General features: G+C 50.4%; 2 protein-coding genes across 8 annotated transcripts in view; both read right to left on the reverse strand.

The window, feature by feature from the left end:
* Window positions 1-296: 296 nt before the first annotated feature.
* Window positions 297-38,842, reverse strand: Pnpla1 (patatin like domain 1, omega-hydroxyceramide transacylase). Of its 4 annotated transcripts, none has more exons than XM_087898370.1 (10): window positions 38,433-38,839; window positions 38,240-38,293; window positions 15,692-15,924; window positions 13,951-14,016; window positions 12,538-12,747; window positions 11,826-11,886; window positions 8,783-9,442; window positions 4,038-4,160; window positions 1,779-1,884; window positions 297-783 (listed from the first exon to the last, which is right to left on the reverse strand). In XM_087898370.1, exons 2-10 carry the CDS (start codon window positions 38,241-38,243, stop codon window positions 567-569), a joined length of 1,680 nt encoding a protein of 559 aa, XP_087754496.1. In that variant the 5' UTR covers window positions 38,244-38,293; window positions 38,433-38,839; the 3' UTR covers window positions 297-566. The 4 variants fall into 4 exon arrangements, with proteins under 4 accessions (XP_087754496.1, XP_087754493.1, XP_087754494.1 ...); XM_087898369.1 differs by adding an exon at window positions 5,567-5,642 and having other exon boundaries at window positions 616-783; window positions 38,240-38,840; XM_087898367.1 differs by having other exon boundaries at window positions 38,240-38,840.
* An 11,181-nt stretch (window positions 38,843-50,023) lies between these two features.
* Brpf3 (bromodomain and PHD finger containing 3) overlaps window positions 50,024-70,361 on the reverse strand; it is a 33,109-nt gene continuing 12,771 nt past the window's right edge. For 3 of the 4 annotated variants that reach the window (XM_087898371.1, XM_087898373.1, XM_087898372.1), the window contains exons 5-13: window positions 70,054-70,182; window positions 69,464-69,776; window positions 68,629-68,931; window positions 66,729-67,235; window positions 64,625-64,718; window positions 59,881-59,978; window positions 56,808-56,905; window positions 52,796-52,950; window positions 50,024-52,125 (exon numbers count right to left, since the gene is read on the reverse strand). In XM_087898371.1, the coding sequence (XP_087754497.1) occupies window positions 51,942-52,125; window positions 52,796-52,950; window positions 56,808-56,905; window positions 59,881-59,978; window positions 64,625-64,718; window positions 66,729-67,235; window positions 68,629-68,931; window positions 69,464-69,776; window positions 70,054-70,182 (1,881 nt within the window). In that variant the 3' untranslated portion in view covers window positions 50,024-51,941. The remainder of the gene's footprint in view (window positions 52,126-52,795; window positions 52,951-56,807; window positions 56,906-59,880; window positions 59,979-64,624; window positions 64,719-66,728; window positions 67,236-68,628; window positions 68,932-69,463; window positions 69,777-70,053; window positions 70,183-70,361) is intronic. The other variant, XM_087898374.1, reaches the window with a different exon arrangement.

The following is a 70,361-nucleotide window of genomic DNA, read 5'->3' on the forward strand; positions in this document are numbered from 1 at the left end:
AGACGAATCTCTGAGTTCGAGGTCAGCCTGGTCTACAGAGCGAGTTCCAGGACAGTGTTCAAAGCTACAGAGAAACCCTGTCTCGAAAACACAAAAACAAACCAACAGAATAATATTAAAATAAAGCTTGCTTCAATTTTAACTCAAAAATTGTGGTAGTGATCTTATTCTTGCCCGGCGGGATTAACAAGAGCCACACACCACAGGAGTCGTGCACCTCAGGAATGCAGTTCCCCAAAGTTCCCTTTCTCAACCCACCATTACCCCTCAAGAACTTGAACAAGCCATTTTGGGGCTGCTGTACCACGCCAGCTCGAGAGCAGATGTTTAATTTTACATGTCTCCAGAGCATCCCCACGGAGGCTGGAGATGTCTTCCTTGTGGCTCACTGTCACAGCGGTGTGAAGGACACTCTGCCCTCATTGGTGTGGCGGAAGGGACATTTCATCCTTGACATCCTCCCCCTTACTCCAAGACTGGGAAAGCCCGCGACTGCTGGTCTGCATGGCTGAGCCTTACAGTTCCACGGGGATGGAGTTGAAAATCTCTGGAGCCCAGAATGCTGCTCAGGTCCCTCCTTTGGGGGAGACTTTGGTGGGCAGGAGACTCCTCAGACAGGGAAGCAGACACGGGGAGGGGGAGCAGGCCTTCTGCAGCGCTGGACGGCAGAGAGCAACCCCCTGGTCCCAACCAGCTCTCCTTGAGCAGGAAGCTGGACTCAGACTCCAGGTCACTGGGGTCTCTCCTGCATCAGTCAGCCTAGGTGCTCTGTCCACCCACTCCCTAAGAAAGGAGAAAGTCATTTTGAGAGCCCGTGCCTAGGACATCCTGACCGCAGTTCCCCTCATGCCTCTTTCCAGCGTTCCCTCTGCTGTGCTTGCTCAAAACCAGAGATCTAGGATTGTCCCAAAAGCCAGTTAAGGGGTTCACTTTATTTCCCAGACCCCTTAGCTATTCTGCAAAGGGGATTCCTCATGAGAAAGTGATTTAAAAAGGCATTTGAAATATTATTCAGCTTATAAACGATTAATTGGTAGTTGTTTTCCAGGAGGTGGGGGTGGTTCCCAGACTGCTCAGTTCAGTTATGTGGTTAGCCTACTGGGCCGGGTACGGACGCAGGTGGATGGTTACCCTTTGGCGGTCATCTGTGCACTTCTCTTCAGCGCTCTTCATTTTATTTTATTTTGAGAGAGAATTTTTTTTTTTTTTGGTTTGGTTTTGTTTTTCAAGACAGAGTTTGTCTGTATAGCCCAAGCTGTCCTGGAACTAGCTCTTGTAGACCAGGTTGGTCTGAAACTCACATAGAGATCCATCTGCCTCTGACTCCCAAGTGCTGGGCTAAAGGCTTGCACCACCACCTCTACCAGCATCCCAGCTTGCTAGCTCGCTCTCTCTCTTTCTCTCTCTCTCTCTCTCTCTCCCTCTCTCTCTCTCTGTGTGTGTGTGTGTGTGTGTGTGTGTGCGCGCGCGCGCGTCTTTCTCTTTCTTCTTTGATTTTTGAGGCAGGGTCTCACTAGTATTGACTGACCTTGAACTCATTATGCAGACTAGGCTGGCTTTGAACTCACAGAGATATCCCCCCCTTCCACTTTCCAGGTGCTAGGATTAAAGGTGTGTGCCACACGCTCCCAGCTGTTTCTTAACACACAATACACTAGAGCTGACTGCGGCTGTGTCAGGAAGAAATGAGGCTAAAGGACATTGCTCAGGTGGACACACAGCCATCTGGGACAGGAGACACGGGGACACCCTGGAGGACACCCAGAAGGATTCCATACCTCAGGGCAGCTGTATTCTTGGATCCGATTGGGATGAGGTTTGTAGGTGACCCAAACTGTCTTTGAAGTGGAGAGTACAGGAAAGTCCAGTGGACAAGGAGCAGACCTGGATTCCAGAAGCCAAGGACGCATGTGTGAGGGGGAAAAGGAAGAGCAATTAGCGTTCCAAACCCTACTCTCACCTGCGGTGAGGCCCCAGGGTAGCTGCTTAGCCTCTTTGGGAAATTACAAGATCCTGCCGAGCCCACCTCAGAGGTAAACTCGGTGTTTCGCCCTACACCTTCAAAATAGATTTTATTGTTTTTTTTATTTAAATATTATGTTTAGGTCGGGCAGTGGTAATGCATGCCTTTAATCCCAGCACTTGGGAGCAGAGGCAGGCCGATCTCCACAAGTTTGAGGCCAGCCTGGTCTACAAGAGCTAGTTCCAGGATAGATTCCAAAGCGGTCCCAACTGGACCCAAGGATTTTTCTCCAGCTCGTGGCTATCATTGCTGTGGATGTAGTATCCACAGAAGGGACTCTGAATGTCGGCCCTCACTCATCTGGTACATGACACCCTCTCTGCAGTCAGTCGTGAGTAAATGGGTCCCAGCAACTGTGAGAACTAATTGACGGTTGAATAAAATACAAGTTCATGAGCCCAAGAGGGCCTTGAAAGAAACGTCTAGGACTAGTCAGATGGCTCGGTGGGTAGAGGCGTGTGCCCCCAAGCCTGGCAGCCTGCATTCAATCCCAGGGACCATGGAAGGTTAGAGCCAACGCCAGAATGTTGTTCTTTGATCTCTGTGGCATATATCCATATATGTGCACAAACAAACAGGAAGGAAATAAATGTCAAAACAAAAAATTAATTTCTACTGAATGGACTAAAGAATGGCCACAGGCAACAACCTGTTGAGACAAGTAAGGTGTTTGCTAGCAAAAGAATGACATGAGCCAGGCATGCTGTCACGTGCTTATGATTCCAGGACTGGAGAGCTAGAAGCAGGAGGAGGTCAAGAGTTCAAAGTCAGCTTTAGCTGCACACTGAGTTTGAGGTCAGCCTGGTCTACAAGGGGAGTTCTAGGACAATCAGAATCAGGGCAACTCAGCTCAAAAAATAAAAACAAAAAACAAAAAGGACCAAAGGAAACTGAAGAGTCCAGGCATAAGAAAATAAAAATATAGAAATAATGAATTATAAAGTTATAAGTCTAGGAGAATGAGAACAGACTGTCAGCAGCTTTCTCAGCAGATCAAGGATCATTCATTCACAGTGAGCTATTTTCTCAGATGCTTGGGAAGCGTAGGTCATTTTACAACTGGCTGTTTTATTTACAAGGCCAGAGTGTCTCTCTACAAATCAAGAGCAGTGTCCTGACCATCCTTAATAAACAGTAGATGTGAACTGAGTTTAACCTTTAGGAGACAGAAATATGTGACCTCTGGGTCAGACACTGTCTCTGTTATGGGAAACTGGCACCACCAGAGGAGAGGCATGACCTCAGTTTACACCCGGAGGTACCAGGAGACAGTGGATAAATACAAAGGTTTAATTAATGAGCTCTGATGATGGAGGTTATAAAGTATGGCAGTCAGTATCTGAAGATTTACCTGGAAACAGTGTGAAAGGTTTTTCCTCCTAAATTCTCAGCCCAGGAACCAGTTAATTCCAAATTCCCCCTTGACATTAGCACTCACTCCCCTCCCTAGGGTCTCTGCTGATCAGCCCAAGGGTCAGGACAAGGTTGTAAAAATTTCTTTACCCAGACCTAATGCTTGGTGTCCTAACTATAAAAGGTGGGGTCAAACACCAGCCGTTTGCCACAGCCTAACAAACACCATCTCTGGCTGTGGTCTCAGCTAGCTGATAAGCTTCTGTGCCCCGCGGTGTTTTATTTTATTTTTTTATTTTTAAGTTTCCTTCTGGTTATCCTAGGATCTGGTTTCTGGAATAAAGTTTGCTTCTGGTTTATCAGACTTGGTGGTGTTCTCATCTTTGCGCGACCCTCCTGGACCCAACAGAAACCAGCAGCTGAGCAATAGCTGGCAAACCTCCAGGACCATCCCGCCCTGACACTTGCTGTTTTCTGTATGGCTTTCCCGTTCACTGGGTGGCTTGCGCTGTACCCTCAGCGGCTTCTGAGCTGGGTCACCCCTGTTTTTCAGGTCAGAAAATGGAGACTCCGAGAGCCCCGATGTCCTAACTGTAAGCTCTGAGCCCGCCCAGCGGAGCGGAACTGTCTGTCCATTGACCGCACGTATCCAGACACTTACTGCAGTTTGCTGGCTTGCTTCTTGGACCGAGGGTTTCTCTGGAAGCACTCTCTGGTGGCATTTGTCTTCTGTTTCTTCTTAAACATCTTGTTTGTCCTGTTTGAATCCACAGCAAGACTGTCCCTAGGCAAAGAAGCAAGGAGGTGGTTTGTTATGGCCTAAACAGTGTCTGTCACCACCAGAGCCCTGCCCCAGCTCAGGAGACCCCCAGCGGCACTGGCCAAGGTTGGCGTTCCCCAGCAGTTTCTGATTATCATTAACTGTTTATCTGGACAATACCAGGCCAAGGAGACAAACAGAGCCCACACTTACACCTACTAAATGTAGACACAAAGAGGTTAAAATCACACAAACACAATATATACTTCATATATTTTAATTTACACAAACTGTGAAAGGTTTTTTAAGATTTCCTTTTTTATGTATGTGTATGTGTGTCTACATGTTTTAAGTATGCATTCATGGAGACAAAAAGGGCTTCAGATCCCCTGGAGTTAGAGCTCCAGGCTGCTGTGAGCTGCCCAATGCGGATGCTGGGACCGGAAGTTAGGCCAGATCCCCTGCGAGGACAGTTTGCATTCTCATCCACCACCTCTCCAGACACACACCTCCAGTTGTAGAGATGAAATTATACACAATGGGGAAGCAGGTACATCTTAATAAACTACAAATGTCTAAGGAAGAACTGCTCAAGAGCATGATAACACACACCTATAGTCCCGGGACTCAGGAGGCAGAGGCAGGGGTGCCAGCTCACTGCTAGCCTGGGCTGTGGAGTGCTACCCAGATCCAATGATAGAACACAAGAATTAAATGTTTCAACCCTGCTTTTCTAAAAGTCGAAGGGGGATGTGTGCCTTTCACTGGCCAATCCAACTATTACCCAACCAGCAAGGAAGCCTGGGAAATGTAGTTCCCAGGGTCCTTAAGCACTCCAGCTCTCCAGATCTGTCCTGCCTGCAAAGATAATGGAGAGTGTGGATTACACGACCCAGACAACTGAAGCATTTGCTCTCAGTGTGGTTCCTGCTGAGGTAAATGCCCCCAACAAAGCAACCTAAGGCAGAAAGGGCTTATCTGGCCCACGATTCCCCGTTACTCCGCCCACTCAATCCTTTTCATTCACTGCGAGGGTATATCGTGCTGGGTTAAAGCCGTGCACCACCACGCCAGCTTCAAAAGAGAGATTTGAGAGTCCACCACACCATCAGGAGTTTTCTAAGGTGCTGTTAGACTTCAAACCTGGCTTCACTCAAAACGAGACCCTGGGCACACACTCCCATTGCCCTAGAACAGAGTGCACCCAGTGTGCGCAGGAGGGAGGCAGAGGGATGGCATCACCCCCATCAACAGGCACGTTCCACATAGCGCCTCACTGGGGAGAGAAGAGGGCACAAAGGGTAAACTCTTGTCCCATAGATGAGAAGAGCCGGGTGGGTCCCAGGCAGTCATAAGGGCAGAAACCTCACTTTGCTGGCCCCCTCCCCTGAGCACAGGCAAGAACATGTCCTGAGGATGGAGAAACTTACACCAGCGGCTTGTGGGGGGCTTGCTTCCTGGTGCCCGGTGCTGCCAAGCTTGTCAGCTGTGGAGAGGCAGGAGGCCCTGCAGCCGGAGTGAACACACAAGGAGGGAGGGAGGCGACACGTAGGGGGCACTGGGTCACTTTGCAGATAACAAATAAATGCAGAGATGCCAGACATGTGGCACAGCACACTTTTAACCCCAGCACTCAGGAATCAGAGGCAGGTGGATGTGTGTGAACTTGAGGCCAGTCTGGTCTACAGAGTGAGTTCCAGGACAGCCAGAGACAAAATAGTGAGATGCTGTTGTCAAGAAAACCAATTTTTAGAGTTTTTTTTTTTTTTTTTTTTTTTTTTTTTTGCTTTCTAATTTTTCACAAACAGGGTTTCTCTGTGTAACAGTCCTGGCTATCTGGGAATTCACTTTGTAGACCAGATTGGTCTTGAGCTAACAGAGATCTGCCTGCCTCCGCCTCCCAAGTCCTGGGATTAAAGGTGTGCACCACCACACTTAGCAAACATAATTTTCTTAACTTTTAAAAAAATTTTATGTGTATGTGTGTTTTGCCTACATGTATGACTGTTGTGGAATATTTAAGTATGTGAAGGCATTTTGCATTTATTTATGCTGCATTTGTTTAATGATGTAAGGATATGTGTTTTGTTATGTAAAGCTGTGTCACTTTGCCTGCCCAAGGCACCTGATTGATCTGATAAAAAGTTTAATGGCCAAAAGTGAGGCAGGAGAGGGATAAGTGGGGCTTCCAGGTAGAGAGAATAGATGAGATAGAAAGAAAGAAGAGAGGAGGGCAAAAGAGAGGGAGCTGCCAGACAGACAGACAGAAGCCGTGAAAGTAGACGTACAGAAGAAAAGTAAAGGGCTGGAGAGATGGCTCAGCGGTTAAGAGCACTGACTCTTCTTCCAGAGGTCCTGAGTTCAATTCCAGCTACCACATGGTGGCTCGCAACCATCTGTAATGAGATCTGGTGCCCTCTTCAGGGGTGCAGGTACACATGCAGGCAGAGTATTGTATTCATAATAAATAAATATCTTTTAAAAAGAAGAAGAAGAAGAAAGTAAAAAGCCCCAAGGCAGAAGGTAGATAAAGAGAAACAGGCTAATTTAAATTAAAAGAGCTAGCCGGTATTGAGCCTAAGCTAGGCTGAGCATTCATAACTCAGAAGTCTCCATGGGATGAGATTTGGGAGCTGGTCGGTAGCCCTAAAAGAAAAGCCCTGGTATATATGTCTGTGTGCAGTGAACAAGAGGCCAGACGCCTTGTGGGTGCTGGAAGAGGAGCCAGTGCTCCTAAGCACTGAACCACCCCTCCAGTCTCTGGAAAGGTTTTTAAATCTTAAAAACAACAGCCAAGAGGACTGTTGGGACCATTTGGAGTCCTGGCCCCCAGCTGCTCTTCCCTGCTAGAGATCTTTACTTTCCTTCTGATCTGAGTTACTGAAAGCTGTGTCAAAGTTGTTTACCAGCTCTGCTTCACGAGCACGTGCTGCCTCGGCCTTGAGGATCAGAGGATAAGGTTTTCACCTGTTGGCCCACCTGACTTGGGTACATAAGCCTCCGTGGTGCTACTGAATAAGGGGCTTCTTACCAGGGACTAGAGGTCCGTGTCTCTGTCTCTCTGTCTGTGTGAGTTTGTGTGTTTCAACCTCCAGCCCCTTGTCCAAAGCTTGGAAACTGTGTGGTAGCGCATAGAGAGCAGACAGGCGTCGTGCGCCGCAGAGACTCATCAAGGTGGTTCAAGACATAAAAGCACCAAGCCTGACAAAGGCAGTTCTGTCCTTGGGACCTCTGTGGTAGAAGAAGGGCGTCAACCCCCCCAAGCTGTCGTCCGACTTCCACACATGTACTGTGGGAGGCATCCCACTAGACCCAACAAATAGAAACACAAAATGCATGCATGCATCTACACATGTGTGAACATTTCAAAGGATTAATAAAAGTATTTTAAAATAATAAGGAAATGAGCTGGGTGGTAGTGGTGCACACCTTTAATCCCAGCACTCGGGAGGCAGAGGCAGGGGGATCTCTGTGAGTTTGAGGCCAGCCTGGTCTACAAGAGCTAGTTCCAGGACTGGCTCCAAAGCTACAGAGAAACCCTGTCTTGAAAAGCCAATAATAATAATAATAATAATAATAATAATAATAATAATAATAATAATAATAATGAAACAAGTAAACAGTAGAATCAACAAAGAGTGCCCTCCTCAAGGGTAAGATCCAAGCTGTCACATCAGGGGATCTGATCGAGACCCAGAGCAGCAGCTGTGGAGGGCAGACGATGCTGGCTTCTGCGGTGACATCAGAGGCATCCCTGAAAGCGCTACACTAGAATTTCATAATAAATTCCCAGGGCTGAAGCCTGAACATCTACCAGTGCAAGTAAGCAGGCCTTCATCTTGAAATGGAGAATATTATTAGGACCACTGGTGTGTGTGTGTGCATGTGTGCACTGAGTGAGTGTTAGTGTGGAGTTGGAGGTATGTGCATTGGTGTTTTGCCTGTATGTATGTCTGTGTGAGAGCATCAGGTCCCGTGCAACTAGAGTTACAGATGGCCGTGAGCTGATATGTGGGTGCTGGGAACTGAAACCAGGTCCCCTGGAAGAACAGTTAGTGTTTTTAAGCACCGAGTCATCTCTCCAGCCTCCCAATTACAATCTGCCTAGGTTCACCAGCCAGTGGGCTCCATGGATCTGCCTATATTCATGGCCCCAGTGTTAGAACATACAGGCGTCTGCTGCTATACCCAGACTTTATGTGGGTTCTGGGGATCAAACTTGGGTCCTCATGGGTTTATGTTTGTTAGTTAAAGAGTTGTATAAATTCTGTAAGTTCTAAATATAGATGGCTTATTATAGTGAGGCCTTTAATATCAGTATTAACCTTATTAATGTTTATTTAATTAATATTATTTAATCAAAGTTAATTAATTTGGTTTTTGAGAAAGGATTTCTCTGTATAGTTTTGGTTGTCCTGGAACTTGATCTGTAGCCCAGGCTGGCCTCGAACTCAGATACTTGCCTGCTTCTGCCTCTAGAGTGCTGGGATTAAAGGCATGCACCACCATTGCCTGGTTTATTTTATTTCTTTTATTTTATTTTAGCCAGTCAATGGTGGTGCTTGCCTTTAATTCAACCAACTGGTGTTTCTCAGTTCCACACTGTTAAGTGTTTGTCTAGAGGGACAGAGCAGGGAGACTCATACCTATGGGCCGCTCTGAGCCCAGCTCCTCCATGGGTGGCAGGGCAGGTGGTGTTGAAGGACCCGAGGGTGGAAGTCCAGAGGCTGCCCTGGCTGCCCCAGCTGCCTGGGGATGTCTGAGCAGCAGTCCAGAACATTGAAGAGATTCAGGTGATGTAACAGAAACTGAGGATCCAGCCTCTGAGCTGTGCACATCTGCCGCTGAGTCTGAGGTATGCAATACAGGTGACAGGCTTTTTGTGCCTCGGTTGTTGTCAGCGGCCGAGTTCGGTTGACAGCCATCCTTCACTCCTTCCTTCAGGCTTGGAGTTTGAAGATTCACTGGGTCAGTGTCCCTGGGGTTGGTGGGCAGCCCGGGACTCATTTCCGGGCATGACTGGGGTGGGGCCAACGGCGATGCTGGTGATTGCTCAGATGAAGAACCCCCTGGTGACTCCACAACCCCGCTGGTCCTGGATTCAGGTGTCTGCACTGGTGGGGAAGCTGGAGAATGGCCATCCTTCCTGTCCTCTTGGGGAGCCCCCTGAGCATGGGGTAGTGAGGAGTCTTCAAGCTGGTCCTGCTGAGCTGGGGGCTCGTGGCCAAGGGCAACCTCTATCTGGCAGTATACTTCCACCCTCGGGAAAATCACTCTCTTGCTGGGGGAGTCGAGGTAGGCAGCGTCTAGGAGAAACACAGCACAGCAGATTTTATATGCTCATAGTCTATTACAGGGGTGTGAGCGAAATCTGTATAAATATGATACATGGCCAGCCATGGTGACACACAGTTAGTCCCAGCACTAGGGACAGAGAACAAATTAAGGAGGATTTGGACGTAAGGAGGTGGGGGAAGGTGGAGTTCATAGGACTCCAGGAAACTTCTCGTTTTTTTTCTTTTTTGAAATAAGGTTTCATGTAGTCCAGGTTGGTCTGGCCTCAAACTTACTATATAGCCAAGGATGACCCTGAACTTCTGATTCCCCCACACACATCCCACCGTTCCCATCTCCCCAGTTCTGGGATTACCTCATGTGCCACACTGCCAGGTTTATGAATACTGGAAATTAAATTTAGGTTTTTATGTATGCTGGGCCAGCACTCAGCCCCAACCTCTCCAGAAAACCTTGGGGATGAGGGATGGTGCATGTGTCGGAGGGGGGGGGGGGTTGGAGGGCTGCTGGCCACAGCTGGGTGCAGACTGGCCTCCTCCAGCTCCTGCGTCTTGTTTTCCACATCACAGGGGCAGCCAGCCAGGGCCAGCAGCTTTCCAGCTGCGGGAGTAACTGTGTGGGTGAGAACTTTTGCGGGGGGGGGGGGGGGGGAGAGAAACGGGATGGGGGTCAGGGTGACACTATTCTGTGTGCAGTGACTGCCTCCCCCGCAACAACCAGGGAGTAAGCTGAGTGCTTCCAAGTGGCCGGTGGGGACTCATAGTGTGGCTCTGGGTACCAGAAGGAATTTCCCAGTATCTCCTGATCACATCCGGTGTTAGAAGAAAAATCCAAGAGATCTAGCCTGAGGACTTGGAAGAGACTCACGCGTGGGCGCTGGCGCCACCTGGCGGGAGATGCGCACATCACAGGGAGCCTGGGAAGAACTCGGGCGGGGGGTGACAAGCAGGTGCAGGGGGTGTGCCCTGGGCTGGGGAAATGAAGTCGCCTTCAAAATCTAAGTATCAAATGATAAGATCTTCCTGACCTCAAATCCCTGACAAACGCCATCACCCAGGAGAGAGTGAAGGGTTCCCCAAATTCTGGGATCCTGGCTAGCCCCTCACCCTCCAGGCTCTAGGAGTCACAGGTGTGTGACTCAGATGTAAACCACCATTGATGTACCTTCCACACTCACAGTAAACCTCTAGGGGCGGTCCCTGCCATTGCTCCCCTACAGATGGGGAAACTGAGGCCCCAGAAGACTCACTACTGACCGCTCCATAGCACAAAGGTGTCAAGAGCTGGGGTACAAGCCCTTCTTTACAAAACTGGCAACAAGACCTGGAGAGCAGAAGTGATTTTTCCTTGGACTCACAGCTCCAGCTCCGGGGTGGGGCTGGGAAACTTGCCTCCAAAACACAGGGCTCTCTCTCTCTCTCTCTCTCTCTCTCCCTTCCCTCCCTCTCTCCCTTCCTTTCTCCCTCCCTCCCTCTCTTCCTCTCTTCCTCTCTTCCTCCCTCCCTGCTATCATTTGTTTTCTCATGTTCCTGGAAGCCTGGACGGGAGTAAGGACGCAGGAGAACGTAAGGAAAGAAGATAAGGGAGCTGGAGAAGGCAGGGAACAAATCTGAAGAAAGAATATGTTTCTAGTATACGTTCTAGCATATATATTATAGAAAATATCATTCAACCCTTAGTTTCACCCCAAAATATTTCTTTTCCTGAAGTATTTTTTTAGAAGTCACAGAGATGTTTGGCCTTGTCAGAATAAGGCATGCTGGGAACTCAGAGCCAAGTGAGACTGGGATAGAAAATTATACAACGACCCCGAAGGTCACAGGGAGGAAGGCTGGGCCAGCCGTAGGTGACAGGTCTTGCCTCTCTCTCTCCCCAAAGACACTTGCCACACCGTCGTGGAGTTTGAACGTTTAGTCTCTGTTCATCTGATAGAGGAGACAGGGGTTGGGTCCAGACCAGCTAAGGTTAATGGTTCTTCCCTTTGATCCGTTAATCAAGAGGTCGCTCAACTGTAACTAGTCACATCTACTTGAGACAGGGTCCTGAGCTGCCCAGGCTAACCTGGAAGAAGTTCTATAGTCAAGGATGACCTTGAACTTCTGACCCTCCAGCCTTCTCCACCACTCCTGAACCAGGGCTTTGGGCACGCCGAGCAAGCACTCAACCGAGCTGCATCTCCAACGCTTGCCTTGTTTTTAATTCCATAAACGTGTTTAGAAACACTCTGAACGCTGTCCCATATGTCACTCCACAGCCACCGTGGCAGGGCACCATGCTGGGTCTCCTCATGCCCAGCTTTCTCGGCTATGGCTACGGGACACTCCTCTACCCAGAATTCCATTCCCACGACTGCCACCTTCCTTGTCCTCCCTTCCTCAGACTCCAGCTACTCACTCAGCCTCCGCAGGTATGAAACGGCGTCATCATAGCCCCGATAGTAGTAATTCTGCAGGATCTAGGTGGTGACACAGGAGAATGAACGAGGGTCACTGTCCCCACCCACAGCCACGTTCTACATGCTGACAGCAACCCCCTCCTACCCGAGACCATGTCAACAACCACATATCTGGGTCATGGGAAGGCTAGAGCTTGGGGTCTGGGTTCAAGTCCCAGTGCTGCCCTTCACTGGCTATGTAGTGACCCCACCTGTCAGATCAGGACAGTGATGATATCTTTGCAGAGGGTGTTGGGAGGGGTTTGTGAGAGGTTCCCTCCACATTGCTGTCTCTGAGGAGGGCTGAATTGCAAACATTTTGGTAGTAGCTGACCACAGATTCTGTCCCAGAATTTTGTTTATTTGTTTTGAGATAGGATAGCAAGTAGCTCAAGTTAACCCCAAATTCCTGACCCACCTGCCTCTACCTCCCCAGGACTGGGATTACAGATGTGTATCACTGTACTCAGTTTCTGCAGCGCTGGGGATCGAACCCAGGGCTTCAAGCATGCTAGGTGAGCCCTCTACCAACTGAGCCATATCTTCAACCCTGTTTGTCTTTTAGCAATCCTTTAATCACAGCAAAGGTCCAGGGAAACCCTTTGAGAGGAGAGACACAAGACCGAGGGTTGCCTCTGTTCTGGACCCCACCCTGACCCTCCTGTCTCTCACCACCAGGTCTGGCGGGAAGAGCGCGTGTGTCATGCGGGTGATGTTCTCCAGGGAGAACTGGAAGGAGAAGTTGAACATTCGGAAGTCGTGGAAGATGGCCGGGCAATCTCTTGGACAGATGTCCTGCTGGCTACTGAAGGTGGAGATGGTAATGGAGTCTGTCCAGAAGGCGCAGGGCTGCATGCTCGTGAAGCCGCCATCGATGTACCGCTGCAGGGACAAACAGACACTCAATCAGAGAGGACATGGAGGCTGAGGTCCCGAAGAGAAATAGTGGGTGGTGTGGAACAAGGTCCCTTGCTGTGTCCACAGCGGCCTCAGGACTCCTAATTTAATGCTCTCCTCTGGACCTTCTCTCTCTGCCATCTTGGTAATACTGGCCTCTGGCTGGTGTGTCTTCTTGATGGCTAGGAAGACCAAGCCCCGCCCACAGCCTCACAGTGCACCCACTTCTGGCCCCATGGGTGGGGGTGGGGCTCCTACTGGTTTCCTTACCTAGGAACTGAACTGAACGGGAGATGACAGTACAGAGGCTCTGTACCCCACAGGAGCCGGAAGAAAGCTTGCTGACAGAGCACAATGTCTGGACCAGGGCTTACATCCCCGCTACTCAGACTGTAGCAGGGGACTGGTCACTGGTCATCCTGAGGCCAGCCAGAGGTGCGGAGTCTTGGCCTGCCTATATCTGTTGAAGCACAGTCCCCGTTATCTTAGGACACCTCTGAGTTAATCATGGGCACAGGGAAGCCTGCGACCACTGGCCCAGACGGCCCCTGAATGGTGTGGGAGAATTGTCTGTATTCTGTCAATCATGTATTTTAATAAAACGCTGATTGTCCAGGCAGGAAGTATAGGCGGGTCAACCAGACAGGAAGTGGAGGCTGGGCAATGAGAATAGGAGAAGGCTAGAGAGGAGAAAGCTCCCTCCACAGTTCTGCCCAGACCGCCAGAGAGGAAAGATGTAAGTTGCCCCGCTGGAAAAGGTACTGAGCCATGTGGCTAACATAGATAAGGATAATGGGGTAACATAAGTTATAAGAGCTAATAAGTAGCCTGGCCTAATGGGCCAATCAGTTTATAACCTTATGGAGTCTTGTGTGTGATTATCCTTGGGAGTTGCCAGCTATGGGGTACCGGACGGGACAGATACCCCAACAAGCTGGCCCCTCGTGTTACACCCAAAGACTTCCTCACTCAGGGTCCTGGGTGCCTGTGTTCTGGTGCCTGTATTTGTCCCACTGTCTTCTGGGAGAATATGGAAAGTCTTGGAACCCTGACTTGCTGGGTCCTCTACAGGGTGGGTGGGTCTAGAGAGGAGGCTCCCCTTAAGAACCCGGGCGTCCATCTACATTAGGAACTCTGAGTAGAAAATCTTCCTGCCCTTAAGATGCCCCAGGACCCCGGCTCACTTACCTCGCCCCGATATGTCGGGGGAATGAAGCCACAGTACACAGGAACGAAGCAGCTGCAATACAGGGCCTGGGGAGAGACAGGGCTGAGATGCCACAGGCCCTGGAGTGGGTGGCAGAGATGCACAGGTGCCACTGACCCTGACTCCTGACCCCTAACCAGTCCGCAATTCCTTAAAGTAAGGGTACTGGCCTGGGAAACAGTTTACATTCAATTTCCATGCTGTCCTTAGTAGGGTCCTTGGTAGTCTACTGGGTTCATTGGACCGGATACCCTAAAGAGGGGTGGCTTTGACATACAGGGGCTCTGCTGGCCATCAGCCTTCCACAAACCTGCAGCTGTCCTGGACCAGGCCCTGTCCTCAAAGGACACTGAGGAGCCATCCTTGGGAGTGTCCTCACATAGCAGAGGGGTGAAATAGGTAAGCATGGCTGCCGTGGCCCCAGAGGTGGAGACAGCAGGGTGAAGGGACAGGAGTAAGGTCAAGCAGGGGATGCCAAGCCAGAACTGAGAGGGAATAGCTTGTGGCAGACATGGCCTGATTTGGGTGTGGTGAGCTGTGATGTCACCGTAGGGGTTGGAGTTGGGAGAGGCTGGGAGGGAGGCTACAGTCATGAGCGTGAGGGGTGCACTAGTCACCTCAGGAGAACTAGTCACACCAGGGGCCCGCTGCTTGTTCACCCCAACCCCAGAACTGGGCCAGGCTTGGGAATGGAGGCTGGCAACTAGACACAGGCTTGGGAGAGGGGGCTGGGAACTGAACCCAGGTCCTCTGGAAGAGCAGCCAGTGCTCTTAAACTCTGAACCATCTCTCCAGACCCATTAATCCTTTTAAAAAATATTTATGTCATGTGGTGGTGGCGCATGCCTTTAATCTCAGGATTGAGGAGGCAAAGGCAGGAGGATCTGTGAGTTCCAGGCCAGTCTGGTCTGCAGAGTGAGTTCCAGGACAGCCAGGACTACACAGAGAAACCCTGTCTCGAAAAAAACCAAAATAAAATAAAATAATTTACTTTTTATTTACGTGTATGTATGTGTGTGCCTTTTGTGTGAGTCCCCAAGAGGCCAGGAAAGGGCACTGTACCCCTCAGATCCCCTGGAGCTGGTGTTACACATGCGGCAAACGCTCAGTGTGGATTCGATGACTAAACTGGGTGCTCTACAACAGGTGCTCTTAAAATGACCCCCACTTTTCTAGACAAGGTCTCCTGTAGCTCAGGCTGGCCTCCGCCTGGACAGTAGTGGATGACCTTGAACTTCTGATCAATTCTGCTAACATGTGGGTGGAACCCAGGGCCTCCTGTGAGCTAGGCAAACACTACCAACTGAGCTATAGTCCCAACCAGATGATTCCATTCTTGTCTAGGCTCCTGAGGACAGAACGGGACCATGGGTACTGTTCCGCATCCTCTCCAGACCTGGGATTGCACTGAGACCCAGGTCTGGAGGTCTCTGGACTCTGGGGGTGGGGTGGGTACCACCACACTTCTGAGAAGCCCCAGAGTCTCTGCAGGGTGAAGGCAGAGGAAGGGGACCTAGTGTGGAAGTCATGGGGCTGGTGGCGGACTCTCGCTGTTGGTGGGCCTCTCTGTGTCGCCTCCCGTGGCACTGCTCCTGGCAGAGATGCTGGCATGAAGGAAGCGAAGGGTCAGGCAAGCAGAGAAGAGAAGAGAGGAGGAGGCTGGGGAGAGAGCGGAGCTAGCGGCCCGGGTTCCCCCAGGAGCTGGCACAGCCAGGGCCTTGCCTCGATGAGCTCTTCCTTGGACGTGTACTCTGAAACCACCACGCTCTCCCCGTCCGTGACTCTGGTGAGGCTCACGTGCAGCTTCCCGGTGGCAAACTTGTAGGAGTCCTCGGGCAGGACATCGTACAAAAACTGTCTCATCATCTGCACCATCTTACAGGACGGGGACAGAGGGCCCAGGAAGGACTTCTTCACCTCAGCCAGGCCCTTGTTCAGCACTCGGAGGTACTCCTCTGTGGAGGGAAACAGGTGGGAGATGCACCATCAGCCAGCAGTGCAGGACTCACGGGGACCTCCGTGACATCACCACTGCATCCCGCAGCTCGCAGTGACAAGGCCTGGGATCCAGACGTCTGGCGGACTCAGGAACAGGTCTGCCATTGTGGACCGTGTGTGGCCACAGGACAGATAGCAAACAGCTTCCCAGCCTCCTGTGCCCACGCCTGGGGACGGCCACTAGGCCGTGTTTCTGAAAGTCCTCTAGGAGATTGCTCTGCAAGCACAAATAGATTGAAAAGTCTTTACTAAGCGACAGGGCGTTGCTTAGAGGCCACAGGCCCTTGGCAGGCCTCACCCTCACTGAGTAACAGAAGATGACCTTGAACTCCTGATTCTACTGTTCCCCCGCTCTCCCCCCCATAGTCCGGGATTACAGTCTGCGCCACCAGGCTTGGTTTATGCTGTGCTGAAGGGAGAACCCAGGGCTTCATGCATGCTGAACGTGGACTCTGCCAGCTTAGCTGTAGTTCCTCCATGATAGTCAGGTTTTTTAAATTTATTTTATTTTCATGTATGTATGTGCATATGTGTGTGTGTGGCCACAGAGGCAAGAAGGGGGTGTTGAATCCACTTGGAGCTGAGAACCATCTGACATGACTGCTGGGGACTGGACTCAGGACCTCTGCAAGAGCAGCAAGTGCTCTCAACCACTGAGCCATCTCTCCATCTCAAGTATTGCTATTTCCTGGTGCCAGGGATGGAACTCAGGACTTTGCACAGGTTAGCCTGCGCTTGACCACTGAACTACACCGCCGGTCCTTACGCAAACGTCTCATGTGGAAAATTTTTGCTTCTAGCTAGAGTCATGAATATGGAACAGGGACTTGTGTAGTCATGAGCTCTGCCGTGGGAGGCGGCCAAGTGGAGGTTGCATAACCACCTTTGTCAGAGCCTTATCAACAAGATCTGTGCGTGGGCAGAAGGGCCGAGTCTTGCTGGCTCGCAGAGCCCGGCATTCTGAGGGCCTTGCCGTCATCCGTGGCAGACACACTGAGAAGGTGACAGATTGGCCCAAAGTCACACACGACAATTTGGAGACAAAAGGAGGGTTTCTTTCTGTCACATTTTATAATCCACAGATTGTATCGCACTGGTCTAATTCTGGAGACCACTCTGCTAATGCTGGGGTACCATTGTACAGATAAGGAAACTGAGGCCGGGAAAGTCTTTCCTGAAGCCACACAGGCAGATAATGTTAGTTTAATGTTGTTGTTTTGTTGGTTTTTTTTCTGGCTCCAGACCATCCCTCACCAACAGCCATATTACACCTGCATTAAGTCCTAGGGACCCCATACTTGGTTGTGAACACACATCACTCATGCTCCTTCCTGGGCGGAGGAGGCCTGGCAGTTTCCCGATTTCAACCTTAGCATGTACAGGCATGAACAAACAGCACTTCCCTCTGGGGGGGTGGGTGGTGGTGACTGGCAAGCAAGTCATCCTGGCGAGCGGCTACCACGTTCAGGCCAGAAGACAAGTTAGTGGTTTCACGTGGCCCAGGCTGGCCTCACACTCACTATATAGCCAAGAATAACCTTGAACTCCTGATCCCTGTTCACTCCACTTCCCAGTGTACACCGCATCAGATGATGTGTTTAAAAGCTGTGTGTTATTTGTTAAGCATACGCCCACACCAATTGCTTGTACCATGTGTCTGCAGATTCGCTCTCAGGTCAGAGTGGCGATAGATGCCCCAGAACTGGAGTTACAGATGCCTGTATACCGCCAAGGTGGGCATTGGGAATCGAACCTAGGACAACTGAAAGAGCGGCCAGTGCTCTTAACTGCTGACTCATCTCTCCAACCCTGTTTTTGAATTCTCCACAGGCTGACGGAGGTCACTGACCTCTCCTTCAGCCCTGCTTCTGCTTGTTCTACAGGTCTGGGAGGAGCTGGTGGTGCCTGGGGACTGGAAGGAAATATGCTCCATCATCGGAAGCACACCTACTCGTGTGGGGACACGCGCCAAACAAATCAGATACAGGCAGACGTGTCTACTGCGGTCCCAGTACTCGGAGGTGGAGGCAGGAAGATTAGGAGTTTGAAGATAGCCTGGGCTATACGACCCTGCCTCAAAAAAACCAAACCAAGCAAGACAGAAATGCAGAGAAACAGGAGAAAGAAAGTCTCGGAATTCCTCTACCCAGAAATGAATGCTTGGCCTGTTTCCTTAGACGGCCTGTTTTGTGTTTACACTCACAGGGGGCTGTGCTGTGTTTTCCTGGACACACTCGTAAGTTACTGTTTAAACCTAATATATGCGTGTGCCTTGCCAATAAATGCCTACTTACGTACTGTTTACATGTTTTAGGGTGTGGAGTGTGTGTGTTGTAGATGCACCTCCCTTTGCCTGTGCAGGTGGAGGCCATGATCTCTCACTGAACCTGGAGCTCATGGTCTCCACCTGACCAGCTGCTGGCCATCCAGCTCCTGGACCCTGTTCTCTTTGCCCCGCCCCCTACCCCGGGGCTGGTTTACAGGTTCACAACACCAATTCAGCTTTCAATGTTGGTCCTCCTGCCAACACAGCAAGCTCTTTACCCATGGGACCATTCCCTGTTCTGTGTGTGTGTGTGTGTGTGTGTGTGTGTGCATACGTGTGCTACAGGATGCTTGTGGAGGTCAGAGGACAACTTCCTGGGGACTCAGTTTCCCCTTTCATGTGAGTTGCAGGAGTTGAACTCAGGTTGTCGGGCTCGGTAGCAAGAACTTTACCTACTGAACTCTATTGGTGACCAAGGGTCTCACACAGACCAGGCTGTCCTTGAACTCACTATGTAATAGATAATGACCTTGAACTCTAGATTCTGCCTCTACTTCTTAAGTGCTAGAATTATAGACCTCTGTCACCAGACCTGTCTAAACATGAATTTATAATGTCTTTTATTAAAAACAGCCTATAACAGATGGTGGTGGCACACACCTTTAATCCCAGCGCTCAGGAGGCAGAGGCAGGCAGATCTCTGGAAGTCTGAGGCCAGCCTGGTCTACAGAGCAAGTTCCAGGACAGGTGTCAAAGCTATAGAGAAACCTTGTATCCAAAAACAAACAAACAACCCCCCCCAAAAAAAACCAAAAGCAAATAAGTCTTTAAAGGCCTGTGAGGCGCCCAGTGGGTAAAGCCGCTGCCACACATGACAGCCTGAGTTCTAGCCTCGTGACCGACAAGGCAGAAGGAGAGAACTGGTTCCTACGAGCTGTCCTTGCCTTCTGCACGTGCATGAACATCCACCAACAAACACTGGATTAGCTCTGTTTCTGCTGCTGTGAGCAGACACTGTGACCAAGGCAACAGATGGAAGGAAGGGTTCACTTGGGCTTAGGGCAGATGATAGGAGTCTGTCGTAACATGGGAACACGGCAGCAAGCAGCAGACATGGCGGCCAAAGCTGAGGCCTCGCTCAGAACTGAGAGAGAGCTAACTGGGAATAACTCAGGCTTTTGAAACCTCAGTGCCTGTCCTCAGTGGGACACCATCTCCAGCAAGGCTACCTTACACCTCCTGAGCCTACCAAACAGTTCAAACAACCTGGGACCAAGTATTCAAACATCTGATCCTGTGGTGAATATTTGCATTCAAAAACCCCCCCACACACACAATTTTAGAGAATCGCCTGCCACAAGACTGGAGAGATGACTCAGTGGTTAAGAGCACTGGCTGCTCTTCCAGAGGACCAAGGTTCAATTCCCAACACCCACATAGTGACTCACAGCCATCTGTAACTCCAGTTCCAGGGCATCCAGTGCCCTCTTCTGGTCTCTGTGGGCATTGCATGCTCATGGTGCACAGACATACATGCAGATACACACCAGGAGGAACAATAATTCACACTCAGTTCTCTGCCCACACCCTGGATTCTCCTCTTTAGGACAAATTCCTAGAAGTGGGAAGGCAAGGTCAAAGGTCTGCACGTCTCAAGCATACCAGGCTTATTTTAACCATGGCTTCAGAACTAGAACAGGATTGGTTCTCAGTCTATGCTCACCCACCCGCTAGGGAGGGGTGTGCCAGGGATGAACAGCAGCGGAGAGAATGAAAATAGTGTTGACATTTCCAGGGTCCTCCCGTCTGAACACGGTTCAGTCTGGGAATCAGCTGTGTACCGCCCAGACACACACAGCCAGAGAGGGAGGGGGCGACTGTCTGGTTTCTCTCAGCCCGGCGTTTGGTTCAGAATTCTCCCTTGCCGGCAGCTCAAGGCAGGCACACACCGAAAGGTTCCTGTCTTTCTGCGTCTTCTTGCTTCTCTTCTGGTTTCCGTGTGTCTATCCTCAGGGACAGACTGTCCCTCCCTCCTCTCTCACTCTTTTTCTATCTTTTTGGTGATGGGAAGAGAAAGGGATAACTAACCCAGTTAAACAAGTCTCTTGTGGCGGAGAATCAGGCAGGTGTGATGGTTCATGCCTGTCACCCCAGAGCTCAAGAGGTAGAGGCAGGAGGATTGCTTCGAAGGTCAAAGCGAATCTGGTCTACAGAGAGTTCTCCAGCCATGCTCCCATGGTGAGACCCTGTCTCACTCAGACAGTGAGAGAAGCAAGGGAGAGAGCGAGGGAGAGAGAGAGAGAGAGAGAGAGAGAGAGAGAGAGAGAGAGAGAGAATGGATTAAGCACAGCCACTGCTGGATTCAGAGTCTTCAATTTTTTGTTTGTTTCTTTTTCGAGACAGGGTTTCTCAGTGTAGCCCTGACTGTCCTGGAACTCACACTGTAGACCAGGCTGGCCTCGAGCTCACTGAGATCCGCCTGCCTGTGCCTCCCGAGTGCTGGGATTAGAGGCCTGTGCCACCACCACCCAGCTAGCCTTCACTTCTTTATAAGTGCTTGGTTTTCCAGCACTTTCTCCCATCCAGTGGCCTCTGTGGTGATTACTGTCGTCAACTAGAAAGGATTTAGAGTCATGTAGGAGATAAACTTCTAGGCATGTGTGTCAGGAAAATTCTGGGTTGCATTCATTTAAAGGGAAAGATCCACTCTGAACGGGGGCAGTGCCCCTGCGAGGCCTGGGGTCCTGGGCTGGCTAAGAAGGAGGAAGGGAACTGAGCACCAGGGTCCACCTTCCTCCCTCTGCTTCCTGACCAGCTGTCTCAGGTTGCTGCCAGTCAGGATGGATGGCACCTCACACTGTGAGGTCAAATGAAGCCTTCCTTCCTTAAGCTGCTTTGATCAGGTTCCCCTCCACGCCCCACCCCCGCCGCTTTAAGTAGTGACAATCAATCTCCGGGCTGCCAGGCTCCTTTGGTCATGGTTTCTACACCAACCACAGCAGCATAGAGTTTGAAGGTGGGGTTTTGGGCTCGGTGCGTTCTGCTCAGCAAACTCCGGGTTAGCTGGCTGCCCCCACCCAGGCCCCACTAGCCACATCTACTTCTGTTCTGAGGAGGTGGTTCTCTGGGGGTGAGGGCTGTGAAGCCTCCCCGCTCTTCTCAAAGGCCTGTTAGGAGGCTGTCTTCACACAGGCGTTCAGGAGCCTCTCAAAGAGACTGGGAATCCTCCAGGGCCGACAACTTGCCACCCAGCCGGGTTCTAGGACAGTGGTGGGCATGCCAAGAGAAAAGGGAGTGTTGCTTGACTCCACAGCGAAGAAGCCTGGCAGGGAGGTCGCCAGGCAGACAGGTAACAGAACTGATTATGATATACAGCGCCATACATCCCAGGCTGGCCTCAAACTTACTATATTGCCAAGAATGACCTTCAACCCCGATCCTCCGCCCTGTATCTCCCGAGGGATGAGATTACTGGAGGAGGTACTATACCCAAGAATCAATTATATTGACTCGTGTGGTCGCCTCGGGCTTCATAAGTGCCGGGAGCTTCAACAGGCCATGAAGGCAACAGATGTGGAGATGGGGAGTCTGGGAATGGCAGTGTGAAGCCGCAGCACCAAGTTACGGCTGCTCGGGGAGTCTTCGACATCTTCTGTGACCACATTTGTGTACTGCAAAGCTTTGCCTCCATTCCCAGGGTCATACAGACCATCTGGGCCATCGCTGGCTAGTTAAGGACCTTTATCCAACCTCAATTTCACTATCTACCAAAGAAGGGAGAAGAGGGTACAGAGAGATGGCTCAGCAGGTAAAGGCGCTTGCCACTGAGCCTGAGATCTATCCCTGGGACCCACGTGGGGGAGAGAATTCATTTGTAGAAGCTGTCTACTGACCTCCACAAAGCACATGTGCCTTGTGTTCCGCCATGACCATGCACGCGCGCGCGCACACACACACACACACACACACACGAGAAAGTTGGTCCTGAAGGGGCACTAGCCCACTCGAGTGGCTCTGGCAGGCCTTGCCCTTCTCTCCCACACCCTCTGCCTTGCTAAAGACAGATTACATTCCAAAAGCTAGCTCGTAAGGTGTATTCCCTTATTTGGCCACTTCCTCCTCTTGAGGCTGACTACCAAGGTCCCGCTATCAAAGTATTAAAGTCCAGCAATCAAAAACTCCCTTTGTTTCACCTAATTAACATGTCCAATTAAAGTTAAAGACCTCATCCTAACACGGGTTTCCCCCTGCACCTTTATAAATCACCCTTTGCCTATAGCCATATCTGTCTCCTCTATCCAGCAGCATCCTTTGTCCAGGACAGACACCCCTGCCTCCTGCCCCCTTTCTCTTGTCCCTTCCCCTCATCCCCTGTCTCCTTTACCACCACATCCTAGCCCATCCTAACACAGACCTCCCCTGTTCTCCTCTTAAAAAAAATCACACCTGCAGCCAGGTGGTGGTGGTGCACGCCTTTAATCCCAGCACTTGGGAAGCAGAGGCACGCGGATCTCCGTGAGTTTGAGGCCAACCTGGTCTATAAGAGCTGGTTCCAGGACAGGTTCTAAAACTACAGAAAACCCTGTCTCAGAAAACAAAAAAACAAAATCAATCAATCAATCAATCAGTCACACCTGCAAGGGCACGCGCTGCTGTTTCTCTTTCTCTGCCGGAGCCAGAAAGCAGCCGCTTTAACTTTCCTCATTTAGTAAAGAATCTCTGTGTAAACAGGTGTTGTGTGTAGTTTGGGCCTAACCCAGGGTCTGGGGAGGAAGCCCCTACTCTTTCGGGATCTTCTTCAGGTTGTTTGTTTGTTTGTTTGTTTTTTGTTTTTTTGAGACAGAGTTTATTTGTGTAACAGCCCTACCTGTTTTGGAACTCACTCTGTAGACCAGGCTGGCCTTGTCTGCCTCTGCCTCCCGAGTGCGTGTATCACCACCTCCCGACCAGGTTGTATACTTTAAATGTGGGTAAAATTTATGCTTTAGATATAAAGATATGGCCCAGTTGGTAGCGTGGTTGCCGGGCACGCAAGGAGCCCTGGACCACTCCCCGCATAGCACATACTGGATGTAGTGGTGTACGCCAGTGACCCCAGATCCCTGGAAGTGGAGGCAGGAAGGTCAGGAGTTCAAGACTAGTCTCTATTGCAAAGTATGTTGGAGGTCAGCCTGGGCTACATTAAATTCTGTCTCAAACAAAAGAAAACAAGAACTAATAACCAAAAGAAAAATTTACTTTATTGAGTTATTAGCTAGTTTGAAAGTTCCCTGCCTACGTGACAAAGTAGGGGTTGGAGAGATGGCTCAGTGCTTAAGAGCATTGGCTGTTCTTCCAGAGGACCTAGATTCAATACCCAGCATTCACATGGTAGCTCAGAACCATCTGGAACTCTAGTTTAGGGGATCTGACACCCTCTTCTGGCCTCCACGAGCGCTTCACACATGTGGTGTTCAGACACACATGCAGACAAAATATACATGGATGTAGTAAAAGCATGGACCACAGTCTGCAGAGGTACAGGGCCAACATGGCTCTTTAATGGGGGAGGGCTAGAGGCTTAGTTCGGAAAAAAAATTGGAGGCTAAAAAAGTACTGAAGAAGAAAAGAGATAATTTGATGCATGCGTATGCTTTGATTAAGAAGTGGGAAATATTTACCCCCTTCCCATGAGCAAGAAGGTCTCATTGATCCTTAGTATTCGATGTAGTGTCTGGAATCCAGGCAGACACTAGGCACTGAATACATACAGAGATAATAAATAAATTAGTGAACTTCAGAAATCAAAAAGGGACACTGAGGCCCAAGAAGACAAATAGCTATAAAAGATGACTCAGAGTTAAAACTTCGGCCTGCTTGCCTTCCCCCACAGAGAGGGCAAGGGGCACTGGAGGCAGGCCCTCTAAGCAGCTGGATCCTGTTCCCGGATGTGCAAGAATTAGGCCTGCTGTGTGGGATGGATCTAGGTTGGAGGATGGGGTTGCACACACATACTCACACACCCGGTCTCAGTAGACTGGTAACCTAGCAACCGCCTCCATCCTAGCCAATCACAGTTGGCCAGCAAGCTCTCCCTCGTATTGAGATGACTGCTCAGGGGAAGATGAGGTGCGGTGGTCTCTGGGGAGACATGGGGGAGCAGATTCCCAGGGAAGCCCTGGCAAAGCTCAGCATCCCTGCACAGGGAGCCTGTGAGCCTGAGACTCCTGTCTGGCTCCAAATTGCAGGCAGAAATCCCAGGTGTGTTTTCCCATGGGCCTAGCTTGACTAACTAACGACATTCTAATAATAACTATTATTATTATCTTAATGAAAGTGGTCCACCCAAACAGACTTTCCCATCCACAGTCTGTTTATCTTCACACAGACAGCTAGACCCTAGGGACTGTGACCCTGGCTTATGCAGAGACAGTGATAAAAGCATTTTGTTTTAAGGCTACAAAGTTACTGGTGGAAAGCCCGTGGGGACCCCCTGACACTGCCAATTTTCAGCCAGAGGAGGTTCCATGCCAGGCAAATCTAAAGTGGAAATCAAGTATATAAAACAACCAAACACATGGCTGCTAAGGGTTGAAGCCGGATTAGTCTTGGACCCTGTGAGAATTTCCTGCCCCATCTTAGACAGGAAACCCCTCAAAATTCCTGGAAATTGGTAGTTCTAAGATCCTGGGTCAAAACATTAGATGCAGGGAGGATGGTTCAGGGGGTAAAACACTTGCCAGGAAGTCATGAGATCCCGAGTTTGGTCCCAGAACCCATATAAAAGCCAAGTGTACTGATGAGCAATAATAACCCCGGTGCTGGGGCGGGGGAGTAGCTAGATCCAGGCTCAGCAGCCAGCCAGTCTAGTCTAACTAGAGTCCCAGGTCCCTGTGGGAGAGACTGAAAAAAACAAAACAAAACAAAATAGGTGGGTGGCTCTTGAGAAAGACATCCGAGATTGACTTCTGACCCCTACACAAAGATACACAATGTGTGCCTGCACATGTATGTACTGAAAGGCAGCCCCTCACACACAAATACCAGCCCAGACCTCATTTGTCTATTCCAGTCCAGGGTAAGGTTGAAGCTGAGTAGATGGGTGGATGGACGGATGGATGGGCAGATGGGCGGATGGACGGATGGACAGATGGATGGATGGATGGATGGATGGATGGATGGATGGATGGATGGATGGATGGACAGATGGGTGGATGGAAGGATAGGTGGATGAACAGATGGGTGGATGGATGGGTGGGTGGGTGACAGATGGATGGGTGGGTGGTTAGGTGGGTGGGCACCCACTCTAAGCCACACACTGTAGTTAACAGCAGTATGAGATGAGACCTTATAGGAAAACTCACTCCTCCCACCTCTGCTCTGGACAAACTCAGCCAAAAACAAAAGCTCTGACCTGGGTAGTGCTTACGAGAAAGTGAGACAAAGCAATGCTCCCAGGTGGTAACAATCGCTGTGCAGAGCCTTTTCTAACCTCTCTATTCTAGAAAATTGAGGTTGCAAGCTTAGATTGGGGGCAGCAAGACTGCTTAGCAGGTAAAGACACCTGCCACTAAGCCTGGTGACCTGAGCTGGAGCTCACGGACCCAGAAGCCACACAGTGGAAGAAAAGAAGGGATGCACACAGGTTGTGCTCTGATACACGTGTGCATGCACACACACAAATGAAATTATTTTATTATTATTATCGGTTGTTTGAGACAGGGTTTGGCTGTAGCTTTGGAGCCTGTCCTGGAACTCGCTCTTGTAGACCAGGTTGGCCTCAAACTCACAGAAATCTGCCTGCTTCTGCCTCCCGGTGCTGGGATTAAAGGTGTGCACCACCATGGCCCTTCTTACAAAGGTAATTTTTAAAAATCCTGTTCTGTAGAATATTTTTTGAAAAGCTTATACTGAAGTATGGCATGGTGGTTCACACCTGTGTCCCTACTCAAGAAAATGATGCAGCAGGATTGCCATGAGTTTGAAGCCAGCCTTGGCTACCTAAGTGAGCCAGACCCAAGTTACATCTTCAGTGCAGGCTCCCACGTCCAAGACTCCCTCCCAGTTTCTTCTCCAATCATTAGACACCAAGGAAAACCCAGCCTTTCACACATGTGCGCACGTGTGTGTGCACACACACACACTCACACATACACACACACTCATACATACACCACCACCACCACCAATTAGAGTACACTAAGGTTCTTACAAAGGCCCTGAGTTCAGGATACACACAACTGGCTGTAACTCTGATTGCAGGGGACATGGACCCTCTCTTCTAGCCTCTGAGGGTATCTGCGCATAGACATACACTTGGGCACACACACAGTGAATCAAAGAAAAAGGAATCTTAAAAGAAGTAATTGTGGAAAGGCCTCCTGGCTCATTATGAGTTAGACAACAGCAGCTGCGACAGACGCATCCACAGGAGCGTCTCCTCCTCGCTGGGCCTCCTGGGAACAAGGTTTGGAACCCTAGATGTGGTCTGCTGCTAACTGGCTCCTTTCTCTCCCTGAGTGTAGATGCCATCCCCTGTAAGATGAGGGGTGGGGCTCGGTGGCTTCCACACACCTCAACACTTAGAACCCCCAAACGGAAAATGCATTCACACATCACCCGCCAACAACCAATGATCAGGTAGCCACTGCCTCATGTGGCGTTTAGAGGTGCTGGGGAGCCCAAGATCTAAGACTGTTCGAAGATCGGCATGATTGATGACTTAAGACAGGAATCTGAATGAATTAGGGTAGCACCAGAGCGGGGGTGAGGGCAGTGAGCAGGTCGCAGAGCGGAGGAGAGGAGGGGCTGGGAAGAAGGGCATTTGTACCTCGGGAGAACATATCTCCAGAGAGCAGATCAGACCAGCCTAGCACAGGGTTCAGTGTAGGCACTGCCCAGATCTCTGCAAGACCAGGACACCAGCCCAGACGTCTCTCCCCAGCCAACAGAGTCTTATGACATGGTGGCTCTCTAGCCCCAGCCTTGGTCTCAGGCAGGGGACAGTTTCACCATTCTTTTTCTTTTTGGCGATGCTGGGGTTGGACTTGGGGCCTCATGCACTCTAGAAAAGCACCCCGACATTTTATGCTACCCAGTAACAGTCGTTGTCTGAGACGACTCCCTTTTGTCTCCTCTTTCCCTCAGCCAGTGATCTCCATTCCTTGCCTACATATGGGATCTCCTGAAAGCAAGCCTGCATTTCCCAGACTCCTTTGCTACCAGGCAAGGCTAGGTGACTCAGTTCTGATCCACAGATGAAGGCTAACAAGATGTGTGTTACCTCCAAGCCCCACCCCAGAGAAAGGGGTGTGTCTGCCTCCTCTTGTGACCAGATGCAGTGTGGACATGGCCATAGTGCACAAGGGGCGACACCTGTGTGCACCTTGATGGTGCTCTCAGACTCTTGGGGTTGTGCTTGGGGTCTTCTGAGGATGCCACACAGACCTTAGGGGACTTAGAACACACAGGCGTCGTAGAGCAGCCTCTTCTGCAAGGCTTCAGAGCTCTGACTCCCAGAGGGCACTGCCCCGACAGGGAGGCTGATTCTCTTCCAGTGTGCGGCAGATCTAGGAAAGTCACACAGACCAGATGAGCTCTGGGACCAGAGTGGAGGGGTTCGGAGAGAGAGTGGATCCTGGGGTCAGACTAGCCTTGGCCTGAAGCCGTCTCCCTCTTACTAAACTCCACTCAGAAGGGCCACAGGAAATCGAGCCCTGGAGTGAGTCACCCTGCCACAGGGTCTTCCGTAGCTCCTGTTCTCAGGGTTGGCAAAGCTGTGACCCCATCAACATTCCTCTCTGGGAGATTCCAGGCTCTCCCACTACCATATCTAAGAACGGGCTAGGGACAGCAAGAACTGAGTGCCTGGTTATGTGCGCTGGGGATCAGACCCACCTCCTGCCTGCGAGGCAAGCGGCCTGCCGACTGAGCCACGAAGAGTTATTGTATAAAGCCTTCTACAGTGACAGGGCAGTGTTAGGGCTGAGGTGGCATGCCTTGGTCAGTGCTGCAATTAAATAGTGAGGTTCCCTATTAAAACGGTTTGTTTGTTTTTTTTTTTTTAATGGACAGGAAGGTCACAAACGCACTATTCATAACAGCTCAAAGTAAAAACCACCCAGATGTCTGTCATCAAATGAGTAGATAAATAGATATACTATATCTACCCGGAAGAATATTATTCAGCCATTAAAAAAAGTGACGGGGGCCAGGCGGCGGTGGTGGCACACACCTTTAACCCCAGCACTCGGGAGGCAGAGACAGGCGAATCTCTGTGAGTTCGAGACCAGCCTGATCTACAGAGTGAGTTCCAGGGCAAACTCCAAAGCTACGCGGAGAAACCCTGTCTCAAAAAACAAAAACAAACAAACAAGCAAACCAAAAGGGCTGGTCATGCTACCTCCTGGTGCAGGCTGATAACATCACGCTGGGGGAGAGAAGCCAGCCACAAACCAGCGCACACAACACATGTCTCCTGCTACGTTAAAAGTGAAGAATCAGTCATGTTAAATGTTTCTCTCTTGGATCAGTGACTTCAGGGGACTTGGGGGGGGGCAGGGAATTAAGAGGCAACAACTAAGGAGTAGAAAGTCCCTGTGGGGTGATTAAAGCGTCCTGAAATTGTCTGAGGGACCTGCCGCATAACCGATGAACCAAACAAACTTTAAGTCAGGTGAGCCGCAAGGTAAGTAAACCGTGGCGATAAAGCCAAGGCTTTTTTGTTTGTTTGTTTGTTTGTTTTTGTAGTTTTAAGGGGGAGGTGGTCCAGGGAGAAAAGAAAACCGCCAGCTGTAGGCTTGGGGCCACTCAGGCGGCTTTTCAAAGTGGGGTGTCCTGGCCTTGGGCTAAAGAACACTGTCTTAGCCATGGGCAGCCTCCATACCGTGGCTCGGAGAGAGAACACAGAGGCGTGAACACAGCCTGCGCTGCTGCAGGGAAATCATCATCTATTATTATTATTAGAGACAGATGTAACAGGGCCCCAGACCTTATCACAGCGGACTCCATGATGACAGGACCATTCATGCTGTAAAACTTGGCACTTAGAGTGCCCTCGGTCAAAACTAAAACAAAGCCCTAATCCATCAAAGTCCATTATTCCGGGAAAGTCTCTAAACGTACTTGACTTCGGTTTTTAGCTTCTGTAGCTAATGCTTCTGGCTAACTGTTCTTGCTAACTGAAGTATGCCCAACCCAGAACATGGTTTTTGTGCTTAGAAGCTCACCCTGAGAAAAGCCCAGGGCTTCACGGGATTCCTGAACACCCAGTGTAGGCCCCTGCTGACTAATAAAGACTTTCCATTGGCATAAACCACGTCCAAGCAATCTTCTCTGGTGACTACCCTACAACACAGAGTCTCTGGAAGCCCAGGCTGACTTCAAAGGCACCATGTAGCAGAGGCTATCCTTCACCTCCCCGATCGTCCTGCCTCCAATCCTGGAACTATAGGCATGCTACACCGTGGCCAGGCTTTTCTTTGTGAAAACTAGGTCAGGACATCAATACATCTTTCTTGCTTTCACGCTGAGGCAGGGGGAGGGGGTGTCACAGGACAGCTCGTCCCGGTCTCTTCTACCATGTCCTGAAGGTAACTCGGGTCACCAGTCTGGGCAGCACACGCTTTCACCCGCTGAGTCACCTCTCTGACCCAGCTTGTCTTTCTTATCCATGATGTCTTTTTGACCCATGACGTCAGCCCACTCTCCGCACGCTCAGGAACGCAGGGAACACCAAGGCGGCCACCGGTTGGCTGGTCAGCTGTCCTGCTTGGACCTCTTCAAAGCCAACTCTTCCTTTTCCTCAGCATGGCCTTTTCCACCTGAAAAGCCCTTGTGAACTGCAATCCGCCTCTCCGAAGCTGTGACATCAGGGGGCCTGTGCCACCCACCTTCTGGACACACAGGTTTCTCTACTTTGTCTCTGTCCTCCCACATCCTTGCTGGAGGCCTCAAATCCTGCCCAGCCTGTCTCCGCTGGCCCCACTCACCCTGCAAGTACAGTCAGCTCTCTCAGGCAGTCCTGAGGACCCAGGCGACACTTAGAGCTACAGGGTGGAAAGCCACGTGTAGTGAGACTGTGGTCCCGGAACGTGGGAATACAGACAGGAGGTCAGCCTTGGCTGCATGGAGGCTACCCTGGCCTATGTGAGACCCTATCTGAAGAAAAGGGTGAGAAAGACAGGGAAGGAAGCTCAGGAGGTAAGAAGGAAGGCTTGCCATTAAGACTATTTTTGGGGGGGAGGGTCTTTCTGTAGTAGCAGCTAAATGGATGGGCCTGCTAGACCACTAAATCTTTATCCTTTGATAAGGAAAAGAAATTATTAGGGGGGAGGGGTGGGAGAGATGGCTCAGTGGTTAAGAGCACTGGCTGTTCTTCCAGTGGACCCAGGTTCAATTCCCAGCACCCACATGACAGTTCATAACTGTCTGTAACTCCTGTTCCAGGGGATCAACACCTGCACACAGACAAACATGCGGGCAAAACACCAATGTATATAAAATACAAATAAATTATTTAAAAAATAAGAAATTATTTTGGAGTTGGGGAGCTAGGCCCTTGGTACTAAGCCTGAAGACCTGAGTTTGATCCCTGGCACCAACATGACAGAAAGCGAGAATCGGCTGCTACAAATTGTCCTCTGACCTTCACGGCTATGCACAGTGCACACCCATCCACACACACACACTGAAGAAACGGGTGAACGTAATTTTAAATGCCCTATAGGGAAACTGTTTTCGAACCACAGGAAATCTGGCTGTGTGAAGACATGTCCCGCTTCCGGCCGCCTCAGAAACTCTAGAACCCCGCTGGTTGTCACGGAGACTGCCTCTCCTCAGATAAACTGAAGCGCAGCTGGTGACGTCATCTCTGACAACAACTAGGCAGGGTGCTAAGTGCTTTTGCGCTGTCTTCACAAAGGGTGAGGTAGACCCCCACCAGAAGGTGGACCCTCTGCAGCCTCTGCTTCGCCGGGGATGGAGCATGAAGTAGTTTCTGGTCAGAGAAGCCCTGAATGGGGCTCTGAGAAATAAGAGTGACTGAGCTTCAAAATTTGCTTTAAAAAAAAAAAAGACAGGGTTCCAGTGGGAGGGACCAGCAGGGAAGGTGCTCGCTGCCCAGCCTGAGGGCCTGTGTTTGCTCCCGGGGACTGTGGGGAGCAGAGGACACCCGAAGTGAATAAAGTTGAGAAGTGTGCGCTGTTGACAAGGGCACAGCCAGGTCGAGGACCCAGTGCCCCAGCCTGATGGACTAGCAAAGCCTTCTCCAGTCTGCGTGTGGAAAACGTCCACCATAGCTTTCTCCCTTGCTGTCTCCAGCCTGCCCACTGCCTCCCTGTAGAGACGCCTCCTGCCATGATAAACTAAACCTGCCTTGAGGACCCAGGCTGTGCATAGGACTTACATGGTGGAAAGAGAGAACCAACTCCTGAAAAGTATCCCGACGCCACACTCACTACAGCACCTGTGCCCCTGCACACGAACACACACGCATGCATGCACGCACATAAACTCATAATACATAAATGCAACAAAAGTCATTTCAAACGGCGACAGATCTCCAGTTAAATACACAGAGTCGTTACATGTAAAACACAAGGTAAGGAGCGCACTTTACAGCCACTCAGGATGTGTGTCAAATCCAGGTGAGCAAGAGCAGCAGGGGAAACCCTCAGGCTCTCCCATGTCAGTGCCGAGCCACCAGGAAATGCCGCAGAAAGTGGAGTCCCCTCCCAGCAGTAAAAACTACAAGAGCCTTAGAAATAAATCTAGTACTGGAGCCTGAGGCCTGGGAATCACTATGAGTTCCAGGATAGCCTCGTTTATAGAGTAAGACAAAAACAAAACAGAACAAAAACTCTTAAATCGCTAAACCCGATAAATGACACATAGTGTCTTTATTAAAGGGTATAGTGGGTAGAGAGATGCGCTGTGTTTATAGTGGCAAGGTATAATTTCAGATAAAAATCACAGCTCTTCATGTTGGAGCAGGGAAGGAGCTAAGAATAACTGAGGCATGGTTAGAAGGAAAATGGAGGAGGAAGGGAGAGAAGGAGAGGAAAGAAGAGGAGGAGGAAGAGGAGGAAGAGGAAGAAGAGGGGGAGGAGGAGGAAGAGGATGGAAGTGGTTCTGTGGGCCCCAGACAGGCACCTGGAGTACAGACACGCATACAGGCCAAACTTCCATATACAAAAAATAAAAATAAAGACATTAGTCCTTTAAAGATGTCTTGAAAATGCAGGGCAGGGTGGCGCATGTGTGTGTGTATGCGTATGCTTGAAATTCTGCCACTGGATAGGCAGAGGCAGGAGGATTCCTGGGACTCCCTGGCCAGGACGTCTAGCATAGTTGGTGAGTTCCAGGCCTTTGAGAGACTGACTCAGTAGAGACAGACAAGGTTTCTGAGTGTAACACCCAAGACTCTGGCCTCCGCACGTGGGAGCAGACACTCACACACACGCACACTCAGACTCCCCCACACACGCACACACGCACACTCCTGTGTCTCTAGGGATTAAGCTGTACAGTCACTTTAGCAAACCCTCTAACACAGTCTAGTAGAGCCCATGTGGGCTCCCCTGAGTCGAGAAGTGCATTATGGGCTTGCCAGACACAGCGGCCCGCCCACTGCAGCACTGTTTGCAACTGCAGGACTCAGGGCTACCATCAACAAAGCAATGAGCTGCGGTCAGAATCCAATGGTACGCGGAGACTTGGGTCCAGGCCCCCACTGAGCTTCCGATGATGGGTCAGCACATAAAATTTTCCCCCCAAGATATTTCCTTTAAAAAAATCTTTTTTACAAAATTTTCTCTGTTTTGGTGTTTTTGTTTGCTTGTTTGTTGTTGTTGTTTGGACATAGTCTCTCTACATAGCCCTGTCTGTCCTGGAACTCAGACATCTGCCTGCCTCTGCCTCCTATGTGCTAGGATAAAGCTGTGCACCACCATGTGCAGGCCCAAGCTCAATTTCCCACTGTAGCCTCTCACTGCGTCAGGTCTGAGTAAAAGTCCTCCTCCCCCATTGCTAACCCTGCAGCCACAGAGACAGCACCCACGGGAGCAGCATCCCACGGGAATCCACTCCACACAGCAGCACCATGGTTTAAAAAGCATCAAGTGTCCACTCTGGCCAAACTAGGTTCAGGTTGTGCCTTCCCGAGCACACTGTATCACCTCAGGCATGTGGTCTAAGTGTCCTGTGACTCCTGTGACTCAGTTTCCTCCTCTGTGTTATGGGAGATAATAATAGTTTTTAACCTCAGAAGGTATTGTGAGGCCTGGATGAGTTGATAGCTAGAAACTCCGAATGGGGTCTGACACAAAGGACATGCTGCTTATCAGGACTTCACAGGGCAGTAAAATGACGGAGCTGGATGTCCTCACCCTGCTTACGTCCTGCCTACTCAAGAGCCATGCTGGGTCTAGGCCTTGGTCCCCCACAGAGGCTTTCTCGTGACATCCTTCCATTCCCCAAATCCTATGATAGCCTTAGACGGGCTAAACAGGCTTCTTATTACTCCAACTGAATGAACTGAGTTGATTCTCAAGTATTGCCATAAACTCACTGGGTTGGTATATATTTAATAACTTGCAGCAGGGACCGAAACTGGGGATGTGGCTCACTGGGTAGAGTACTTGCCTAGCATATGCAAAGCCTTAGGTTCAATTCCCAGCACCACAAAAATGGGCATGGTATGCTGTGGGACAATGCTCTTGTACACTGTAAAGATTTGTCACTCATTTTAGTTGAATAAAACACTGATTGCTCAGTAGTCAGGCAGGAAGTATAGGCAGGGCAGCCAGAGTAAGAGAATTCTGGGAAGACGAATGGCAGAGAGTCAGTCATCCGCCAGATGCAGAGGAAGCAAGATGAGAATGCCTCACTGAAAAGAGGTACCAAGACATGTGGCTAAACACAGACAAGACTTGTGGGTTAATTTAAATTATAAGAGCTAGCTAATAATAAGCCTGAGCTAATAGGTCAAGCAGTTTATAATTAATACAAGCCTCTGTGGGTTATTTGGAACTGAATGTCTATGAGACAAGGTAGGACAGAATCTTCCATCTACAAATGGCATCCAAATGTTTGACAAGAATCTCCACATAAAGCCTGAGAAAGCTTTTTTAAAAAAGAATTTTACACAGACAAAAACAGGGTCAAGTGCAGATTCTTGATGACCATCTTTTCTCTGGTAGCCTCTGCTTGCCTCTAGCTCCTTTAAAGGAGGCTTCCTGACTCAGCATTAGTGGCAAAAACCTGCAGCTCTGTAAGAGGCTCTGCCACCAAACACTTAAATGGTGTTTATGAGAAGCTGGCATCAGGCTTCTTGGTGGTGGCAGGGACCCAGAAACTCCACAGAGTTGTGGCAGTAAGTGTGGCTCCTGCCAGCACCTCCGCCATGAGCTAGACTCTCAAAAAGCTAAGGAATGGAGAGGAGTCACCTACCAAAGTTGCCACTTTAATCCTAGCCATATCACTTAGCAGATTAAAGACTCACATGGTCCAAAAAAAAAGAATAGAGATACACAGTAAAGACAGATTCAGAAAAAAAAAAGGTTATAGTGTGTTTATAAATATACATAGGCTTGGGAGAGAAAAGAAAAAGAATAGAGAAAGTCCTTAAAAAATTAAATAGAGTAGCAGGGTGTGGTGGCACATATCTTTAATCCCAGCACTTGGGAGGCAGAGACAGGCGGATCTCTGTGAATCTGAGGCCAGCCTGGTTTACAGAGTGAGATCCAGGACAGCTAAAGATACACAGAAAAACCCTGTCTCAAAAAAAAAACAAAAATTAAAAATAAAAATAAAAGAAATAGGACTGGAGAGATGGCTCAGAGGTTAAGAGCATTGTCTGCTCTTCCAAAGGTCCTGAGTTCAATTCCCAGCAACCACATGGTGGCTTACAACCATCTGTAATGGGGTCTGGTGCCCTCTTCTGGCCTGCAGGCATACACACAGACAGAATATTGTATACATAATAAATAAATAAATAAATATTTTTAAAAAATAAAATAAAAATAAAATTAAAAAAAAGAAATCAAGTTTTAAAAAAGGCACGTAAAGATGGAAAAAATACAGAGAGTATGTATACTGTATGTTATTGTGTGTCTTTGAATTGTTTTACTACTGAGGAAGGAGCAACAGCTGCTAAAAGACATTTGATGATAAATGCTGCTGGATTAATCCAACATACATATTTTGAAAATGCCTTGACTTCAAAATTTAAGTCAAAAGATATGTTGCTTTGGAGAAGAGGTTTTGCTTTTGTTTCCACAGGAAATAATAGGCTGTGGATTCATTCTGTGTTAAGAAAATAAGTTTTGATTGAGGAAGACCCCCCTGAAAAATCTCCAATGAGAATGGATGGCCCAGATGAGCCAATGTTTCAGAGCACCTCTGTTGCAGTTTCTTCTGAGTTCTGCATCCAGAACAGCTTCAGGACTGCTGGCTGAGACAATCTAATACTCCAGTCAGGACTTGACCATAATCCTAAATTTTCTTTGTGTCTCCAAAGATTACCAGCATTGCCAATCAACAGGAAGTAGCTTAGAAAACTATGCCCACATTAAAAAATGGATTATGGATGCTTGCCTTTGTTTAGAGCATTGGTTACAAGTTGTTATGGATAACGGCCAGGAAAAAAAGCTAAACAAAGGAGTTTAGATTCATAGTTCTTGTTTTGAAAAGAAAAAAAGGAGAAATGCTGTGGGATAATGTTCTTGTACACTGTAAAGATTTGTCACTCATATTAGTTTATTTTTTTATTATATTTATTTATTATGTATACAATATTCTGTCTGTCTATATGCCTACAGGCCAGAAGAGGACACCAGAACTCATTACAGATGGTTGTGAGCCACTATGTGGTTGCTGGGAATTGAACTCAGGACCTTTGGAAGAGCAGGCAATGCTCTTAACCTCTGAACCATCTCTCCAGTCCATTCATATTAGTTTAATAAAATGCTGATTGGTCAGTAGCCAGGCAGGAAGTATAGGTGAGACAACCAGACTAAGAATTCTGGGAAGAGGAAAGGCAGAGAGGGTCAGTTACCAGTCAAATGCAGAGGAAGCAAGATGAGAATGCCTCACTGAGAAAAGGTACCAAGACACGTGGCTAAACATAGACAAGAATTATGGGTTAACCTAAGTTGTAAGAGCTAGTTCATAATAAGCCTGAGCTAATAGGTCAAACAGTTTATAATTAATACGAGCCTGTGTGTTTATTTGGGACTGGATGGCTATGGGACTGGGCAGGACAGAAAGTTCTGTGTATAGAAATGCACAGCTGTAACCCCTGGAAGGAGGCAGGAGGATCAGTAGAAGTTAAGGTCATCCTCAGCTACATGGAGAGTTCAAGGCCAGGGCCTCCCCTCCGAGGGAGTGCTGTCTTCAGGGCAAGGAGTCTGCAACCCCAAGCAGGGCCAACTCTAACCCCAGGCCCCTTTCTGAAGGCCTGACATCCTTTCCACTAGACAGAAAGACATTGAGAGCTTACCCACTGAGGACCCTGAGCCTAAGAAAGATCCTGAAAGATCTCTGTCCCTGCTGGGAGAGGAAGAGGAGACTAGGGGCTGCAGGATGGGTAGAAATTTTAACTCTATTTTCCCATTGTGTCTCACAAACTATTAAAAAGACAGAAGTACCTTGCACATTTGTGGTACTTAGTGAGCCCTCTATGGCCATGTTCTGAGAGCCCCATCCCCAGTGCAGAGGTTCAGGCAGCAGGGCACTGGGTACAGTCTCCTCAGAGAGAACTAACAGCAGACACTGCAGCTGGTCTCGTCAGCTCTACCTTCTAGCACATTCTCAACCCAACCTCCCATCCGTCCCCATCCACACAGCACACTCATCTACGTCCAACCCAAGCTGCCTAGCCGTCGGGAATCCTTAAAAACCCCCAAACTAGGTAGTTGGCCATTTGTAGAACTTCCAGGCCCCAGTACCAAACAGTCCACTCCTGTCAGTACAGCTCCCGCTTTGAGCACCCTGGGTCAGGGCATCATGGGGATTGCCCTGACGGAGGAAACCGAGGCACAGCCAGCTCAGCAACAGGCCTCTGTTTCTGCAGAATGGAATGCCAGGGCTAGGACTCAGTCTGTGAGCACACTCTCAGCACCCCGCAGGTGTCAGCACCGGGTAGGAGCTGGCCTCTGACATCTCGGGTCCATCACCCAGGGCTCCAAGATGTTTCCTTCTCTGTGCGTCCCTTCTTTATGCGACCTCCTCTTGGACGCCATCTCCTCAGCATGGTCCTCCCTGAACATCTTTCCAACACAGTCTGCCTTTCTCCTTTCATCCCCAGATAACTTCAGTTTGTTCACGGGCCCCTGCCCCTTCCCCTCATGACAGGAGAGACATTCCTACTTAAAGTTTATCTGTCTTTCTTTCCAAAACATTCTAGAACTTCAGTCCCACAAAGGCCTGCATCCCGGCCTAGCACTGAGCAGGTAGGGGTGGTTGCCTGTGCTCTACACTGCTAGACCAGGAGCCTGTCGTTCATAGCCCAGGGTCAGCACTGAGGCTCCTGACCCACCAGGGCAGAGGCGAAGCTCCTACACTGTGCCCAACTGTGTTCCTGGCTTCTCCTGCCACCTCAAATCTCAGACTGGCATCTTTTCAGTGGGAATTCCCTCCACTCTAGAAGGTGAGAAGCTCTGCCCTTCCCTAGGTGTTTCTAGAATGAAGCCTCGCCCAGTATCATTCATGACAGGCCTGAGGGAGGAGGAGTGTGTGAGTGTGTGTGTGTGTGTGTGTGTTGGGGCAGGAGGGGGGCTGTGCTTCTTTCCTTCTGGCTTGGGACACAGAGCAGCTCCCAGCTCAGGGTGCTGTGAAAGATCTCTGCTCTCCAATGGGTACTCTGGCACACCTCAAGTCTGGCCACGATCTCCTGAGCATCTCATGTCCTACCTGCCCGACCTGACTTTGTCCCCAAAACACTTCCAAAGTCACAAGGTCCTGCTCAGAGGAGTCCCTTTAGCAGCGCCCCCCCCCCCCGCCCAGAGACCCCAGAATAAAGGTCTTACCCATTTCAATCCCGCAGATGACGAGGGCAGCGATCACTGCACCGGCTGATGTCCCTGCAAAACGATGGGCTGTGTCCAGCATCCTTGGGGCCAGGTCTCGCAGAGCGTCCACAGCCCCAGCCTGGTAGTAGGAAAGGAACCCGCTCCCCGAGAAGGAGATGGAATGAGGGGTGTCTGGGTCCCCCTTGAACACCTGTTCCTCCATTTTCGGGGCCGCTGGCCTCCCAGTGGAGGCGGAACCTGCACCGTCTGTCTCCTTCTCTGCCAGCCAAGAGCCTGGAATGTGACACCCTACTGGCCCAGCCAGGCACCCATGGGTGGTTCGCCCAGCCACTGCCTGGGCCTGTTTAGCTTTGCCAAGAGGCACCCCAAAAGACTGAGAAGGGACCCCAGAGCCTGGATGAAAGGCAGATAGTGCGCAGAGTCATGGGCAAGGTCTTGGTCCTACAGACCCCACGCTGTCTCTATGACCTAACTAGTCTCATGTCGGGCACAGGTTCCTGGCGCTCTCTCCACCCATCCCAGGTGCACCTAGGAGTGGGACATTCCCTGCTCCCTGCTCCGGAGAGGCGGTGCCTCTCAGCCCTCAGCATCCAGTTGCAAAATCTCTGCCAGTGCCTCACCCAGTGCCTCCCTCCCTGATAGGCTGTTGCAGGGACAGAGTTATGAGCCACCTCCGCAGGGCCCCTGTGTCCCCCCCCCACTTAAGCCCCAGGATGAACTGCTGGGCAGCTTTGGCTTTCCAAGGGGAGGAGTAACTCCCACCCTCACTCCTCCCTCACCCCTCCCCAGACTGGAAATGTTCTTACATAAGCGCCTCTCTGTTTATTCTCATGTTATGATTGGCTCTGGGTGAAACTGTAACGGAGAAGTCAGACTGGGGGGGGGGGTTTTGCCCTCGTTTGCTTTCTATTGCTGTGAAGCACCATGACCAAAAGCAACTCGGGGGAGGGGTTGTTTCAGCTCACAGTTTAGGGTCCGTCTGGTAGGAAGGTCAGGATAAGAACTGGAACGGAGGGGTGGAGGAACGCTGCTTACTGGCTCGCTTCCTGATACAACCCAGGACCAGCTGCCCACGGCGGGACTCTCCTCCGTGGACCCGGCCCTCTCACATCAATCATTCATCAAGAAAATGCTGTCCCCACCCCTACCCCACCCCAGGTCTTGCTCACAGCCCAATCTGATGGAGGCGAATCCTCAGAGGAGGCTCCCTCTCCACAGTCGACAACTTTTGACCCACCCATCCTGCCATCTCTTTTCCCCTGGCCTGACCAAGGGGCCTCTTACCGGCCTCCAAGCCCTGTGCTGGCTCTCCACGTTATCTTGCCTGCAGAGGCCAGAAGAGACATTAGATGCTCTGGAGCTGGAGTCACAGACAGTTGTGAGTTGCTGGTGTAGGTGCTGGGGACTGAACCCGGGTCCTCTGGGAGAGCATCAAGCACTGAGCCATCTCTCCAGCCATGCGCTGTCTCTTAAGAGTCTAGGAAGGCAGGGAGCAGAAAGCTAGGTCATGCCAAGATGACCACATGGATAACAGGTTGTGGGTGGAAGGAGCGGACACGGGGTCCCATGTGGGGACATCAGGGTCAGGGCAGGAAGATATTTTGGTAAGGGACAGGGGCTTAGGGGACCATGGTTAGCCCTAGGGCTGCCCAGCATGACTCCCAGGGAGGAGGAATTCTCTTCCCAGCCCAAAATGTTACTGATGATCACTAAGGCAGCAAAAACATCCCCACTCCTCCTCCCTCTCCTCCTCCCCCTTCCCTCCCCTCCTCCTTATTCTCTCCCCTCCTTCTTCTCCTCCGCTTCCTCCTCCACCATCACAGCCATCACCATCACCACATGGCAACAGGACCAGAATTAGAACTGAGATATCAGGTTGTCCCCCTCCAAGTCCCCATCGACCCCAGACTCTGTAGGTGGTAACATCAATGTCTCTCCGGGTCCTTGGAGCTCCCATCAGCTCTGATCCAAACTGGAATTACACAGTAAAGCCATGTGGAGCAGCCGCTAACGAGGGAGTGCCCCAATGTTCCATCTTATGCAGACAGCTTCAGACAGCTAATTGCCAAATTTGAAGGGCAGCTTTTGATTAGGAGCATGTGTGCGTGTGTGCATGCACTCATGTGTGCGAGTGTGCAACCATGCAAACACGCTAAGAGTCAGGGGCCAATGACTTTTGGCAATGGGAACAAGGAGAAGTGCCCCTCCCCCCCTTCTGCAGCTTCCCCAAACCAGATACTAACAGGTTTCCTGGGAGTCTGACAGGCACGTGAAATAACCAGAGACCCATCCAAGAGACTCTGTAATTAACTACTAAATTGCCTAAGGCTAGATTGCCTCCAGAGGAGTTGAGGAGGGGGAGCCCTGTGAGCTGGAACATCAGAGAAGCTGGGGACTAGAGACTGGAGATGAAGTGGGGAGACAGGGAGGATGCAGGGCAGGGGACTGCTCTGGCTTTCTTGGGAGGGGAGGCCTAATGGGTTCAGAGGTACAAGAGGAAGTCTCGGGATCGGACAGACAGGTTGACTCCTCAGCTCTGCTATTTACTTGCAGTATGACCCACACAATGTCTTTGCTGTTTTTCCTGTTTGCAAAGCAGGTAGTCGTCCCCAAGCTGGACAGGAGTGTTGTAAAGGCGACAGATAATGGCTGAGCGCCTGGCAGGCGGCGTGCCTGCCATTATCTGAAGGCCAATAAAGTCCAAGACTTCTGGAGCAGACAGAGCTGGGAGTCCTCCGAGGAGAAAGGCGAGGTCAGAAGGGAAACACGTGACCTCCGTGTAGCCCGGGAAGCACGTGACCTCTGTGAGCACACAGCAGGGCTTGACGTGCACCTCAGCTGGCTGGCGAGTTTTGGGAGGCAGGTGAGGTCAGGGCTGGTGATCCAAGAAAACAGGCCGAGTGACGACTTGTCAGCAAAGCTGTTGCCACAGAGAGTCCCAGACACGGGACTGGTTGGATGAGCGAAGTGATTCACAGGCAGATAACGCGTGGTTTTCAGCTTGAGGGTAGGGAGAGGCAGGCTGCCTTTGGCAGACTCAGAAACTGGGACGCAGCTTAGAAAACTGGATGGAGGAAGACTTTACTTATTTAATTTAATCTCTGGGGGTTAGAAGACAGTTCAGCAGTCAAAAACCCCTGGCTTCCCTTGCAGAGGAACTGGATTTGATTTCCAGCACCAACATGGGGGAGTCTTAAACTATCTGTAACTCCAGTTTCAAGGGATCTGGTGCCCTCTTCTGGACTTTAGTGGTACTGCATGCACATGGAACACAAGCCATATATGCTGGCAAAACAGCCCTACTCAAAATATAAAAACGAATTACAAATAACATATTTTTAGCCGGCTGGGCATACCTAGATCTCTGAGTTTGAGAATACTTTGGTTCACTATAGACTGAGTTCCAGGACAGCCAGGGCTGCACAGAAAAACACTTCAGAATTTTTTTTTTATTATGTATACAATATTCTGTCTGTGTGTATGTATGCAGGCCAGAAGAGGGCACCAGACCTCATTACAGATGGTTGTGAGCCACAATGTGGTTGCCGGGAATTGAACTCAGAACCTTTGGAAGAGCAGGCAATGCTCTTAACCACTGAGCCATCTCTCCAGCCCCCAGAAAAAAAAATTTTTAACTGACATGGTGCACGCCTTTAATTCCAGCACTCGGGAGGCAGAAGCAGGTGGATCTCCAGGAGTTTGAGGCCAGGCTGGTCTACACAGTGAGTTCCAGGCCAGGCAACGCTCCACAGTCAGATCTTGTCTCAAAATGAAAAATAAGTGCATATTTGTGCTGTGGGAATTCGGTCCGATAGCCAATTGTTTTGGGGCAGCTTGGCCTAATGGGCGTGGTCTTCTCTGAGGATGCGTGACCTGAAACGAACCTGGGCGAAGGGTTACGCGGTCTCTTGGACGGTACAGGAGCTGCCAGAGCCATGGCTTGGAGCTTCCCCATCGTCTTTTTGGGAAGGAGGGTGTTGCATCAGCAGCGGCAGAGAGCTGGTTCCCCAGCGGGAAGAGCCAAGCAGCTGTTGATGCGGCTCGGATTTCTCATTCTGTCTTGTAATCGCTGTGCACGGATTTTGACATCAATAAAAGATAACTCAATCTCCAGACTTCCCTTGTTTGTTTTATCGAGACAGGGTTTCTCTGTAGCTTTGGAGACTGTCCAGTAACTAGCTCTTGTAGACCAGGCTGGCCTTGAACTCGCAGAGATCCGCCTGCCTCTGCCTCCCGAGTGCTGGGATTAAAGGTGTGTGCCACTGCCACACGGCTCAAGATTTTTTTCAGTAATTTTTAAACAATTTTTTATTTTAGACTCTGAAATTTTCATTTTATGTGTATGAGCATCTTGCGTGTAGCATGAGGCGGTGGAGGTGGGGAGAGGGTATTGGATCCCCAGAGCCGGAGTTACGGGTGGTTGTGAGCCACCACATGGGTGCGGGGAACTGAACCTGGGTCCTCTGAAAGAGCAACCAGTGCTCTTAACCAATTAGCCAGCTCTCCAGCTCCCAAGTTTTGGTTTTAAAATAAATATACCTGCCTCTTAGAATGTGTAAGGCCCTAGCTTCAGCATGCAACACCGCACATGGGCACCAGCCATGTTTTTGTTTCTACTGTATAGTCCATGATTCTAAGGCAAATGTCCCATCCATCTAAGACGGCTCCAATACTTCAGTCCAAGTTTACATTTGGGAAGAGTCTCATAAGAAGAAATGCATGGGAGTCAAGGCACTGAAGAGGTGGCTTGGGTTTAAAAGCTCTTGATCTTGCGGAGAATTTGGGTTTGATTCCCAGCACTCACACGGTGGCTCACAACCCTCTGTAACTCCAGTTCCAGGGATCTGATGCCCTCTTCTGGCCTCCCTGCACACCAGGCACTAATGTGGTGCACAGACATCCCCACAGATAAAATAAAAATAAGATCCACGAGGGAAAAGAGCCATTGTCGTGGAGAGTAGGCTTGATCATTGCAGGGTTGAAGGAACCATCTTCCTTTCCCACAGGTCTCAAGGCTGCCATCCAAGGCACTAGGCTAGCAAGGAACCTTCTGCCTTCTCTGGAGCATTCAACTAGATGGTTCTGTCAGTCTCCACCTCCCCAGCGCTGGGGTTAGAGGCCCAAACCACTGGCTGCCCTGGGTTTTCTGTGCTGCGGTGGAGGGAGCCCTGGGCCGCATGCACGCCAGGCAAACACAGCCAGCCCACTACATCCAGGGCCCCAAAGGAGAAATGATAAGGTGTAGGGAAGCGCATGCCCAGTTCGCCCAGCCAGAGTACTTGCTGTCCTACTGTGTGCCAGGCACGGAGGGGATTGCCGCATGCCCTTCCCCGAAGAAAGCGCCCAGAAGCTGAACCTGAAAGGAGGAGCCTAATTAAGGAGTCAGGATACAGAGCTGAGGGCCGTGGTCAGAAGTAGACAAATAATAAAACCTGGGGATGGGGGCAGACAGTGCACAGCGCTCTAGAGTCAGACTTAAAAATCTCAGCTCTGCCACTTTCGAACTGTGTGACTTTGACAAAGTTGCTCACTCCCTCTGAGGCTGTCTCGGTATAAAGAGGGGTGATGGTCTAACCTTCTCGACAGTAAGAACCACTCCCAGAGAAAGCAAAATAAGAGGGAAAATTTGATCTTACTCATCCCAAGCCTCAAAAAACCAAGCATCGGTGATGGTTTTCTTTTTCTTTTCTTTCTTTCTTTTTTTTTTTTTTTTTTCCGAGACAGGGTTTCTCTGTAGCTTTGGAGCCTGTCTTAGAACTAGCTCTTGTAAACTAGGCTGGCCTCGAACTCACAGAGATTCACCTACCTGTGCTGGGGTTAAAGCGTGGGGGATTAAAGTGTGCATCGCCACCACCACCGGTGGAGTTACTGTTTTCAAAGATGAAGAAGTCACACCCCAGGACATCAGAGGAAGTGGGTGTGTCTTAGTGAGGGTCTCTATGGCTGTGAGGAGACACCATGACCATAGCAACTCTTATAAAGGAAGACATCATTGGGGTGGCAGCTTACAGCTCCAGAGATTGAGTCCGTTATCATTGTGGTGTGACACAGTGACACACAGGCAGACCTGGGGCTGGAGATGGAGCTGAGATTCCTACAGGAAGTGACTGGGTGTGACTTGAGCATAAGATACCTCAAAGTCCGCCTCCACAGTGACACACTTCCTATGGCAACAAGGCCGCACCTCCTAATAGTGCCACTCCCTCTGGGAGCCATTCTTTTTCCAACCACCACAAGATAGCACAGGGCTAGAGAGGAGGCAAACTGGCTTCCATTTCATTTCCGCGTTCCAGGAGTACTGTGCACCCACTTTGCACAGCCTGCTGTCTGCTGCGGCATTTGCTGGCTGCCCACGCGGCTTGTTGCAGAACTGAGTGTAAGGTCTGGCCGCCAACATGGGACCTGTCACTCAACAGCTGGGCAAGGCAAAGCTGTCATCGAGCATGCTCTTCTCTAGCCAGGGTGGGGAGGACACACCGTCAGTCAACATCTTATCCAGAGTCTGGAAAACACAACCATTGACCCACAGGAAACTCCTGGCTGGGATGAGAATGATTACAACCACTCTGGGCAAACAGTGCATTCACCAGGACGCTGCTTGCGCCCTAGGGAAATCCTGACCCGGACACCACAGATGCCCTAGAGAAACAATTACAGCACTACAGTGCCCGGTCCTACACCAGATGCCCTCAGTTACAGCAAGGACGCAATCGTGATGCCTCCCGAGAGTGAGACACAGGAGGGAACACCGTGTCACAGACAGACCATCCACGGCACTGACCCAAGGCCATTACTGTGGGCATAATAAAAAGCAACTGTAGCTGGACCTGGTGGTGCAGGCCTGCAAACCCAGAATGTGAGAGGTGGAGGCAGGAGGATCAGGAGTTCAAAGACAGCCTTGGCTGTGAGGCAAATTTGAGTCCAGCCTGGACCACGTGAGACTCAGTCTCAAAAACAAAATAAAACAAAAGCTGTGGTTCGGGTATGGGATTGGCAGAAGGCCGAGTGAGTAAACCGTGCTTGCTGCTGGCGTGAGGCCCCGAGTTCCAATCCCGGAAGCTACAAAGGGCCAGGTGCAGCGGCACGCACCCATAATTCCGGTGCTCCTGACCGTGCGATGCGGGATAGAAACTGGAGAACAAAAAGACTTTCCTGGACTCGGAGTTCTGAACCACACAATCGCAAATTTAAATAAAGCCCTACAAGCTAAGGAGGGAAGATGGAGGAGACATGGTTGTAGGGGGAACAACTGAAGGTGTGAAGGGTTGAGGGGTGGAGCCAGATTTCAGTTCCAGGAGAGGGAGGACCCACAGCCAACCGCTGAGCACACCACTCAGGTGTCAGGCCCAAGGGTCCTCGAAAAGGACAGGCCCACCGACTTGGTCCAAAGTTGAGTTACCTGGTAAACACTCCACTTTGCTTAGAAACCAAGCAAAGTGGCTCTTGTTTGTCAGGAAAAGCCGCTCCTACAGCCCCCAGTCTCTGGAGGTTTCTAGTTCTCTCAACTCAAGCCTCCAACGGATCAGAGCCCCACACTACTTCCCATGCCACTGCAGCTAACCTGCCCCCTTCTGCCGCAGCATTACGGGCAGGCTTTCCCGCCTTTTGCTGCCTTTGCTCTCACAGCCCCAGGAACTGCCTGTCTTCTCTCCCCCCCATTTCTCTCTCTCCCACCCGACCTGTTCCCGAGAGGCAGCCACAACAGATGCCTCTGGCTGCTCTCACTCTCTCTTATCTCCAATAAAAACTTTCCCCTTAACCGTAGAGTTTCAATGGTTTCTTTCCTGTGCCCCTCACATTCAAGAGGCACGGGCAGAGGCCCAAGTGTAGCCAACCCAGGATAGCCCAAGTGCTCTCTCCACTGGGACCACACCTTAGTCCAAGTCCCAGCAGGGTCCGCAATCTTGTTTCCAGAACTTGGCTTCCGCACAAAGCGTCCACTCAGAGTCTGTCTCCTGACCCTCATCTCTGATAACACCCGCCCTAGCGCTTTGAAGTCACTCCAGAGTCCTCTGTGCCTTCCTCATCCGTGCGTGTTATGCATCTGTGGACCAAGGCCAGCCAACCGCGGGTGGGTTCTCTTCTAGTCCCCTTTCGGTCTTAGAGCCAGAGGCCTTGCTCGGTGTTCCTTCAGAACCTGCCCTGTTCAACTGAAAGGGAAGTTAGGGACAGAACGTAGTGGCTCAGTGGCAGAGTACATGTCTGGCTTATACAAGATCCTGGGTTCACCCCAGCAAGGCAAGAAATAAAAATAAATAAATAAATAGGAAGCAAGCTGCTATGGCAGGGTTATTGTCCTTGCGTTGTGGAAGTCTGGTCTGGCGGGGGGCTACTCAAGCTTCCCTGGGACCCACGTAGGGGTCAGAACGAACTGACTTCCCACAGTCGTCCTCCGATCTCCACGGTCACGTCATGGCACTCAGAAGCCTACAATTTAAAAATTAGGTTCACAGACAGGCAGTGGTGGCACACACCTTGAATTTTAGCACTCAGGAGGCAGAGGCAGGCAGATCTCTGTGAGTTCGAGGCCAGCCTGGTCTACAGAGCTGAGTTCCAGGACAGGTTCCAAAGCTATCTTAAAAAACAAAACATAAAAGAAAAACAAAAACAAAATAGATTCACTAAGATGACTCAGGGGAAAAAGTAAGGCAGTTGCCTACAAACCTGCTGACCCGAGTTCAATCCCCGGGACCCACATGTGGAATGAGTGCTGACTCTTTAAGGCTGTCTTCTCATTAGCTACTAAACATGAAGTGGGCCATGGCGGCTCAAAGAGCGGCCCCCATAGGCTCAGATAGTTGTGTGCTTAGTCACCAGCTGGTGGGACTGTTCGGGAAGAATCAGGAAATGTGGCTTTGTTGGAGGAGCTGGGTCACTGGAGTGGACTCTGAGGTTTAGAAAGCCCACATCAGGCCCACTAGCTCGCGACCTGCAGCCTACAGACAGCCTGTCTGCTTCCTTCCATGATCATGGGCTAATTCTCTGAAACTGTAAGCAAGCCCCAGTTAAATACATACTTATAAGAGTTGCTTGTCTGGGAGTGCCTTTAATCCCAGCATTTGAAAGGCAGAGACAAGCAAATCCATGAGTTCGAGACCAGCCTGGTCTACATGAGTTCCAGAACAGCAAGGGCTACACAGAATAAAACAGCCCAGTGGCCCAGATGAGATGCAGACAAGGGGTACTCTGGACGACGAATGTGACCTATTTGACAGAAAACTGGTGTAGGGATCTGAGTGACATCGCAGGCCTGCAAGATAGTCATCTCTCAGCCAGGTGTGCACATCCCAGGCCTCCAGAGGAAACGTGCAGGAACCCACCTCCAGGGCAGCTCTCCCTCCCCCACTTCTCCTTCCCCTCCCCTCCCTGGTCAGGGTTCCCAGGTGACGACCATCATTCCTGCAGATGTGAGCTTTGTAGAAGCAGCTAGCAAGCAGGTCTGAGGTGTCGGTGTCAGCATGGTGGACAGCAACAGGAGCACACACACTGAATGATCGATCCAAGGAATGATGGCAGAATCTATTGAAGCCAAACTTCATCTACCTCATGATCTTAGCATCTGGGAGGCAGAGACTGGCAGGTCTCAGGCTGCCAGGGCCACTAGGTAAAGCTCTGCCTTTAAAAAAATTAGAAATAGCTGGTCAGTGGTGCACACCTTTAATCCCAGCACTTGTAAGGCAGAGGCAAGCCGATCTCAGTGAGTTTGAGGTCAGCCTGATCTGCAAAGCATTCCTAGTAGACTTCTTTCCAATGCCCAAACTGGAAATACCTCATCCATCCGCAGAATGGGCAAACTGTGTTCAAATAATGAAATTCCGCTAAGCAGTGACAGAGCAAATGGCGATATGAGCCACATTTGACGGGATCAGAAACACAGAGCTGAATGGGAGAAGCCAGAAATGGAAAGGTAGGTGGCACGCGACTCCATGTACATGAAATTCAGCAAAAGGCAGACTCTGGGAAGCAGAGCAGGGCTCAGAAGGCAAGGGAAACGTCCTGTGTTTTGACCTGGGTGGAGGTTCCGTGGTTGGACCCACTAGTAAAAATTCGCGGAGACGCAAGCTCCATCTGCTGTATCTTAGCTACTCCTTGGAAAGCTGTATCTGAAACAGTGCTGTTCAAAGCTTAGGGATGTATCTGTTGCCACTTTGGCCCCATGGCCTTCCAGATTGCCTCAGAAGTGACATGTCCACCTGAGAGTGACTTCTCTTGACACTGGCATTTCTACCCAAAAACAGGAAGGAAACTTTCCAAACGAGCAAAGAATTCTATGGCCATCTGTTGACTTGTTCCTGGATATTTGCACAAGGGCTGGAATCTGGTCAATGGCCCATGACAAGTTTGAATATGAAATGTTCCCTACCAGTTTACATGTTTAAACATTTGTTCTCTGCCTCGTGGTATGTTGGGGAAGGTTACAGATGTCAGGTCCAAAGGAAACTCCGTTTCTCCAAATTCCAAATGGCTGTCTGTGATGTCTACTAGCACACCAGAGTCCATGCTGACATCCTAGCCCTCCTCACCCGCCCCAGCACCGGGGCTTCCGTCCTTGAAGCTGTCCACTCTCCCTTATAACCCCAGTTTGACTGTGTTCTCTGACCCCCTTTCCCTCTCTCCCTCCGCTCTGCCTCTCCCATGGCCAAGTCCAGTCTGCTGGTCATGTGCTGTCTACTGCTTTCTCTCTGCTCTGGACTCTTCAGATGCCTCTGGCTGTGTTCTCCCTCATACCCACAATAAAAACCTTCCCCTGAGCCACCCACAGAGCAGTCACATCGGCCATCTACACAATGGAACCTGTAGGAGGCAGAGTCTCACTGGAGGAAGGCGGTACAGGCTGAGATCATTTCTGGGTCTCCACTCTGCCTCCCAAGTGTAATCCTCCATCTTTGGAGACCCCTCCTCAAGAAGGGTCAAGGTAACCTGCCAAACCTTGATTCCTCCCCAGGAAACTCCCATGGGCTATTTAAACTGCTCCCCAGAAAATGAACACGTGGCTTTCCCCTTTCCTCTCCATGGTCGCACTGGTGGCTTTGTATTCCCCTTGGGGCTACCCGGGAGGGCAGATGTCTGATTAAACCTGGATATCTTTTAATTTGGTCTGATTTGGCTTGATTGGGATTATTTTGCATTGGCGGCGTGGCTGACTGACCTTGACCACACCTTTTATTTTATTAAGATTTATTTATTTATTATGTATACAGTATTCTCAGTATTTTGTCTGCATGTACACCTGCAGGCCAGAAGAGGGCACCAGATGGTTGTGAGCCACCATGTGGTTGCTGGGAATTAAACTGAGGACCTTCAGAAGAGCAGGCAGTGCTCTTAACCAATGAGCCATCTCTCCAGCCCCTTGACCACGCCTTTTAATCTTGCTGGTCTGAGTCCTCATTTCTGCAAAATGAAGGCCAGGTCAGTTGCAAGGATCCTTCCAGTTATAGGCGGGTGACACCAACCTGTGTCCCTGCTGCCCATCTACAGAAGGAACAGCAAAGGAGGCTTGATCTTCCTAGTCTCCAGTCTGGTGGCTGCTGAATGGGTGCCAGGATTGTCAATGGAGTCACTTCTTCAGCATGGCACAAAAAAGCCAGAAAAGGTAACGGTGGAGGCGTGGCCACCCCCACGACCATCCTCAGCCCCGCACTGTGCTCTCCTCACACCCACCCAGGAGATCCAAAGCACAGACCAGACAAGCCCATTCTTAATGACTCGGCCTTCAGAGAAGTGGGTGGAGTGAGGACAGGAGGCCCCACCAAGGACACCAAATACAGCACAGCAAACCACTGCCCATTAGAACATTTATTTCTCAGAGAGAAAATAAGACGTCATATTATAGTAGGTAAAAGTAACTCTCGTATTCTTTACAGGCATAGATTTTCTGTTTATTACCTCTTATAACCATCTGTTATAAACAACTCTAGAAGGCAAATAAAGTCACTTTCTACAATAAATAGAGCATCGTGTGCTTCACAGCAGACGACAGAGGCCGAGGCCCCGTGCCACAGCAGGGTCTGAGCCGCCTTCTGTTCTAAAAGGAGCAGTTTCTTAAGTGGGACTCAGAGAGAGTGAAAGGTTCGGAGACTGAAAAATAGAAGATAAAGTGTCGGGGGAGGGAGAGAGACGGGGAGAAAGCCCCGAGATCTTACAACACAGGTTTAGACAAGGGTCACAGAGTCCACAGCTGACCAACTACCTGGGGAGAGGGGGACACATCGGCTCCTTTACTAAACCACACCGCATGGCTGCACAGTGGAGGATTCCGATAATGGAGAGTATAGGCCCGAATAACTTAGCGACAGTATCTTACAGTTATATACACCGCGCTCTTTACTGGACAGAACCCCGCCCTCTCTGTGATTTTGTTGGCTCCCTTTTAAACTCTGGCTCGAGTCCCAAATGTGGAAGAAGTTGGTGGTTGACTGGCTGCGTTTTAAAAAGTCTGAGTATGTAAAAATGGCAGTGATCTCCCCAGTGACTGTTTTGCCCAAAACCCCCTATGAAAAATTTAAAACAATTAAAAATAACATCAAGATAGAAATCAACATGGCAATCAGCGGTCCGCAAACCCGCCTGCGGCTTTGGTGCTTAGGAGGTGAAAAGAAATGTCAAGAGCAGAAGCCTCTGAAAGTTGCGTTGGTTTGTCAGTCAGCGTTCCTCATTCACAGTTTGTTTTCCTTCCTTTGGGAGGTGAGGGAGGAAGTTGAGGAGGTGAAGGTGGGGAGAAGGATGAAGACAGGGCAACAAAGAAAAAGGCCGTGTCCCGGCTCTGGGCAGCAGGAGCAGAGCCAGGGGAGGGTGCTGGAGGGCAGCCCGTGCCCCTGCGGTGATGGCGCGCAGTAAGGCTTAAGTCTGCTGCAGGGGGAGGGACAAGCAGCATGCCAGCTGAAGGGCGGCACCCTCAATGCCTTCTGCATGGACAGGGGCCCACCCTCGGCACTCCTCAGCCAGATGGAGGGCGGGAAGCCCACTCCATCCACAGGGCATGTACACGCAGCTGGGCTAGGCATGTCAGCAGCACAAGTGGAAGTCTGTGGGTGTGGGGAGACTGGGGTAACTTCTACCTGGGACTCAGGTGGCTGGCGGACACCTAATCTAACATAGCAGCTGGTCAGGAAGGAAATGGGCATCAAAGAAAAAGATGGATTTGGTGATGTTGCTGTCAATTTGGCACGAGGGAGAGAGGAGAGCAATGGGAAAGGAGAGCCTGGGCTGGGTGTGGACGATGAGACAGGAGGGGTGAGATCGGGTGATGTGGGGGGAAGGGGAGCTCAGTGGGTTCCCGAGGGACCCTGGCACATCTCTGGGATCAGTGTCAGAACCTTGCCTGCCCTGAGGTATGGTTAGCTAGCTGGGAGAGGCATGGAGGGAGCAGTTGGCCCCAGAAAAGCAGCCTAGGACCTGGTGCCCAGTGGCCCAGGTCCACTCCCTGGCTGGCCGAGACTCTCAGCTGTTTCTGCTTCTAAGTGATTCTTCAGTGGAATGTCCCCGGGGACCTTGGGTGGGAGTTTTTGGCACACAGTGGCCCTCCAGGGGAACCACTTGATTGGTCAATTCTGGGCCTTGCCCTTGGAGACCCAGTCCAGTCAGGGCCTGCCATGAGAAAGAAGCTGCCAGTCAGACACTTGGCAGGGGCAGAAGAGGCTTCTCGTGCCTCAGGGACAGAGGAGAGGCAGAGCAGGCAGACACAGGCCCAGTTCCACTCTTACAGGTAGCTGGAAGTGACAAAGGAGTGGGGTCCACGGACTCGGCTAAGGTGGATCATTGCACGGTCATAGGCCACCTGTACCGACTTCCGGATGCTGGTCTTGCGGCCTTCCAACATCTTGAGTTTGTCCACAGTGTCCTCCACACCCAGTGGCAGGACTTTGTCCCTTGGAAGCCACTGCCTGAAAGAAAACACAGTTGAGATGCAGCTACACTCCTACCTACTCCACACCTATATCTTACTGGGTCAGGGGAAGGCAGACTGGAAGGCCCCAACTGTTCTCCAGCAGACAGGCCTAGCAACCCCACAGGCCTGAGCCTTGCCCTTGGGCATGTCTGTTACCAGACGACAGCACTTTGTCAGTCACAAGCCCTAAGGCCTTACATAAAGGACACCTCATTGCCCAGATTCCCTCAGAACAGGAGGGTGGGGACGGGTGTGTGTTGTATGTGCGCACGTGCTGTGTTCGGCTTTCAGTTTACTCTCTTTCCAGTAACTAGTTACCATGACAGCTGCCTACCTACACAAGGTCATGCCTGTCCCAAGGAACGGGTGGCATTTGGTAACTATTGGTTTAAGGGTATAAAGATCCCCAATTCTCAATACCTCTTCTGAGCTCTACAGAGAATAGCTGAGGCTTCTATTGGACTGCCTGGGGCTGTGGACCTACCCTGCGGCTTTATGGGCCACCTGGGGAAAGGCTCCTCTTGAGGAGCTCCCCATTACTCTAAGCACCACTAGCTGGTGTCGTTAGGAACAGCTACCACAGGCTACATGGGCCAGCTGAATCCTCCTCACACGGGGTGGAGCCTGCACCCTGGCAAGGGTCCTGCAGCAGCTAGGCCACTTACCAGGTGCGTTTGTTGTCAAAGAAGAGGACAAGGAAGAGCTTCTCTCCAGCCTCTGCCTGCTTCTGCTCGCCCAGCTTCAGCACGTCCAGTGGAGGGACAGGAATGGGGACACCATTGTGCAGGAGGCCCTCCCGGGGCATCTTGGGATCGATGATCTGGAGGCAGAAAAGGGGACAGGCTCTGAGCAGGGGAGAATGGAAAGCCACAGGACCAACCATCAAGGCACTGAGAACCTAAGCACAAAGGGCTCAGGTCTACAGATAACCGGGCGATGGAGGGGCTGGCATGAGCTCCTCTGTACCGTTCCCCAGTCCACCGTTCTACTCTCTCCACAGACTGAGTGGGACGGAGCAGGCGAACCCTCTCCTCACAGTGTCTATTAGGGAAGGACTACAGGCTGCTACCATGTTGGTCTCTCTTCGCCACCTTTGCAATTCACTTCCAGCACCCAGGGTCTTGCCCCATTGGGCACCGAGGCTGTGACTGTGCGGAAAGTTCAATGTGGCAACAGAGCAACCCCTGTGACTCTATGTAACAGCCTCTGGCTACACACCACCTTCCCAACAGGTATGGGGCAGATACCTGTGATAAGACTGAAGAAGAGACAAAAAGATGGCCGAAAGGGTCAGGTTTGAGGGAGAACCAAAGCACTGGAGGAACTAATCTAGGCAGCAAGCTCCAGAAGGCAGAGCCATCTTATCCTGAGGGAGTGCACCACAGCACAGTAGCTCTCCAGTGAGCAGGAGCCAATCAGTGCAAAGCACAGTAGCTCTCCAGTGAGCAGGAGCCAATCAGGGCACAGCAGCTCTCCAGGTCTGTGGAGCATTTTTGTTGGCAGAGCTCACAACCATCCACACACCATCTCACTTTAATCTCTGACAGGTGTCAGCAGACGGGGGCAGCACCAGCACAGGAGGATGGCGCTAAACCATGGCTGAGACTGAAACAGATGCTCGCAAAGGCGATTACGCCTGTGTGGCCGGCAGCCTCCGACACAGCCCCCACTTCCAGAGCAGCTGGCTCATAACCTCTGTGCACAAAGGCCAACGAGACTTGGAAGCTGACAGAGGAAGCAGCCTCCTCTAGAGAGCAGTCCTAATTCCTATGCCCTGTCCCAGGGGACCTCCTCTCATAATACACTGCTCTCAGACCTTTGGGCATCTGCCAGCACCGCATGTCCCCCAAGACAAGCAGCTGAAAGCAGGTGCTCTGGTAAAGAGTTTACCCTAAGGCACCAGGAGACTGCTCAGCAGTAAGAGCACTTGCTGCTCTTCCAGAGGACCCAAGTTCAGCTCCGAGTACCCAAAGGGTGGCTCACAATCATCTGTAACTCGAGTTCCAGGAGAATTTGACACTTTCTGACCTCCTCAGCACCAGACATGTACAAGGTACACATACATACATACACATAGGCAAAATACACACACACACACACACACACATCATTAATAAATCTAAAATGAAAAATTTAAAGACTCTAAGAACAACCGACTTCTAGCGCACCCACCAGCTATGCAGTGGTCGAAACTATCTCCCAGCCTGTCGCTCTTCCTGGGACTGAGGCTGAAGATATAATGAGAACAGAAACAGCCCTAAGCTCCCCCAGCTACCAAAGAGACAGGGATTACTCTCCCGTGATGACATGCTGGTCATCAAGAGTGAACTGTGGAAGACCTGCTGGGGCAAGAACAAGGAGGATGAGCTGACACCCAAGGACAGCGGCCATACTCCAAAATGGTAACGGTCCATCCACTCAGTACAAATACTGCAGGTTTACAGAGCACAGACATGAAGCTGGCGGGAAGAGTCAACATGCCATACAACCAATGTGCATATACACTCCCACAGCTGCAACACACAACAGCAATGAGGGGAATGTTTAGTCGACAAGCTAGCATGGGGTGGTCTGCACTGCTGTTATTCCAAAACACCCCCCACACACATTTATTTTAAAAAGATTAAAATATAGCATAACATGCAAAATCTACATGCACAGGAAAAGGGATGCAAGGCATGCACCAAAATAGAAACACAGGTTGTGTTCAGGTGGTGACTGAATTTCTTTTTATTTTTTGAGACAGGGTCTCACTATGTAGCCCTAGGATTGGCCTGTAAGCATTGAAGTCTACCTGTCTATGCTGGCATTAAAGGCATATGCCACTATGTCCCAATGTTTTATGTTCTAAAGACTCTTGCATTGTGAGGTTTAAAAACAAACAAAGAAAAACAAACCAAAAGCCACTCCAAACCTGCCAGCATTAATCACTTTCTTAATGACTAAGCTGGGTCCTGTGGTCTCATTTTTACTTCAATGTCTCAGCGACTGGATCAGTGTGAACTTTCCACACCTGCCATAGTAAGAGGGGAACAAGGCAGGCAAAATAAACCAATATGGCTCCAGGAAGTGGTATTGGTGCGGGAGAATTGTCTGTATTCTGTCAATCATATTTTAATAAAATGCTGATTGGCCAGGCAGGCAGTATAGGCGGGAAAGCCAGACAGGAAGTAGGGGTGGAGCAAGGAGAACAGGAGAATTCTGGGAAGCAGGGAGGTTCCTCTGCCATTCCTGTGCAGACCACCGAAGAGGCAACATGTAAGCTGTCACACTGAGAAAGGTACTGAGCCCATGTGGCTAACATAGATAAGGATAATGGGGTAACATAAGTTATAAGAGCTAATAAGTAGCCTGACCTAATGGGCCAATCAGTTTATAATCTTATGGAGTCCTGTGTGTGATTTTCTTTGGGGCCTGCCTGCTGTGGGGTACTGGGCGGGACAGATACCCCAACAAGCCGGCCCTCATGTAACATGGTATGACGTCATCGAGACAGGGTTTCCTCATCATCTCAAATAGGATCAGAGTTCCTGCCTTATCTTAGGAAGCTGCTGTTGGGCTCAAGAGTCATAGAGAACCAGGGCTTCAGACCCTGAAAAATGTCTCAGAACGCTGAGGTCTCAGCCTGGTTTCTGGAAGGCTCATCTGCGTGGAGCTGACTATGTACACCTTAAATTCTAACAGGTCCTTACAGGACCCAAAGGTTCCCAGCTGGTGTTATCTTCCAGGGCTCGTGGCCATTTCCTCCCAACTTGGGAGAGCCTTAGGAGACTGCAGTCAAAGTGGTACATAGTTGTTAGCCACTAATAATGGGGATATAAACCAGAACTAATTTCCAGGCAATTTGTCAACTTGTGCCAGCATTCTGTATAGATGTTGGCCCTAGTGGGTACTCCTAAGAAATGATCACGATTGTGCACCAAGATAAAACTAAAATGCTGACAACAGCACAAAAGAAAATCTAAACAGGGAACTGGGAAATGGTCAAAGAGCGGCACATGAGAGCAACTGAAGGGTGGTGTCACCATTAAAAATGACATGATGGAGGTTTTCATCATGTGGGATGGACACGTTCATGTATGCAGGGAAGCGACAAGGTTAAAGGCGGTACTGCCTCCCATGCACAGGCTTATGCATGGGAGAAGGTGCCGAGTGCAGTCCTGAGGACAGCACAGGGCACAGTTTTTAATGCAGTGGCTCTGAACAAAGGCTTTGCATCCCATGTTGAGCTCTGGAATCAAATTCCAGTATGCTGCTCATTAGTTGGCTAACAGAGCTAAAAGACCCTGCCCCTTCCCTACAAAACAAGATCAACCATTCTGCCCCTGGCAGTTCAAGGATTTAGTGCAGCAGATGTTTCATAGCACAGCTAAGCACCATTAGCAGCATCTTAAAACTGCACCAGGCATGATCCTCCTACACAGAAGCAGATGAACTATGAGGGCCCTGAGAACCTGGTTCCTGCACACCTGGAGCCTTTTGTGTGTGTTGGGGGTAGGCTTGCTGGTTTGCCCCAGGAGAGCTATGGTAAAACCCCCCACCCCTCTGCAGTTAAAGGTGCCCTGACTCCCATCAAACTCTGCTAGCTGGATCCAATCAGTAATCCCCCAAGGCAAGGCAGGGCCAGAGCCAACGGGGGAAGAGGGAACAGGAGGGTGTTGTCTGGGGCAGACTCACCAAGGCAGGGTAGGAGGGGTAGCCTCGGCACTTGGCCCACACCAGCTCCAGGGGCTCCAGGTCTCCGCGGTCTTCAAAGGGCATCAGGAGGCTTCTGCCTGGGGGTGGGGGAGGGGAGGAGACAGAGCCCAAAGGGGACTTGGCATGGTGCCCCAAAGCCTGCCTGTGGCTTCCGTTTAAGCAGGGCAGCCCAGGATCAAGTCAGCAACGCCCCATCCACCCTTCCTTTTCCTTGCCCTTTCCTTAGGAGTTCTTAGATTGGGTCAGGTGTCAAACTAACCCTCTAAATGGCCAAAGAGTAAATATTTCATCCTGTTAGGAGCCATGTAGGCTCTGTGGCTGTAGCAGGGAATTAGAGTCTAAACAAATGAGTATACCTACTCACCAATAAAACTAGTGTTTCTGACACCGACATTTGAATTTCATACAGTTTTCATATCATAAAATACCATCCTTTTCATAACTGAAGAGGTAAACATTCTTAGCTCATGAACCACATAAAAGCAGGCAGCTATAGTTTACCAACCTCTGAACCTGAATTCTGGAACAGCTTCCTTGGTTAAATATAAGGGCTTCATCGCCAGGGTGTCTTAGGGAGAAGGGCCATACCCCAGCTTGAGCAGACAGTGCTGCCTGCACCCGAATGGGGAGTTGCTCTCATGGAGGCTTCACAGGGTAAAAGTGCAGAGAACATCCTAGTAGAGCCCTTTGCTAAGCATTTTCCTGACCAGGCCACAATGGGCCACCCAAGCACCTGGCTGCACCACAAACCAGCGAAGCCAAGCAGTTTGGCAGGTCTTTGGTGATCCTAGGTGTCCAGCCTCACTAACGCTTCGAGCACCACGGAAGCCTCTGTCCTGCCCTACACCTACAAACTGTGAGCGCTCATCCAGCTAAGGAAAAGGGCTCAAATCTGAGAGGGAGATGTGTAATTCTTTTTTTTTTTTTCGCGACAGGGTTTCTCTGTGGCTTTGGAGCCTGTCCTGGAACTAGATCTTGTAGACCAGGCTGGCCTTGAACTCACAGAGATCTGCCTGCCTCTGCCTCCCGAGTACTGGGATTAAAGGCCACCACCGCCAGGTGTGTAATTCTTAACAAAACAGGTCCTGTTTCAAGGCCAGTGAGTGCAGAATGTTAGCCATGAATGGATAAACACCAAGGAGGCTGCGGAGAAACCAGTGCAGCCAGGCACCGGTAAGGCCACAGACCAGTTCAGCACTTTTAGAATGCACTTCTCCGCAATGTCCTAGGAGCATTAAAATAAATATGCTCCAGTTAACTTCCTCTTTGGCAACGTATAAGAAAGGTAATGAAAGGATTCTGGGCCAAAATATGCATTCATTGCCTTGTGTGTGCTGGAAGCTGGAGCTAGCCAATGTCCACCAGAACACACATCGGTCCTGAAGCACTGGTTGTTAGGTAGATGGTCCCAGTATCACAACAGCAAAGAAAGCTCATGAGCCAACAAGAAAAAAGTATCCGAGCAAAACCTGGTGCGTACAAAAGTGTGTGCATCAGATCTGCACTTGTTAAAGTATGCCTAGAAGAAACGGAAGCAACACAGATGGAGACAGCTGTGTTCGGACGGTGACGCTATGGGAGTGCAATCCTTTTTAAATAACCTCTGGCACCGATTTTAGTACGAGGGCTTAAAAAAAAGGGAAAATGTCACCACCAGAAGCACAAAGTGTGTCAGATCCACTTCCTGGCTTCGAGCTTAGATATACATTCGTCTGGACGTGAGACCTGTCGTCTGAGTGCAGACAGTCACGAAGTAATGGAACTCAAAGGCATGCATCCATCAACACACATTGGGAAAGGGGATGACATTAAGGCAGAAGGAAGTGGCTGGACCAGGGAAAGAGCCCTGTGCTTTATAGGGAACTACAAAGACATGGCATCCACAGTGCATGTGACAGACGGCCTGAGTTAAGAAGTATTCTGCTCTGGACCTGCTCCATCTGGGAACCACCCAGCCTCACCCTTGCCCTTGCCTTGTCCTCATTTCGTGAGGCTAAACAGGCATGGCCTACAGAGCTAGAGGGGTCTGAGTGACATGTTATCACTGATGGCTCTAGAGAGCACAGCCAGGCAACACCAACCAAAACTATGAACACACCCTCCTTCAACCTGACAGCTCCAAGGCTGAAATGACCTCTGCACACAGGCTGCTCAGCAGCCCTGATGACGAAGACACGCTGAATGTCTGTCGTGGGAGAGCTACAGAGAAGAAATGAAGACTTCTCCCACATAGTGGGCCACTGGCAAACTGGGATAAAGCAAAGGATTCCTAGCGTACGCCATGAACGAGAAAGAAGGAATGTGGGCCCTCACACTTCTTTCCAACACACACAGGTTCCAGTTTGGCTATACAGTAAGGAGCTCTGGAAAAACAACACAAACACTGCAGCTGATGCTCCAGAGGAACGCGGACTTTCATAAGAGCCCACTGGACTTCTGTTACCATGGGCAGTATTAAACTGTGCTTGCTAGTTTGTTTTTGTTTTGAGTTTTTGTTTGTTTGTCAACTTAGACACACGCTAGGGTCATCTGGGAAGAGGGACTCTAGGCTGAGAAAGGCTTCTATCACACTGGCCTGTGGGCAGGTCTGTGGAACAGTTTCTTGACTAATGATTGATACGGCAGGGCGCAGCCCATCGTAACGGATGCCACCCTGGGCATATGGCCTTGGGCTGTGTGAGAAAGTGGGCTAACAAACCCCAGCACACAATGCTCCTCTGCTTCAGCTCTGGCTGACTTCCCTTCGCGATGGACAAGCTGTGAGGAGAAGAGAACCTTGCCCTCAAGCTGCTTTTGGTCATGATCATTATCACAGCGATACAAACTCAAAGTACAACACAGACTAAGAGAGTTTTAAAAGAAATGTTAGTGACCGGGAGCGAAGGCCACCTCTCTAGCCAGCGTCTGTCGTGGGGGGGGGGGGCTGCAGACTGACAGCCGTGTCTCGGGGGGCTGCAGACTGATGGCCAGGTCGTGAGCCCCTGAAGTGCAGCAGTTCAGACAGTTTGCTCCTCAGAACGTTTCCCCAGCTCAGCCTCAACTGTCTCCTCACCTGAGCCACTGTGGTCTGAGCCTCCATTCACACCGTCCAGGAAGGGCACTCGGGACAGGGCTGGCTTCCCACGGCTGCGTTTGGGAGGTGTTAGGCCACTGCGTACAGAGAAGAGAGCTGAAGTGAGCAGTTTTAACTGCAACAAACCTTCTGTTTTTCCACCCCTGACACAAGGGAAGGACAGCATCTCCATTCCCTCCTGGAAGTTTCTACCAGAAACCAGTCCACCCTTGTGGAGGGACAGTACAGTTCATTCAGAGGGAAGGTCACAGTGCTGGGCATGGCGGGGCATACCTTTAATCCCAGAGGCAGAAGCAGGTGGATCTCTGTGAATTCCAGGCCAGTCTGGTCTACACCAGGAGAGCCTGTCTCATCAACAGCGAGAAGGTCACCACCCAGTCTCACCTCAGACTCTCACTTGTTTGACTCTGCACTCTCAGGGCTGGAGAGATGGCTCAGTGACTGCTTCTCCAGAGGACCTGGGTTCAATTCCCAGCACCCACATGGCAGCTCACAACCATCTGTAGCTCCAGCTTCAGTGAACCCGACACCCATGATGAAACACCCATGCACATAAAATTAAAATATATATATATATATAAAATAGAATCTGCACTCTAAGCTCCACATGCTTCATCTTGACAAACCAATTTCTTTCTGAGGTCCTAAAATTTGCCTCTTTCCCAAATGTTCTATAACAGGCATGTCTTCTTTCCAGAATTAGCAAAGACATTTTTAAATTGGGAAAAACAAAAAACACCACTTCTCACTTCCAAATGGTTTATGTGAGAAGTTTTCCTTGGGTAGGATTTTTTTTTTTAAATTTGATTTTTACCAACTAAAAAGGAGAGCAATTTCTTTCTTTACAGAAGGCTCCGACAGAGAGGCAAAGTCTGGTGGGTGAGATGGGTTAGTGGGTAAAGGCGCTCGCTGCCGAGCCTGAGTGTGATCCCTGAGACCCACACGGTACAAGAGTTGTCCTCTGACCTCCATAAACATGGTGGGCACACATAAACACATTCTTAAGAGGAAGTTAAATGCTGGGCATGGTGGCTCACGCCTTTAATCCCAGCCCTCAGGAGGCAGAGACAGGCAGAGCTTTGTGAGTCTGAGGCCTGCATGGTCTACAGAGTGAGTTCTTAGCCAGCCAGAGATACACAGTGAGACCTTGGCAAAAAGAGAGAGAGAGAGAGGGTGGAGGAGGGAATGAGGGAGGGAGGAAGGAAAGGTAAACTCTAAGGCAAACTATATATACAATGGACAAGAAAAGAAGTAATAACCATGGCCACCAGGGCACTGGCATTTTGAAACGCCCCCACCCCCACGTGGCTTAAATGCAATCTAGAGCTGAGAGCTTCTGGGCAAGAAAAATGCGGCTGGGAACCTTAAAAACATTATGGCTGCCGAGTCTGGAGGCACATATTTTTAATCCCAGTACTAGGGAGGCAGAGGCAGATGAGTTGAGGCTAGACCATCTACAGAGTGGTTTCAAACCAGATTAGCTATACAGTAAGTCTCTGTCTCAAAAATAAATAAAAACATTGCTGATACATAATTTTTTGACCAGAAAAAAATGGTTAGAGAGTCCATTTTTTACAAAAAAGCCAAAATGTTTAGAAAACCCTGGATGTGATAAACCGTAGCAAGGAGTGGGAATGGCTACAGTGAGGTACTCGATTTCACTGAGTCAGAACTGAGTTTATGCTAAGAAAATTCAGCTTAATCAAAACCACAACTCCCATTCCTTCAGTAAACAAAGTTAGCACCTGTTTGGAAAACAATGCCAAGAATCCTCAGTTCATACGGAGAACCATGTGCACTCACCCCATAAACCTGTCTGTGGACTCCAGAGACTGGCATGTAATGGAGATGCTACTGATTTCACTAGAGGTCTCTAAGCTTACACCCTGACCTGGACAGGGCACACGGAACAAGCAGGGCAAGGCAGCTGAGAGACAAGTAAAGGCTACCTCCTCTCATCACCTCTGTGACCCTGGCCAGTGGCACCCAGCGGTGCTGTGGAGAAGCCACGAGTTCACACTATGCACTCTGGGGGTGGTTTCACGTTTTCAGACCACAACTATTCTACCGCAGAGTGCCAGAACGGGCAGGAAAGGCTTGGAAACTAGCCCGCAGAACAACTGTGTGGTTCTGATGAGGCTGATGGACGCTGCTGAGGCTTGCTCTGTGGACCCAGGCCAACGCAGGACAACCAGTCTACAGCTGTATATTGAGTGTAATTTCCACCTACCTCCTCTACCAGACAAACTGCGGGAACTGGCATGTACTTTAACAGTGACAACTCACACCACAGGTGTTGGAGGGTGCGGCTGGGCGTGGTGTGGCATGAATGTCACCCTAGTGCTTGGGAGGTGGAGTTAGGGGGACTAGGAGTCCAGGGACCAGCCTCAGTCACAGTGAGTTCCCTGTCTGCAGTCCAGGAGACTGTCACGGAGTGCAACAATGAACAAAAAAAGAAGACCGTCTGAAAAGGCCGTGCACAGAACAAATGGGCAAAAGAGGCTGGGCATGGGCTAGACATCAGCGCACGCCTTTAATCCCAGCACTCAGGAGGCAGAGGCAGGTGGGTCTCCATGAGCCTGAGGCCAGTCTTGAGTGGAGCAGAACAGCCAGAGCTAAACTGAGAGACCCTGTCTCAAACAACAACAAAAAAGATAGTATGGCTTCCGTACAACAGAAAAAAAGCTTCCTTTATATTCTTCCTAGCGTACTGAAGAGGAAGGGGGGCTGGGATAGGGAGAGAGAACACTGCAGTCAGAACCCTTGAATCCCCAATTTTACTTAATCTTTCCTAAAATGTGTGTGTGTGTGTGTGTGTGTGTGTGTGTGTGTGTGTGTAGGTCAGAGGGCAGCCTGTGAGGGGCTGGCTCTCTATGTCTACTGTGGTATTCCTGAGGACTGAACCACATCAGGCTTGGCAGCAGTGCCTTCACCTGTAAGGTCCCAATCCCTCTGTTTGAGCAGACTGAAAGAGGAAATACTGGGGCTGGGGACATGGCTCACTGACTGCTCTCCCAGGGGATCCGGGTTCAATTCTCAGCACCCACATGGTAGCTCACAACTGTCTGTAACTCCAGTTCCAGGGGAATCAACACCCTCACACAGACATAAATGCAGACAAAACACACCAAATGCACATCTGAACCAGCAGGCTATCCTGGCCTGCTTCTTATGGTTCACAGCTGGGAAGCATGCCCTTTGTAAGGTTAAACAGTACCCTTTCCACCTTAGCCAAGGGCCATAAGGGGACCTCACTCCTACCACCTCCAGTAAACTGAATTACCAGGCACCTGCATACTTGCTCAGCTTAGGAGTTTTGCTTTTGTTTTTTAAGCAGGGCTATGCTATATAGCCCGGGCTGGTCTTGAGCTCAAGGTTCTTTTATCTCAGCTGTCTAAGTGTTGGTTTTACAGGTATGGGTCGCAAAGCTTGGCTTAAGCACCTATCTTAGAAGGAAGCCTGAGAGCAAGCAAGAAGCATTTCCTACCATTTTGAAATCTGTCTTCTTTAGTGCTGGTAAACTGTCTCTCATCTACTCTGTGTCTTTGGAGGCTTCAACACACAAGCAGCAAGCATGGGCAATTCTGAGGTTTCGTGGGGAGGAAAAGCTCAAAAGAATTAAGGCAGAAAGCCAGCCCAGGGTCAGTGTGTAACTGGAGGCCCTCACAGCTCACCTGGAAGCTCAGCAGGCAAGCAAGCGTCAAGAGCACACATGCCAGTGAAGGCTGCTTTGGAAGCCTTCAGATACAGACCAGCCTCTCGGTGGATTCTTTCAGCAGCCACCACTCCCTGCGGCACCAGGTCCTCTCAGCCAAGCACCCCTCTCTACCCCAGAGTTTGAAGAACAGAAAACACAGGGCGATGAGCTCAGTAAACTCCTAGACTTGGGAGAAATGAAAGCTATGGTCTCAGAAATCCTCCCTTCAGGTTAAAAAAAAAAAAAATCACAACAGAAGCCCATCCCTTCTCAACAATGACAGGTAACCTGGAGTCTTTGAAAAGAGGGCTTTAAAGTCTCATACTTGCTCACCCTCCAATCTCTGAAGAGGCCACTGCTGTGGGCACTGGGTACAGCTGACAAATGCCTGGAAGCCCAGCACCTGGGAAGCGGGGGTGCAAGGGTTGAGAGCTGGAAGCCAGCTTGAGCTACTTAGTTTGATCCTATTTCAAAAAACCAAGGGCTAACTCCAGACATATTGGTAGTATACGCCTGCCATCTCAGCACCTGGGAGACAGAGGCAACAAAACTGCTTTGAATTCCAGTCCAGCCTGGGCCACACAGCAAGATCCTATTCTCAAGAGACAAAACCAAACCAAAAAGGGCTCGGGCTGTAACTAACTGGTAGAGTACTTGCCTAGCACACGTGGGGCCCATGGTTCAATCATCAGGACCACAGAACAGAAGCCAAAACAAACCAAAGAGACCAACCCTATGAAACCCTAAGAGGCTTAATCAAAACCATGTCTGCAACTAGCTGGGCTATCCACGTGTGTGTGCACCCAGGTGTGTGTGTCTCAAATGGTCACTTCCCTAGGCAAAAGGAGGTTGAGCCCCACAAACCCAGCAACATTTGAAGGTCAACCCCTTCCCTCAGAGCTCCCAGTTACACACTAGAGCCTGAGGAAACAGAGGTGAGAAGAAAGTCCAAACTGTCACTGAATGCAGAATTAAGGAAAATGGCGGTCTCAAGGCTGCCCAAGCTTGGTGGATAAATATCCTTACCTGCCAGCTTCAAACGCCAGTCCTCCACTGAGACCCAAACTACATTCCGAGTCAGACCCACTTTCGGTGTGCTTTCCGAAGCCGTTAGTCACTCCTGCCAAGGACACACAGAGTGAGCCTGAGTGCAGAACCTCCCTTCCCTGACACAGGCCTCAGAGGACTGGAGTGGGTAGGAGGCTGCTCCTCCCCTGTAAGGACAGCACTTTAGGTAGCCGTGAGCAGACTGTATTACCTGAGCAGCACACACCTGACAACCGAGGGAAAACGTAGGACTTCTCCACCCAGGCGGACTCACAAGTCCCTGGCCTGCTCTATCTTTGAACCTGGATTACCAGTGAGTTCCTCTGCTGATACACATGAGCCCGCCCCATTCCAGCAGTTGGCAGCAGCCTCCTTCTTTGGGGATGATAGCAGAAGCTAAGGGCTCAGTATCATCCGCACCCAGAGGTAGCTCACAGAGCTAGGGAGAGTTGCAGAGGGCAGATTTTAAGGGCTACTGCAGCCCAGATCATTGCAGAATGGAGCAACAGAACCTTGGCTCCAGGCTGAGTTTGGCCCCTGCCTTCTGTGACATAGAGGATGCTGTTTGGTCTGAATCCTTTTGCAGCAAGGCACCTCAGGTAGAGCGGGCTGCTTCATCATCCTAGGGTCACCTTACCATGGAAGGCTTCCTTTTTTTGAATCTATTGAATTCTAACTCCAGAGTCCTCCAACTCTGACCACAGAACAAAGACTGAAGGAGGATCAGGCCCCTGATTTCAGAGCTGCGACAGAAGCCATGGCTAGAAAATTGTGAGGCCATCCAGACCCATTGAGAGAAGGTGCCTGAGCCTAACTGGCCCTTCTTCCAATATGAGACCTCGATGTGAGTCCCAGAAGCCCACTGTGCCCTGCCTGCTTTCTGAGCCCCAACTACAGTTGCTTACAGAAATGTTCCCGAGTGCCTGCATGTGAGGGCTAGGAAAGGAACGCTGCTGCAGTATCCCCAAGCATGAGAGCTCCAGGCTGATGGGCCTGATGTCCCCACTAGCAAAGGCCTTCATTTTTAGTGCAGTGTTCTCCATGCTGTTTGGCTGAGACAGAGAGCTGAAGAGATGACAATAACTGCTACCGTTGGCTGCTATTTGCCGTGTTCCTAATCTGCCCCAACCTCTGCACTGCAGGGTAGGAATCAGTAAGATGCAAACAGGCTCAGAGAGGGCACACAGCCAATGAAGTCATGATCTGAACTTCAAGCTCTTGCTCTCTATCCTAAATGTCTAGCCTCCTACAGAGAAGTACAGCCAACAGGAAGGACCTTCAAGAGGAGTCTTCTCTACTCCAGGTCAAGTTTCCTGAATAGCTCTGGTGACATCCCCCAACCCCACACTTTGGGCTCTGATTTTTTAGCAACTCCGAGGACCTCTCTACTTTCCCCTGGACTGGGACTCCTGTGGAGCTGGAACTGGTACTTTCTCCCCACCGGGAACCAGCGCATGCTGGACATGCAGTCAGGACTCCCGTGACCTCCTCTCCCACCCACCTCACTGCTGCAGCTGACTCCTTTGCTGCTCTGTGGACATGCCAGTGCATTCCCACCTCCAAGACATTTGCTCATCTGTCCTTCTTAGAATATTCTTCCCCTAGATGCCAGCAGTTCAGACCTTTAGCCCCTTCAAATCTTTACTCAAATGTCCCCTTCTCTGACTGCTCTGTCTCATTCCATCCAGCACTCTCTGTCCCTCTTCTCTAATGGTTTGACGTGTGGTTTTTTAATTGTCCCCACAGTTTCTAATACAAGACCCTCATTTGCCTTTCGTCTATTTCTTCTGTAAGAGAGATGTTCGTGTTCCGTTCACTAATTTTCCTCCAGGGCCTAAGGCAGTGTCTGATAAAAGTATCAAGGGCAAACTGAAGTGAAGGCAGGAACCATTTTACCACATAAAACCTTACAACTCCCTTGAGGCCAGTGCTAGTCCGGCATACAAGCTGGTCCTCCAAGAACAACTGCTCTAAGCTGTTTTCTCAGAGGCCACCAGAGATGACTGACGGGGGAAGGTGGCCCTTGGCAAGGCAAGCGGGCAAACAGATGGGAAATAGCAAAAGAAGTCACAGGCAGGATCACCTGTCTCTTCCTCCTGCTGAGGGGACCTCTCCCCATCACTGTCACTACAGCTCCTGCTCCTTGGCCTCTTCCTGGAACAGTGCTCATCTTCTGTGCTGGCTGGGGAAGCCGGAGAGCCCACTGCACCATGGTCCTCGCCATTCTCCAGGGTCCCGTCTGGACTCCTCTGCAGCTTAACCCCATTCTTGGCCTTCTTGAAGAGGACTGATGTACGGCGGCCCACCCCACTGAGAGGGGTACCAGGAGGGCTGTCAGGGTTTATGAGAGACAGTCTATCAATGCCATTGTCACTGAGCAAGCATTGCAAGGGCTCGCTCCCCAGCTGCAGAGCTGAGTTCTCCAAGAGCTCATCATCTTCCACCTTCCGGGACTTTAGGGACCGGCTTGAAGGCTTGCTGTCACTGATGGGTTTCAGGGTGGGGGGATCTGGGGGGGACTCCTGCTCAGACAAGGACGGTGCGGGCCCAGTAGGCTCCAGGGTTGGTGGGGCAGGTATTTTGGAATCATCTGTTGAGAAAAAGAGAACCTGCTTGAACATTCTAGCAACGGTCTGCACCCACCAGCCAGATAACGACTCTGATGGGCAAGAAAGCCTGAGAGAGCCACCTGTTTGGGCAGTAATCCGGTGAGGTTTCAGCTGGACAGGCTGGAGGACATCAGAATTTTCTCACTTGTCCTCAGCTTTGTTTGTGGGGACACACAGCAGACAGCAAAGGTGTTTGCGGATTTAGGGAACTCAGACCAAGCACACTAAGTCAGAGCTTCCCAGACCAGTCTGCTCCACTTGGAACTTTACTCCCAAGCCATAGCTCAGACCCTCCCATGTGAACCTCTGCGACTTTACCTTGAAACTCTCTGAGTGACGCTGGGGTCACTGGCCACTGTGCATGTGTCAAGGAGAGGAACTCAGATGACGTGCTGACTGCCACATGAACGTTACGAAGAGTCACAATGGTCACCTATGCGGATTCTCAATCGTGTCCCTGACCCACACTAAAATGGACCCAATCCCTTCAGTGGGAGTCTTACCAAATAGAGGTAACTCCCGTGTTTAGACCATGTGAGTGGCAGGCCTCCCTAAACCTCGGGCTCAGGGCAGGGGCAGGTACCGGTGAGATAATTCTGTCCTCACCAAAGGGAAGGCATGGGAAGCATCTCAGCTCATAAACAGCTCCTGGGGTTTTTTAGAATCAGGTCCTCAATTCACTAAGGTAGGGGATAGTTCAGAAAGCCACCTGCTTAAATCAATTAGGCCTTTTATAGTCTGACACCTCTGCCTGGGATGGCCTACAGCCTTGGCCAGCTGTGATCAAAACCAAGAGTCAAGCCAGGTAGCAGTGGTGCACGCCTTTAATTCCAGCACTTGGGAGGCAGGTGGATCTCTGTGAATTTGAGGACAGCCTGGTCTACAGAGCAAATTCCAGAACATCCTGGATTTTAGAGAAAACCTGTCTCAAAAAACAAAACAAAACAAACAAAAAAAGTCCAACCAACCAACACCCCAAGAGTCCAGAAGAAGGGTCTTCACATCCCTTCCCCTCATATCCCAGGCTTCTCAGAGCTTCTCCAGAGTGGTAGAGTAAGCTGCTTAGCTGTACCATACAGTACCACTGTATCAGGAGCTAAACTGCCTGATACCTACCTAGTATGTAGCTACTGGGCTCCAGCACCCTAAATCCAGACCAATACAAGAGCCAACATCTACTCTGACAAATAAATTTTATTCTCTACTGATGACTAAATATTTGTTAATAGCATCCCAAATGAGATATGAAGGGAGACTCCCTCCAAGGGCTTTGTTTATTTGCAGGGTCAGACCTATACTCTCAAGAGATGATAGCCTCTTACTCCTGACTACCCTACCCACTCCGCACCCTGCCTGTCTGTGACCCTCTCTCACCTCTGTCCCCATCATCTTCTGGCTCTGCTTGCAACGCCTGCTCCAGAACAGCTGCATCCCCCCGAGGTCCTGCTGGCAGCTCCCCATTGGACACTGTCTTGTTCAGTGACAGCAGCTGTGGTGGCGCTGGCTGTGCTAGCTTTTGCCGAAGGGCATTGATCTCCCTGCGTAACATGCGGACACGACGGGTGCGGGCCCCGCTAGACCGCATCGCGCTCACCAGATCCAGTTTCTCTAGCAGCTCCTTCAGCTGCACCTCTGGGGACAGATGGGCCCGGTTTTCTGGGATGAGGATGTTGTCCACTGCCATAGAAAAGGGAGGACAGAAGAGGCTGAATGGCGAGCCTAGCACTGAGAAAGAGAAATCTTCTGGATGCAAAGTAAGGGCCTGGAATGCCCGGGCCAGGCCTCCCAGCAGCGTCAGTGTGGGCCTTGGCCCCACAATACTACTGCCTAGAAATGGTGGGTGAGGAACAGCTCCAGGGGGCATTCAGTTACAGCGGTGGCCACACAGCAGGCATGCAGTGGTCTAGCAATCCCTGGCCAGAGATTATACAGCAAGCAGAGACAAGCAAAATGGCGCTCACAGGCACTCTACTTTCTGGTCCTCCCAGCCCATGCTCCAGAGCTACATTTAGGGGCCCAGAGGCCTTGGCTTTCCAAGCAGCTACGCCTTTTCTACCACTCAACAGGCACTCAGCACACCAACTACGCCTCAGGGTTATTCAAGCCGCACACCCATCTGCTCCCAACCACAGCTTGGCTCTCTGGGCCCTGTCCTTGTGCTGCTCGTTCATCCTGGTCCTTCTCCTCCCTACCCACCCAAGCTTCTCACCATCCTCCCAGGAGAATCGGTAAAAGTCTTCCAATTTGGGTGACTCGGGCAAGTGGGTGCCCCTCTCGGGATCATAGCCGATGTTCTCTGCCTGCCGACGAGCGTGCCGCAGGATGGCCCCTCCCAGGTCCCGCAGGCGAACAGCTGCTCGGTGGAAAATTGTGTCTTTAGCGTTATACTTCATGCAGTTGGTAACTATAAGGTTAAAGTCCTCCTCAAACTCCTCCAAGGTGTGGTACAGGTGAGATTCCAGCTTCCGCCTCATAGTAGAAAAATCCATTGGCTTGGATATGAATTCCAGGTAATCTGGAACCTAAACATATAAAACCTGTACAATTACAACAACTATTTATGAGCCACACAGGCGCACCCTTCACTGCTACTCTGACCTCCCAACTCTCTGCTGTGGCCATGTCAGGCTCACTAAAGAGCCTCAGGGCATGGTCCACCCAAACAATGGGCAAGTCTACTAGCCTGCCAAGACACCACCCACCCTCACTTCTAGATGCCCTGTGGTTCAACCCCTTCCTTCCTTGGCCTACTCAAAGCTTATTTCCAGAGCAGGCTTGCTGCTTAAAGGGACGACTTGCCTCATCCAGGCTGACAGGTTCAGCAAAGATGTGTGCAGGGTCCTTCTCCTGAAGCAGGTCCAGAGTTGTCCTCAGCAGGACTGTGAATGGCATCAGCTCCAGCTCCATGGCAGCCTGCTGCACCCTGACCTGTGATGAAAGCAGGAGTAACCAGAACGTTCAACAGAGACTCACTGGGTCTTAAGCCTGATTGTCGTTAATCACCTGCCACAGACCTTCACAAGGTATAGAGCTGCCCACCCACCCCAAGGGTAAGGACACCAAGAATGCTATATGACTTGAATGTCTCCCAAAAGTTCACGCATCAG

This window comes from Myodes glareolus, chromosome 18 (assembly GCF_982192425.1).
Source record: "Myodes glareolus chromosome 18, mMyoGla1.1, whole genome shotgun sequence".
NCBI lineage: Eukaryota > Metazoa > Chordata > Mammalia > Rodentia > Cricetidae > Myodes > Myodes glareolus.

Excerpts from the sequence above, each read along its gene's own strand:
- Pnpla1 (XM_087898367.1), bottom strand. The coding sequence starts at position 38,444 with ATGGAGGAACAGGTGTTCAAGGGGGACCCAGACACCCCTCATTCCATC. Across the intron at positions 15,925-38,239 it reads CATCTGCGGGATTGAAATGG|AGGAGTACCTCCGAGTGCTG; the intron begins GTAAGACCTTTA and ends TTCCCTCCACAG. Across the intron at positions 14,017-15,691 it reads CCAAGGAAGAGCTCATCGAG|GCCCTGTATTGCAGCTGCTT; the intron begins GCAAGGCCCTGG and ends GTCTCTCCCCAG.